The sequence below is a fragment of the Maylandia zebra genome, linkage group LG11, assembly GCF_041146795.1.
Source record: "Maylandia zebra isolate NMK-2024a linkage group LG11, Mzebra_GT3a, whole genome shotgun sequence".
Lineage (NCBI taxonomy): Eukaryota > Metazoa > Chordata > Actinopteri > Cichliformes > Cichlidae > Maylandia > Maylandia zebra.
Genome location: NC_135177.1, coordinates 18189384 through 18261094, shown reverse-complemented (window position 1 = coordinate 18261094; position 71711 = coordinate 18189384). Strand labels below are relative to the sequence as shown.

The window sequence follows — 71711 nt, the reverse complement described above, 5'->3', positions numbered from 1 at the left end:
AGTTTGAAGTTAAAGTTGAAATTTTACTGAATACTGAAGGTCTTCACCGTTCAAGCAATAAACAGCAATAAATTCAGTCTCAGCACAAATGAAGATTTAATGTTCAAAAACAGGTTTACAGTATTGATACATCGGTTTAGAAATCAGGAAGTGGTGGGATTACATTGATAAATGTGCAGTTAACATTCTGGGAAACAATAGTGCAACCTTTAAAGTATGAAAACAAAGAGAAAGCATCATATTAGCTGATTAAAAAATGCTAGAGTAAACTATGAACTTCAATGATATGGAGGAGCACAGGTCACTAGAGTTATGCTATGAAAGTATTCACAATACTTTCTGTGGAGAGCCAAACACTAACACTATAAAAAACAACTCAAACATTTCTATGGCAACTAATGAACTAGTATATACTAAGATTTAACTAGACAGCGCTAAGAGAGGCACAACAATGTAAACCGTGACCATGAACTATGAACAAGAATTGTGCTGTGAGAGAGTCCAGTGAATAAGTCTCTTGCTGTCAGGGGCACCAGCCAGGGAACCCAACACTGGGTATTTTCCAGAGCAGGAACCCTATACTGCAGGGCAGTATAGGGTGGGACTTCTGGGCCAGAACAACTGCACCTTAGAAATAACCAATGTTAAAGATCATGACAATGGCCCTTTCTGTTCAACTAGTGCAAACAGAAAACAATGACCCCACCAAGGACAAGTTCTCCTTTGTTGAAGACTGCAAATTTTCAAATCTACACAAGACTTTTTACAACATTGGTCTTCCATTCAGCACTGGACACGGAGCTACAGATGGCTGAAAGAGAATTAAGGGAATGGTACCGTAATAATGACTTCTCTGCAATTTCTTATAAAGGTATACATTATTTGTAAAGCAATTGTTAACCAAGAGGTGACTCATTATGTTACTTGTAAAAAGCATACAAGTTATCATAAACTTTGTTTTGCATTCCATGTTTCTTGAGGGTCTCGCAAAACACTGCAGGATTTTTCCATGAAAAAACATACAAATAAATAAATGCATCAAAATCACTTCAATACATGGAAATTACAACACAGTTTTAGAAGTTAGACAACTTTAAAATATATTTATAATAAACAGGCATAATTAATATTCTCATATGGACTATTATATTGCCATTTATATTTTGTCTGCACTATTTGTCTCTGAAAGCAGCAAATCTCTCACTTGTCAGGTTCCCTGTATATCTACCTTTAATGTCTTTACCATCATACTGCAAGAAAAGTATCAGGGGTTCCTAAAGTCCCCAATCAATATCTCAGGCTTCATTACAGTGACTTAAAAAAATAGAGAAAAGCTCATGCAAAAGCCAGTGAATTTCTTGGCGAATTATATAAGCTACAATACTGTGCAAAAGTGTTGGGCCACCATACATTTCATGTTACCAGGAAAAAGGGAAATAAATAGTGGCTTATTGAAATATACAAACAAAAATGGAATTACAATAAGTAAGGCAAAAACAGAGTTTTATAATTGTAATAAAGTCGATATTCTGCATGACCATCTTTATTCTCCAACACAGCCTGAACTCTCTTAGGCAAACTTTCTTAAAATCTCTTTAAGTAGTTCTCAGCAATAGTTCTTCAGCATAACTTACAATAATTTATTTTGAGTGCTCCAGTAGATTTTCATAACGTACAGGCTGTGATCAGCTGACCTGCTGCTCTTTGTGGATGTATACACCTGAATTGAACCAGATGTAAGCCAATGTTTCTTTAGTTATCCTGCGTGATTTACATTTTCCACACCGACAGTATACTTTTTATACTAGACTGGCACTGTGCACCAGTCACAGACTGTTTTTTTTTCTTTCTTTTTTTTTACTTTAAATCCATCACAGTGCAGCATACTAACCTGTTTGTCCCGCATTACCTGAAGATCATTTTCATGGAATCTTTAATTGACATAGTTAGTCTAGCTTAGTTTGTTTTGCAGCAGGTTTCACAATATGAAAAACATAATGTCACATGTATACATTTGATTTAAAAACATGAGGACTTACATGTAAGCTTGAAATTTCCAGTTTATCAAATCCCACCGAGGAGTCCTTACCTTTAAGGAAACAGTCAAAACAAAGGCATGAACGGGACCATTTAACAACCAAGACAACCTAAAATACAAACACTGATACATGATATATACAAATAAACTAAAAGCACAAGCAAGCAGAACTAGTAAACATAACACAAACAACATAATAATGAGTAAACAAGACTCAAAACTCTATTAACAACAAACACTGTGGAAACGACCCTGGGACCATAGCACACACACAGTTTGTGTGTTTGCTAATGTTTGTTGGGTTGATAGAAACGTTGCATTTTAAGTTGCCTGCATTTTTAACATCCTTTAACTTTAACGTCCCTTTATGTTCGCTACTCTTTTTTAGCTCAAATTCAAATACAAATTTTATTTGTCACATACACAATCATACACAGTATGACATGCAGTGAAATGCATATTGCTGTGCAATTTCCGAAAAGACACGAGAATGAAACTAAAATTAAATATCAAGTATAAATTTAAGTTAAAAACCACAGGTGTGCAAATCAGCAGTGTGCAAACCGAAACCGCAACGAACAAGTTTAACCCCTATTGGACACGATTGTGCCTCTTTAATCTCGTTTTATGCGACATCCCCTGGTGATTAATAAACGAACAGGACGCGTATCATGTGTTACTGTTTAGGCTTAAATCGGCTCGCAGTGACGTGAAATATTCCCAAATACGCACTAAACCTTTCTCTTCATCGTTTCGCCACTTCTTCCAAACTAAACTTTTTCCTACTTTTTTTTACGTAAGAAATTTGATTGGGCAATCCAGTGTCAGTAATGAAAATGAAGAAACGGGCTGCTGCCTTTGTTCCTGGTCGGTCCATAAGCCCGAAAGTGTGCCTGTCCACCAGGAAAATGCCCGGTTTACCAGATTACCAGTCCAGCCCTGCCTCGGGCCGAGCATGGTTAAAATGTAGACTGAGAGTGTCGCCTTTCGGCTCAACTCTCGCTCCATCACGACAGACCGCTACTGATCGAGGTGGTTACTTTCAACCTAAGCACAAAACTTAAACACAGTTCATACTGTTATCTATTGTGTTGTCATTACAGTACTGTTTTACCTGCTTCTACTCAGTTGTTTGTCTCTGCAAATCTCTGACATCATCTCCGACTCTTTCGGGAGGATTTTCAAATCTTTCCAGCTGGAACCACCCACTTCACTGGAATCCTAGAAAGAAGTACAGCAGTCTTACTAACATACAAAAACATGATCAGGATAAGATGGCGGATACAAAAAATCCTTCACTGGAAATGGGACAGGGCCGTTTCTAACTTTTTTGAGGCCCTATACAAGATTCTGTTTGGCAGACTCTATTTTATAACATTAAACAGGGGGGGGGGTTACAACTCTTAAAGACATTGCTGTGGTGGTTGCTGTGGATGTTTTGGGTGAACTTGGCGTGTACATTTCCTGTTTTAAGCTGTCTGCCAAAGGGGGGCTGCATTTCATTTCAGAGTGCCAACAGTCTGCTATAACTTGAATTCAAACCCTATTTTATACTTTCAGAAAAGGCCTGTTATTGACGTTTATAACACATACACACGCACACACATATAATTACACCCTGTTGAAACTTTATCTCACCATGACAATGTAACTTCACTAAAACCTTTAAAAGAGGTATAAAAGAGAAAAATGGTGAAACTAATATGTGATATAGACTCATTACATGCAAAGCGAGGTATTTCACGCCTTTATTTGTTACAATTTCGATGATTACAGCTTACAGCTTATAAAAACCCCAAATTCAAAATCGCAGAAAATTAGAATATTACATGAACTCAACACTTCAAAGACCAAGGAACTGGTTGTGAACTTCGGGAGGTCCAGACCATGTCCACTGCCGGTTCAGATAGAGGGAGAGGAGGTGGAGGTGGTCAGCACATACAAGTACCTCGGGCTGTCGGTGGACAACAAACTGGACTGGTCATGCAACATGCAGCACCTGTATAAAAAAGGCCAAAGCAAACTGTATTTCCTCAGGAGGCTGGCTCTGCGGTTGGCATGAAGCTGGACACTCTGGTGACAGTGACAGAGAAGAGGACATTAAAGAAGCTGTTGGACATTATGGACAATGTTAGGCATCATCTGCACACGGTCATAAACAACCAGAGGAGTCTGTTTAGTGACAGGTTGCTTCTCCCAAAGTCAAGGACCAACAGACTTAAAAACTCCTTTGTCCCACACACCACTAAACTGTTTAACTCCTCGCTGGAGGGGAGAGGGAGGAGAAACAGGGGGACAGTTGAAGGCGAGAACATCTAATCTGCAGTTCCCTTTTCACTGTGCAGTATTTTTCCATATTCAACGGTGCAATAGACTCAAAATAGTTGAAATGTGCAATTCCCTGGTTATTCCTATTATCCTATTTATCACTATTATATACTCTATATTTATATATGTCTCTGTGTTTATATATGTGTATATATGATATATTTCTATATCTGCTTACATTCTTTTGCAACTTCTGTCAGTGCTGTGCTACTGGAAACAGAGGAACCCACCCAAGGGATTAATAAAGTTTTATCTAATCTAATCTAATCTAATCTAATCTAATCTAATCTAATCTCTAAATCAATAAAACAAGGATTTTAAATAGAAAAATGTCAGACCTCTGAAAAGTATAATCATACATATGTACTCAGTACTTAGTTTGGGTCCTCTTTTTAAAAAAAAAAAAGGTAAATGGCCTGTATTTGTATAGCGCTTTACACATCCAGTCATCCACCCATTGGTGATGGCAAGCTACATTGTAGCCACAGCTGCCCTGGGGCGCACTGACAGAGGCAAGGCTGCCGGACACTGGCGCCACCAGGCCCTCTGACCACCACCAGTAGGCAATGGGTCAAGTGTCTTGCCCAAGGATACAACAACTGAGACTGTCCAAGCCGGGGCTCGAACAGGCAATCTTCCGATTACAAGGCGAACTCCCAACTCTTGAGCCACGATCGTCCACAATTATTGCCTCAGTGCGGCGTGGTATGTATGCTATCAGCCTGTGGCACGGCTGAGGTGTTATGGAAGAAAAGGATGCGTCAATAGCAGCCTTCAGCTCTTCTGCATTGTTCCGTCTCATGTCTCATCTTTCTCTTGGCAATGCCCCATAAATTCTATATGGGGTTCAGGTCAGGCAAGTTTGTTGGCCAATTGAGCACACTAATCCCTGTGTGATATCGCCGTATAACTACCTATATGATGACTTAGACTAATAATACATGTTAGATAATAAAAGTTATGCATGAATTCAGCTAACACAATTATTTATTGCATATTTTCTTTGGATTTTCTACAATAACTTTATAAATAAATGCAAATCTCATATTGTTACAGCTTTGAAATACAGAAATTTAAAACTTTCCCTCATGAAAGGTAATAAATCAGTCATCAAGACATATTTTATATGCAGTAAAAGACTGTCAAGATAATTCTGACTATAAAGTCAATGTATTAACATTAATTTCCTTTGTCAAAACATGCTGCTGACAAAAGCTGAAAACATGACAACTCAATATAGTAAAGCTATGTGAACCCCCCCCCCCAAACTTAAAGCAATGTGGTGAGTGACGAAAGGAATGTCATGTTACGCTATGCATGGAAGGCAGAGTTGTGGAGCCAATATTGCAGGACTCAGGTGAGTAACTAGAGTTAAACCACAGCTTTATTGCTGGAAATCAAAGGAAAGGAAATTCAAGGAACTAGTGATGCTACGTCTGATACTGAAACCCCAAGACCTGTGTTGAGCATAGGGGGCATGTCCAAATGAAGTCCATGTCAAGGCCCTTATCAGGTTACAGAATATGGCATGACCAAACATAAATGAGGCCCCGTTTCACTGAAATGAGGGAACTCTTTATGTGATTCGATCTGTTGAAAATACGGGAATCGATTTCTTGCTTAAACTGGATCCGAGGTGTTCCCTAACATCAGCTGTTAGGGAGCATTTTGACACAGTATCTCACAATGATAACATACATCTTTAATCAATCACAGATAGGCTTATTCAGGACATCATATGGGTATTCTGCAATTTGGTACATCTTTATGTTTATATATATCGACTGGCATGTAGCCCATATGTAATATCACAGCAGGGCTGCTGTACATTGAATAACCAGCAGATGTCAGTACTTCCAAATGAGCTGTTGAACGGGTCTTCATGTGATCTGGATTTTGGCAAAGCAAAAAGGCAGATAACACGGCAAAAAAGGCAAAACGTCATGAGAATTGGACATATTCTTGGAAATGCTAACTAAAGAAATATACAGGAAACCACCAAACAGACAGGACAGACACCTATAGGGAGGTTGCAAAAAAGCAAGAAGGAAACTAAGGACTTAAATAATCATTAGTTAATCGGGAAGATAGAACACACCAGGCAACACAGTTGAATTAGATCACAATGACAAGACTAGGGCAACAGAATTGAAACACAATGCACGCAGGACAAGAGACTACCAAAAGAAGACAGGACACAAACAGAGATAGACCCAGATTCCAGGCACATAAACTTAAACACAGAGGGAAGGAGTAAACACAGGAGACATGACCAGGGCCAATGATGAAGATAACTAAATATTGCAAACTAAGGAGAGATCAGGATATAAAAAGATTATAGTTTCATGTTTAGTTTGTAGTCTGTAAACTAGACACAAAGAAGTTTGGTTTCTTAATTGCTGTTTGAGTGTGATTTAGAGAGTGGCTAGTAAAGATAAAAAAACAAAACAAACAGAATGCAAAAAGTCATAGTTTGCTCCTAATAATCATTAATAAATAGAACGCATCAAAAAACAGGCGCAGATTTTTACAGTCTTAGTTTCTGTTCTGGCAGGGCTGTCTCTGGTGGTGCCCACATGGATGGCAAGAACAGCATCTGGCACATGTTGGTGAAACATCACAGTACACTGGTACAGCCATGTCAGCTATTTGACACACTGGATGGGAAAACCTGTTACACCACGCTGTTATGACACCCAGCCTAACGGAGGGTGGAGGCCGCTGGATATCATTGGAGCATTTTGTGGAGGGGCTTCCGGGAGGATTGGCAGACTGGGTCAGACGTCACTGGCCAGCGAATCCAAGGGCCAGATATAATTGTAATCAGCCAGTGGGCACTATGTCTGCCACCCCTGCTCTACACCTTTGACCAGTTGATAAAAAATGATGGTCAAGCGGCCTGACCTTCTGTATTTTGTAAAGATTATAAGTAGTTGTAAGTTGATACATTTTTATAAGTTAACAGTTATATTTTAACTGATTATTGTCACCGTCCCTCTGTCCTTGCTGGCTGAACCTGCCATTTCTGTTTGTTTCCTACATCCCAGAGCTCCCTGTCTCTCTCTCCCTTTTATGTGTGTTTCTGTGTTTGCCTGTGTCCTAGGTTTTGTACAGCGCTGGTCTGAGAGGTTCCCTCTCTGGAGACAGCCACACCTGCTGATGATCATACTCACTTGTTGTTGATGAACCGATCACAAGCGGTTGTTGATCAATGGTCATGACAATTTGCATATTAATGTTTGTGTTATTGAGTTATTGTGCAAACGTACTATTTATAACAGGAGTCTCAAACTGCAGTCCTCGAGGGCCGGTGTCCTGAAACCTTTCCATGTGTCCCTGTTGCAACACACCTGAATACAATTAGTAGGTCATTAGCAAGAGTATAGAACTTGACTGCATGGTGAGGTGGCAATTCAGCCATTTGATTCATGTTAAAGCAGCTCATGAATGAATGAACATGGTGCAATAAAAGTACTTTCAGAAGTACTTTTTTCTAAACACCTACATTTACTTAAATTTACTTGAGTAGGGTTAGGGGTTGCCATTTCAGCATGCAGTCAAGTTCTATACTCTTGCTAATGACCTACTAATTGTATTCAGGTCTGTTGCAACAAGGACACATGGAAAAATGTTTCAAGAGGCCCTCGAGGATTACAGTTTGAGACATCTGGTTTATAAGGTTGGGGAAACCTGCAGTCCACTGAGACTGAAGAAGTCACTTGGATGAGTGATGAAAAGTTTCTCATACGGAAAACGCTGCATTCAGATGAACAGAATCAACTTTTCATCAAAGTAAATTCAAATTTTTATAAACATTATAAGTGTTTATAAACTACCATGAGTATCAATTTTTCAGAAAAGTTTTAACAAAACTCAAGTAATGTCATCACTCAGAATATAAAGCATGAGCAGGTTTTATCATGAGCATTCTGCAGAGGGTCTGTATACAGGTAACACCGATCAACCAATAATGAAGTAACTACAGTCTAAACAGTTTAAGGTTTGAGTTTCAAGTAGTTAGTTTTCCATTACTCACGACTCTGTTAAGACTACAGATAATCTCTAAATACATAAGATTTTTATAGTAATCTCACTTCCTCTGCACAAGTTGACACACACAGACTTATAGCAAGAGAAACAATTGTCTCTGTCTTGGGCTGTAGTGGCATCACAGGGCCTGTTTTCAGTAACCCTTCCCTCTTCACAACTGAGTATCTTCTTTTTAATCTCATGTGCTGATCAAAATCTCCACATTAAAATTAGTTATTACTGTTCGTCTTAAAATATGACAGATCGCATTTTGATTCTCTTTAAAAGCTTTAAATAGCTTTACAATTAGAATTAAAATCCATCTTTAACTTTAGAGCATCTTTGTTTCCCAACATTTTCCATAATTTTTCTCCTTAATTATATTCATTAATGAAATGAAGTATGAATGTGTGTGAATGCTAGACAGAAAGCACTTAGAAGAAGGTGCTTGCGCGAATGGGTGTGAATGGGTGTGAATGGGTGTGAATGGGTGTGCAGGTCATGTTGTATAAAGTACTTTCAGTGATCCAGGAGAGTAAATTAAATTAAAATTTTACTGAATACTGAAGGTCTTCATGGTTCAAACAATGAATTCAGTCTCAAGACAAATGAATATTTATTCTTGAAAAATAGGCTTACAGTATTGATACATCTTTTTAGAAAACAGGAAGTGGTGGGCTTACATTGCTACATGCTCAGTTAACATTTCTGGCATAAATCATCTATCATATGATAGTGCATCCTTTCAAGCATGAATACAAAGAGAAAGGATCATACTAGTTAATAAAAAAGGGTAGAAGCTATCTGTTGAAGAAAAAGCTTTTTTATATTACATTTTTGTGTGTTGTTTTTTTTTTTAACATTTTTCTAACATATTTTCCTGAAGCTGATATGCAAATGGAAAGCAGAATGTAACCATTTGAATTTGGTCCCCTTCTTGATTTCATTTCATTGTCTGAAAAATAAGAAAATACAGGTTTGAAGTATATAAGTGCGATTTTAAGTTCAAGCAAAGGAACAAGATACAGACACAGAAGGGAACAGGACTATTCTGTTTCTGTCCTTTGATCCAGTAGGCTGGAAGCCTTCAAAGATGTGAGGAATAACAAAGCACGAGACACAAGGAACTTTCAAAAGTGAAAAACAACTAAGAAGAAAAACAAAATGCATAATGTGTCTCTAACTCTACCTCAACTTCTAAGACTTTGTAAAATGAAGGGGGAAGTGAAATCAACCACTGCGAAGAGGACTCCTGCAAACCTAATTCGACTCTTATGATCAGACTATTTTACTTGTATTTAATTTTTATAATTTTAAAAAAATATGATGAAATCAGGACTGTAAACAATGCTGAAAGGAGCTTTAACTTCAAGAGAAATGAAATTCAAGAGCAATAACATAAGTAATTAAGCAATAACATAATAAATCTGTCTTAAAGAAGCATTCATTTTTCATATCTCACCTTCAGCGTCTTCCCCTGATGAAACCACAGACAAACAAGAACAGAAAATGAGATATCATTTTAAATTTAGTATCAAAAACAACAAAGAAAAACAAATCTGCCCTGTTGCTTGAAATGACTGTGAGACCATTGAGGCATATGTGCACGGAAAGTTAGTGATGAAATAAGTGGAGAACCAAAAATCCCTTTGGCCTTTAATCAGAATGGCTTGAATGGTTTAATTTAATTAGAAACGTAATCTTGAAGATGTGTGTGGATGTACAATTCCAAAGATTTTGCAATTAAAAAAAACCCATACATGCGTATTTAATGCTCCAAACTGTAAAAACAAAAGAAAAGAAACATTGTTTTCTCACCTACGAGATAACCTGGAAAGCCTGTTCCACATGCTGTGATAAATAAAAACAATCATTATATTGTTATCATATATGATGACAGGCTCAGAAACCAACTGCATCTGATCCAAAATATTTTTCTACTTACGTTCCTTCTTGATTTTGAAGCTCTGCAATGCGGTTCCTTAAACAGAACAAAAAAACGTATATTAAAGAGCGAACTGTAGAACTGATGAGAGGAAAAATGTCTCCTCCTTGTTAACAGAAAGCTTGATTCTCTATAAAATGACTCACTTGTATTTTTTTGCCATGAAAATGCAGAAGATGCCAAAGAGCAGAGCTGTACCAATCCCCACTACAGCAGGAATGATGATGTGATTATAGCTCTCAATACCTGGAAATACACAGAATTTATGACATCATTAAGAATGCATACAGTCATTGAAAGATACTTTTAACAGTGATGTTAACATTTTCTTATTTATTCAAAGTTAAGGTGAACCAACATATTGGAAGTGAAGAACTGAAAGGATCTCACGTTTTACATTCAGTGTGAATTTTGAGGAGGATGTTTGCCCTCCATTAAATCCAGCTGTGCATGTCAGCTCTCTGTTGTCATCCTTCTCCTCAGGAATAAATGTCAGGATGGACTGTGTCTCCCAGTTGCCAGAATGAATTTGTCTATGGTACACAATGAGCCTTTCTGTCTTCCAGTTCCATGTAAGTGTAGGTACATGGGTTGGACAGGTGTGCATGACTGAACAGATGACAGTGTAGGGCTCTCCTTGAGTGGCTGCCATTGGCTGAGTCAATGTAGGCTCTGCAGGGTCAGCTGAAGATGAAAAAGGAAGACATAAAGTAAGAGGCAAAGTGATTTAACAGAAAACTGGTATAGATATTTGGAATTGGAAGGTGGAAAGTTGGTGACATACTGATCATGTTCAACTCGACGCAGTCTTCAACAAAGGAGAACATGTCCTTTGTGGGTTCATTACCTTCTTTTTTTACTAGTTCAACTCTGAAACAGAAAGGGCCATTGTCATGATTTCTAATTTGAGTTATTTCTAAGGTGCAGTTGTTCTGGCCCAGCTCTCCCAACATCTTTGTTCGGCCCTTAAAGTTGTCCTTAATCAGTGTAGGATCCTCATGATAGATGTTGTTTCCTTTAGTATCTGGTGTTTTGCCTTTATAGTGCCACATTGCTCTGAGTCTGGACTTGGGCAGGTTTCCTCCAGTATGGGAGAATGAACATGGTACCACAACACAGGATCCAACCAGAGCGTCAATGCTTTTTACAACCGTGGCCTTCCATTCATCACTGGACACGGAATTACAGATGACTGAAAGATAATTAAGCGAATGTCACTTATAAAGGTATAGAGCACTTATAAAACAATTGTAAATAAAAAGCTGGCTCATTACCTGCAAAAATCAGACAAGTTATCATAAACTTTGCCTCTTTGTCCATGCTTCTCCTTTGTGTAACACACTGGAAAAATAAATAAACTGAACAAATTAGCAGTCAAAAATGAAGCAACTTGAAAAATATATTCATATGAAATTCAAATAATTAAGATTTTCATATGTATTACTATATATACTCTCCGTATTTTGTCACTGCCTTGCCTCTGTCATTTATATTTTGCCTGTTTTATTTTTACTTGTATGCAGCAAATCGCTCACTACCCTCAGTAGTTCCTTATCTTTTAAAGTCTTTGCCATTTGACATCAAACTGTAAGAGGGTATCAGGGGTTCTTAGAACCTTCAGTGACTATAAAATATAAAAAAATAGACATGACCAGGTCAGAGCTTCAAATCTGGCAGTATCTCTATGCTTTGACATCATTCATTACCTTGAAATTCTTAGTAAGTTGCATAAGCTACAGTATTGCACAACAGTCTTGAGCCACTGTTCATTTCTCTATATTTTGCAAGGAAAATGAGAAATAAGTGCAGATATTTACTAAAATATTTACCAACACATGGAAATACAGCACATAAAGAAAAAACAAGTTTTTGCAATTCTAACAAACTTAAAGTTGATATTTGGTTTGAACACCTTTATTCTCCAAGACAGCCTTTACTCTTTTATGCACGCTTTCTTGTTATTTCACTAAGAAGTCTTAAGCAATAGTTCTCAAGGCTTCTTGAAGGACACTGAATGCTTTCTTTTGTTCCTTCCTCTTTCAATGCCCATTTAGCCAATGTCCAAAGAAAAACTTTGAAAGACCTTCAGAGAACTATTTTTCAAGACTTGTTATCTAATAATCATATAATCATATAAATATCTTACCTGCTGTCTGGCTGATTTATATAAGGCTGATTTATATAAGGCTACAAAACACTTTAGCAATGTGTCTGAGTCTTTCAGATCTTTACTTTCAAATCCCCCTCAAAGGGACCACCCACTTACCTCTGACTGCAGACAGAAGCACAGCCTTCTAATTGTTTTTTTTTTTAATAAAATATGCTTTTCTTTGTGACATGTTAGTTAGTTTCAGTTCTCCATGAACACTTTATCTCACTACAATAATCTGTACCCTTTTTTCTTCCCAGTTGAACTAACAACACGTAAGATAGTGATATCTTAATATGATTCCATATTTTTTTCAAAATATTGTTTATTTGTAAAACACCAAAACATCTGTGGAGAATAGATCAGTGTGCCATGGAGCAAAGGCTCATTTCTGAGAAGTATTACCGGAAATTAATAAGGATACCAACATATTGCACATTACATTTAATATGTAACACATGGATTTTATTTTATATTTACCTTATCTAGGTTTTACTAAACTCTAAATTAATAAATAATAATGGGTGGGACAGTTATTGGTATGCACTATACTACCACACTAGTTTCAAATCCAGTGGCTGGCCAGGGCCTTTGTGTGTACAGTGACATGCGCTCCGTGTTTCCTGTGTGACTTCTGCGCCTTTCTTCCACAATCTAAAGACCTGCATGTTAAGTTAATTGGTGATTTTAAAATTGACTTTAGGCGTGAATGTGAATGTGAGCTCAAATGGCTGTTTGTCTCTCTATGTTAGCCCTTTGATAGATGGGTGAACTGTGCAGTTTTCAGCCCACCTCTATCCCCCAATGGATGGAACAACAACAATAACAATAACAACAACAACAATAACAACAACAACAACAACAACAACAACAACAACAACAACAATAATAATAATAATAATAATAATAATATAGTTAAAACGTTTCCGATAATTCCAACTCTATCCATTTTGAAGAACCTAAACTTAATTGTCAGAGTGCAATTTTTGCTAATTAAATGCAATTAAGCAACTCATCATCATTTTACTTCCAGAAACAATAAACTTGTCAAACAGACACAAACACAATTTACCTTTTCACTTGTTTAGATTCAATTCAATGTCTACTTTAAAGATATATGTTGTATTTAACTTGTCTTTGTGCCATTTTGAAATGGCACATTTGAACCAGTGAGCTATTTTTGATTTTAGCAGCTCATTGTCTTTGCACAGGAAGTGACTGGTTCACTGTGCAAGATCTAATCGTGGAATAAATGCACATGTTCTGTGTGGGTAAATTTGTAAAATCTGACAAAAGCAGGGCAGCCTCTTCCTGTGTTAAAGGAACAGAGTGCATTCAGGTACGTTTGAGGGTGCAATGATATTTTGAAAATATGCATGATGAAAATAAAATAACCTGGAATTAACTCAAAGGCAAAGGAGAAACTTGCCTGTTATCAGCAGATATCCACCACTAAACATATCTAAATACAGTTTGTTGAGTTTCTTCCGCTGATACAAGGCCAACAGTAATTTTTCTACCTGATTTTAAAATAACTTTGACAACATCTGAACTAATAGTAAAACATGTATTAATAACTTACTATGCATTTTTTCTCATTTATTGTGTTAAATGCTTGCTTCTGATAAGGCCATAGAAAAAGCAGAACAGAAAATTAGAAAGCGTGTTATCACAAATAAACACTCTATTTCTGGAAGCATGTGGGGAAATTACTGTGAGCCCAGTGATGCACTGGGGTGTGAAAGCTGAAGTTTAAAGTCTATCAGTTATCAAAAACGGCTGCAGCACCCTAACCAAAAAGAGAATGACGTCAAGGTTGTTATTTTTAGTAAAGACAGATCTGTACGTCCTCACATCAACCCAAAGAAACAGTGGTATTCATCTATGAAAAAGTCCCATATGCTAAATGTAATTCAAATATTTTACTGCATAAGTCACATACTCACAACACTGAAGCAACTGAGTGCACACTCAGAGAAAGACTATAAACTGACACTAAAAAAAATATTTTGTAGCTGGGCCTCTAGAAGAAATCTTCTTTCATTCTTTTAATTTATTTCAGTATTGCCATAGAGTATTTATATTACATAAAAAGAAAAGGAACACATAGAACTAATTCGTCTTGATGCATGCTCAGTCATCCAGGTAAGTAAATCCAAAGGTTGATTCTGTTTATCTGAACGTAACGTTTTCAGTGGGAGAAACGTTTAATCACTCATCCAAGTGACTTCTTCAGTCTCAGCTGACTGCAGGTTTCCCCATTCTTATAAACAGTACATTGCATAATGACTGAAACCAGCCCACTGAAGGAACAATGGGCTGGGAGGTCAGTTCCTTAACCTTAATTATGCACATTCTTATAACCATTGATCAACAACCACTGACCAAAACCCACTGATCAAAGACCACTTATCAAAGACCACTGATCAATGGCCATGAGTACCATTCACAGAGAGTTGGGGAATGGCTGCAATCACAGCATTGTAAGATGGTGAAAGATGTACCCTTAGGCCCCTCCTCGATTCAGAGATGGTCTTTCCCTTTTCACGTAAATGGCCTCATTGACTCTGCTCTCAAACCAGCGTTCCTCCCTGTCCAGGATGTGTACATCCTCATCCTTGAAAGAGTGTCCACTGGCCTGTAGGTGTAAATAGACTGCAGAGTCCTGGCCTGACGAGGTAGCTCTTCTGTGTTGTGCAATCCGCTTCACCAGAGGTTGTTTGGTTTCCCCGATGTATAAATCCTGGCAATCCTCCTGGCACTTAACAGCGTACACTATGTTACTCTGTTTGTGTCGGGGGACCCGATCCTTGGGGTGGACCAATTTTTGGCGCAGCGTGTTTTGGGGTTTAAAAACCACAGAGACCCGGTGTTTAGAAAAAATGCGTCTCAACTGTTCTGATACTCCTGACACATTGACACATATGGGATCACTACAGGTTTTCGCTTGGGCAGCGGTTGTCCTTCTCTCCTGGATCAGCTTTCTTTAGGTGCCTTTCCAGCTTTGACAAAAGTCCAGCTGGGATAACCACATTTACTCAGGGCCTTCCTGATGTGCTGTTCTTCTGCCTCCCTGGGTGCTGTGTCAGTGGGGATGGTGTTCGCTCTGTGTTGTAGCGTCCTAATGACACCCAGTTTGTGCTCCAGTGGATGATGAGAATCAAACCTTAAATACTGATCCGTATGTGTAGGTTTACTGTACACGTCAGCTTTTAGATGTCCCCCATTACTGATGGAAATCTCAGTCTAAGAAGGCTAACCTACCACTTTCATATCCTCCCTGGTGAATTTGATGTGTCGGTCCACCGAGTTAATGTGATCCTGGTTTGAGCGCGAAGTCAAGGAGGCCATTTACGTGAAAAGGGAAAGACCATCTCTGAATCGAGGAGGGGGCCTAAGGGTACATCTTTCACCATCTTACAATGCTGTGATTGCAGCCATTCCCCAACTCTCTGTGAATGGTACTCATGGCCATTGATCAGTGGTTGTTGATCAATGGTCATGAGAATGTGCATAATTAAGATTAAGGAACTGACCTCCCAGCCCATTGTTCCTTCAGTGGGCTGGTTTCAGTCATTATGCAAATGTACTGTTTATAAGATTGGGGAACCCTGCAGTCAGCTGAGACTGAAGAAGTCACTTGGATGGATTTCTCCCACAAAACGCCACGTCCAGATGAACAGAAACAACTTTTGGAGATAGAACTAATTCATGAGATTAAAATCAATCATTGACTAACAACTTAAAACAAGTAGCTCCTTATATTTGATTTGGCATACTTTTACAGGAATGCCCTTTCTGACACAAACAGAGAGTGGTGTTTGTCCCCTTCGTGATTCCCTATTTTATTGTATGTTTGTCACACAAATATTCCAGATGAACTAATTTAAATATTAGACAAAAATACTACAAAATGCTCTTTCTAAATGACAGCGCTTGTTATTAAGTGAAAAGAAAATTCAAAGCTACATGGCCCTGTGTGAAAAGGGATTGTCAACTAAACCTGATAACTTGTTGGGCCACACATAGCAGGAAGAACTGCAATAAAGTGTTTGTGATAACTGGCATCTGAAATATAAATCTAATACAAAATGTTTCTTGCTGAATTAAAAACACAGTGTGTGTTTTTTAATATTGTAATAATAAAACTACATAATTATAATGATATGTGTATCAGGTAGCTTTTTAAAAAAAAATATATATAAGCCTTTCAGAAAGGCAGAGAAAAGCCCTGTAACTTACTTTAAAACTAAATATGTTTCCCAAAACCGTGAACAGAGCTACAGACCCATGATACCCTTAACCAGGTTGCTAAACCATTCACAAACTTACACCTATGGGCAATTTAGAGTTACCAAATTACATAACCCCTCTAACTGCATGTCTTCAGAATGTGGGAAGGTCAGAGCACCTGAAGAGAACCCATGCAAACACAAAGGGAACATGCAAACTCCACACACTCCACACCCCGTCCCCCAGGGCATGAAGCAGGTATGGAGGAGATCCAGGCCCCAGACAGAGGCCCCAGAGTACAAGGACCCAAGGAGGACCACCAAAGGGGCAACCGTGCCACCCTCCTGGGAGAGGGGGTTGCAGTGACGTGCCCGCGGGCTCTGCCGGCAGCCAGCTGTGCCAGAAAGGACCGAGCCCCAGGCCCAGAGGCCTGAGGGCGCCCCACCCCCCAGAAGGGGCCCAGCTGGGCCACAGACGCCAGGCCCCACCAAGCGGCCACCAGGAGTGAGCAGATACATACATGAGCTCCCAGCCCCAGACACCAAGAACCACCAATGCACCGACGTCTGAGGGCATCAGCCACCGGCAGGGAGTGTGGTGAGGGGAGATAGGTCTCCATACCTTGGAGAGCCGGAGATGTTCCCAGAGAGGTGGAGTCCAAGACCCAACCTGACATATAGACACAGACGAACAGGCGCACACAGACACAAACATGCATTCCCACCCCCATATACACATAAGCAAATATTCGGCACTCACCCGACGTGGAGACAGACAAATAGACATTGTACCCAACAATCACACTTCCAAAAAACTTACTCTATATCTCAGGTCCAGGTACCCCTGCCCCCAGAGGGGCAAACCGTACCTAGACCCAGGAGATGTAACTAGGGCTGGGTATCGGCACTGATTTCTAGAATCGATTGGATTCCGATTCACAAGGTCCTGAATCGATTTGATCCACGATTCAATTCGATTCAATTCTATTTGTATCTGGGAATTTTTTCCTCAGACAGTGAGAAATATTATAATTCAGATCAGTACATTTACATATTTTTGTATCTATAAAAAGGAAGCTGACACTTTCCAGACTTTATCAAAGGTGTAAGCATCACAGCAGATGCCTTTGTGCAGCTGAAGATAAAACACAGAAAAACATGAAGGTGATTTTCCTGGCCTGGGATTTTATAAAAATATTCTGCAGTACATCATAAACGAAAGAAAACCATTAATCAACTTATGAACATTACCTCTGAAGTTACAGCAGTTTTATTAGAGACACGGCTAAGCATTTTGCCTTTTGTATAATTTTAAAAAGTTTAAATTTGTTCAGAAGCCTGTTGAACGGCAGAAATTAGGTTTTCTTTTCAGAAGTAAGTAAAAGGAAAAAAAAACATCGGCCGACAGCGCTGTAAATAACTGTAGTCTTGTGCGTAACAAGCAAGCGAATAATGCAGAAAACAGATTTCGGGGATAGACGGGAAACTGTTCTTGAAGTACACTGAGAAAGAGAGAGAGAGCTGTGCATGAAGTGTGATTTTATTGTGGTGGAAGCAAAACAGCAAAAGTCAGAGGGAATTCATGACGATGTTTATGTGAAGCTTAGTTTGGATCTTCTTTTGCTGCTGGTTCAGTCTATATTGTTTGGAGAGAGATAAAACTAACAGCTTTAGAATCAGCGCAAAAAGGGCGTAAACACAAAGCGCGGACCCGCCGAAACATCAGAATCAGCGAGCTGTCGGCTTTCAGGCCTGAATTTGTCCGTGCCGTCGGGTGAGAAAGGCGACATCTCACTGATTCTGATCCGCGGGTCCGCGCTTTGTGTTTACGTCTTTGTGCAGAAGCCGTGTACCTGCTCTTATTTACTGTTTTAAATGTTTGGAGGTTGTCAAAATTTTGTGACGTTTCACCTGAGATTCTGGAATTTTGGGCAAAATACATTTATATTAAAAAATCGATCCAGGATTTTAATGAATCGATATCACGTTATCCAAGCCAGAATCGATTTTAATCAATGAATCGATTATTAAAACCCACCCCTAGATGTAACCCTTTTCCCTGGGGTGGAGGCAAGCAAACTGCCACCTTATCTTCAGTAACAGGAAGGCCCCGCATCCCAGACCCCAATCTGACCGCCAACACCTCCTCCCAGCCCCTCAGCCCCGACGGTTAACAGAGAACGGGGCTGAGAGAAGACCCCAAACTTCCCTCCGACCGCTAATATGTAGTGTTCCTGCGTGCTGTTCTAAAGTGCATTTAAAACACAGGAGGGCATGGTGCTTCCTGCCAGAGAGCAGCACGGCTCCTCCCGAAAACCCTCAGTGTCTATATGCATTTAAGATTGAGGGTTGGTCACCAGCCCCAGAGGTGGGTTTGAATACACAGACCATCCTCTGGATGCTGTATAACTTGTCCACCCCCAAGGCCCTGTATGTATGTGTTATGAGAGTATGAATATGAGTATGATAAGACGATTTTTAAAATTTCCCCTTTTGGAGAACAGTTATTAATGTCTGGCATATTTAGGTATATAGAACCAGATATTTTTTGATAAACAAGATAACAACATAGACCACAAGTTCCCAAAAAGATAGCCATCAAAGGTAATGAAAATAGAGGGTCTACATGATTTTGAGCATCCAACAGCTCTCCAAATTGAAAAAATATTAACTTCAATTTTAAAAGCCTGCTGCAAGTGCAAAAAAAGTGACATATGCTGGAGACATAAGAACTAAAGATGGCTCCAGTCCAGTTCATGCAGTTTATGTAACATCATCAGGGAAATGTCTGTTTTTAATAATTCATTTCTTAATTTAGGTTATAGCAGCTTCATCAGTTTTTAGTTCCCGATTCTGTCTTCTCAGAAATTTAGCACAATACAAGTTAAAGTTTAATTCGATGACTTTTTTTCTGCTTGCCTGTGAAGCCTCCAGAACAGAATTGGGTTGGTAGCAATCACACTTCGGAAAATTATGGGATAAGTGACAGTTGACCCTGAATCATCACGTAGTTCTGCTGAAATAAGCTTTTCACTATTTTTCTCTAATAGTGTGTCTTTCACATCCTGTTTCTCTCTGTGTTCGCTTCTATTTTCTGTCACCCCAACAATTGCAGATGACTGCCCCCTCCAAAAGCCTGGTTCTGCTGGAGGTTTCATTTGGTTAAAAGTGTTTTTTCCTTACCACTGAAACAGATCAGATTCATGATAGTCTATATAACTGTCTATTTGTTCCAGTCTATACAACACATGAGGGACAGTTTGGCTGTGTTTGTCCCATATCTACTTCACATTGCACATACTTTACTGCTATTGGATCTAGAACAGAATGTAGACCCAGGAACATGGATGAATTTCAAGATGGCTGCTGAGATGAAAAGTTCAAAATAAGATTTAAAGACCTGATTTAAAGATTTAAAGCACTGATGTGCCCATCGGTGCACAGCTGGCAGCTGTGGCTACAACTGTAGCTTGCCTCCACCAGTGTGTGAATGTGAGAGTGAATGAATATTGGAATTGTGAAGCGCTTTGGGTGCCTAGAAAAGCGCTATATAAATGCAATCATTACGTGGCATGTCTCATTCCTTGGGGAAGACCATTCAGTTTCATCACTTTTTGACATCTATATTTCTCACCTTGCAGACTTGCAGTCACTCTCATCCTTGTCTTTAAACTGACTTTGTGACTTCGGTTAAACAATACTGCTATAGCTCACCTGGTTGAGCAGGTGATCTGTTGTGAGCTACAAATTGATGACCTCTGTTCTATGTAATACAGACAAAAAGGTTTCCATGAACTCCTCCTATTTCAAATCTTTGTCTATACTAAAATCACTGAGATTATCTGAGTAGAGAATCTTTTTGCTATCTTAAAGAAAATAAGGAGCAGCACATGCAAAGCTATTTATTTGTTGGGTCTCAACCCTGATTTTCACCAAGAATAGAAGGTAGAAAGGAGGAAAATATAGAATACCTCCTGCAAAAAAGAGGGTAAACTGTGCAGGCAGGTATAGCTGCTTGTAATCTAACAGTGTAGAAACCTTTTGAGGGAAAGCAGGAGCAACAGAGAAAACACATACACATGTACAAGCAAATACCCACCTCTGTCATCCCACACACACAAACATCAGGCCACACAGGACGAGGATAGACTGAAGGGCCACAGCACTTCCCCACTTTTACAGACAGAGAGTACAGCAGACCTGAACAATGTTTGTATATTATTACTGCATCTGTTCTAAACATAAAATGAGCCAAAGGCAAGGAATTTGAGCTTGAAATAACAATAAATTGCATAATTTTCCTTTTGGTAAACACTTAAAATGAGTGACTTGTAATGATGTTGTCCTATTACAGTGCCAAGCTAAAATTCAGTGAGCTCTTTAGAACAAGCCACTCTTTCCCAAATACTTTTAAGATACCATGGCAATGTGTTTAATTTTATGCACCTGTGGCAAACGGACTGAAAACACAACACATTTTCCATATGGTATATGTTTAAAGCAGCTGCATTGCATATTTTATCAACTCTGTCACATGTGTTTTTTTAATCCTGTGTCTGTACTAATATTTGTTGGTTACCAAATCATGAACGAACTGCTTTTCTGTGTAAACTGTCTTAACTGTGTCCTATTTAGAGTCCAACATGTCACTTCCCATCAAGATGAATTCTGCAAATATAGAAACGAAAAAAGATACTGAGACAAGCTAAATGACATTGAGAAAAAAGAAGTGAAAATGTTACAAACACAACTAATGGCTAATCACCAGGGGAATGTCCGAGGTTAAATTTACTTAATTTTGTCTGTCTCTAGTAAAACCTTGTCTTGATGCATGTTCAATCATCCAGGTAAATCCGAAAAGGTTGATTCTGTTCATCTGGACTTAGCGTTTTCAGTGGGAGAAATGTTTTCGTCACTCATCAAAGTGACTTCTTCAGTCTCAGCTGACTGCAGGTTTCTCCAAATTTATAAACAGTACATTTGCACAATGACTGAAACTAGACCTGAAACAATCGCACAAGTCCTGCTGATTGGCTGAGGAAGAATAAAGTAGTCATGGCCAGTGTTGGGTAAGTTACTTTAAATTAGTAACTTAGTTACATTACTAGTTGCTCATATCAAAAGTAACTCAGTTACTTCAAGTTACTCGTTACTTTCAGAGTAACTAGTTACTAGGGAAAGTAACTTTGGTTTTACTCAGAATTCTCTTGTTAATGTGTTGCTTCCGTAACTGGATACCCAGCAAGATTGCCATTCTTCTAGCTAGCTTACTTGCCACAAGTGCACTGTCCCACCTACCAATAGAAAGGAATAAATAATGTGCCCATTTCCACGAGAGAAATCCCACGCCTGATTCTATCCTAGCCTGCTTTTTACATCCAACACAAAAACTGCAGTCGTGGTGCTTTCGATTGCACTCAGAACTTGGAAATTCTGCCTTCTGAATAGGAAGATGTAGGTAACACCAGACTGCAGATGAGCTGCATACAGGGCTAGACTGGGACAAAAAAATCGTCCCGGGCATTTTGACTAGAGACCAGCCCACCATTATAAGAAAAATCATAAAACCTTTGAATGAAAATAAACACACAGTGATGTACACTGTTCTGATGGTATATATGTATCAATCTATCCATTGTTTGTTGCAAGACTCAGATAATTATTTTTTTTAAAAGTGAGACATTTTAAATGAGAATAAGAAAGTATTTCCTTGTGCCCCGCTTTCCCTTTTAATGCCCTACATGGACCCCTGGCAACACTTTGCTAGACCCGCCCCTGCACAGTTACCAGCTGTCAGCTACTTAGAAAAGGATCCTGGTGTTATTTGTCTCTCAGAAACAGTTCATAACTTCCCTTCAACTCATTCATGTCACCTAAAAGGTAAACCTGTTTCTCCATCACAGCTCTGATGATCCAGTAAGGACATCTCCTGGTTTCATCTTCATGTTTCCCTCTCATCACATAACCAAACCATATCATGACCAGCAGGTTTACAGCTGTGGCTCCAGCAAACATCAGCTGATACTAGAAATTAATATTAAATAAATTCTAACAACAGCTGATCAAGCTTAAAAGTGCTGCTGTTGTTTACCGCGACATCCGCTGGTTTCCTCTTTCTGGCGCAAAGTGGGCGATAAATAAACAAGAGAGAAAAGCCGATCAGCTGATCATTGATCGGTTTCATGATTGAAGTAGAAACAGGAGAGGGAGGGGGAGAGGATGAGAGAAGAAGAGGCAGCTGTGCAGCGTAAACACAGAATAACTCCAGCTTTGTGTCTTTGTCATTGTAGCTGAAGTCCGGGACAAACTGTTCCTTTTCACCTCAATACGAAACGCGTAATATTTTCTCTGAATACGAGACGATTCCATTTTTTACGGGACGGTTGGCAACTCTAATAATTAACCTTATGAACAAAATAAAGTTCAACATTAGTAACATAGCACCCACCCAGCTGTATAGAAACTCCGTCATGCTAGCTAGCACGCAGTAGGAAAAAGTCAGCATAACGAAAATAAACTCCACCTAAACTTGGTTCATATCTGACCCAGATGGACTGCAGGTTATAACTTCTTACCTGAAGTTCAGTTCACCTGACACTCTCGGACCAGCGGCCGCTTCGGGTCTCTTTTCCTTCTGCCTCCCTTTTCCTTCATCCACCTGCCTGCCTCCACCACTTGCTAATGTTATTGAATCTGTGGAAGCGCCGCGATAGCCACCACACAAAGTAACGAATAACGAGCCTATCTAAATCCCAGTAACGAGTAACGCGTTCCCGGTTTTGGCATAATAACTAGTTACCGTGCTCGTTACCACAATAATAACGTAGTTACTGTAACACGTTACTTAATAACGCGTTAGTCCCAACACTGGTCATGGCAAACCAATCACATGACCAATTTACAGTTTTTCCCAATTGTTAAACTGCATTTCAAAATCCATTTCCCTTTCCTGTTCGCTCAGGGATGAACTTTTGGATTAGCTGTTGGATTAACAACTTCATTTTAAAAATCTTGCGGCTATTCAAATTAGCCACACCGTGGGATGTAAGGAGCTCTCTGATTGGTTGGACAGACGCAGACTGTCTGCCTGGATTTTTTAGCTCATAGCTTCGCCCTGCTAAGAAGCATGTGTGCTTGTACAAAGGCCGTTCAGCCTCGGGATTTACATTCGGCTCGATACATATATGTGAAGAATGAAGGGACCCTGCAGCGAAACGGAGAGCGCAACCTCTGAGTGCCTGTTTACGCAGTTTGACCACCTGTTGAAGGTAAGGTGCTAACATGGCTAACGCTAGCATCACCGCTTGTAGCCCCGTTATTTTAAGGTCATCTTAGCTTATGAAAATTTTACGTCGCAGCTGTACAAGCTAGCTACGTGTATTGTAAGCTGTTGTGCTCTTCACAATAGTGATGGGATTTCCGGCTCTTGTTGGAGAACCGGCTCTTTCGGCTTGGCTCACTAAAAAGAGCCGGCTCTTTCGGCTCCCAACCGGCTCTTCAGGTTGTTTTGTTGCTTTAATTAATTTATTGTTGATCGATTGATCGATATGATCGATTTTGTAATCGTATCACCAGACCTGCGACCATATGTTCTGGACACTCGGGTAAAGAGAGGGGCTGAGCTGTCAACTGATCACCACCTGGTGGTGAGTTGGATCAGGTGGCAGGGGAGGACGCTGGACAGACCCGGTGCGCCTAAACGTGTAGTGAGGGTGTGCTGGGAACGTCTAGCAGAGGCCCCAGTCCGCGAGATCTTCAACGCACACCTCCGGCAGAGCTTCAATAGCATTCCGAGTGAGACTGTGGACATTGAGTCCGAATGGACCATGTTCAGCGTCTCCATTGCCGAAGCTGCTGCATTGAGCTGCGGCCGCAAGGTGGTTGGTGCCTGCCGTGGTGGTAATCCCCGAACCAAATGGTGGACACCAGGTGAAGGGAGCCACCAGGCTTAAGAAGGAGTGCTATCGGGCTTGGTTAGCCTGTGGGACTCCGGAGGCAGCCGACAGGTATCGACAGGCCAAGCGGAATGCGGCTCGGGCAGTGGCTGAAGCAAAAACTCGGGTGTGGGAGGAGTTCAAAGAGGCCATGGAAAAAGACTTTCGGACTGCCTCGAAGAGATTCTGGCAAACTGTCATGCGTCTCAGGAGGGGAAAGCAGTGCTCTACCTGCACTTTGTATAGTGCTGGCAGAGTGCTGTTGACGTCGACTGAGAAAATTGTCAGGCGTTGGAAGGAATACTTCGAGGCCCTCCTTAATCGCACTGACACGTCTTTCGAGGAGGAAGCAGAGTCTGGGGATGAGGGGAATGACCCGCCAATTTCCGGGGGCGAGGTCACTGAGGCAGTTTAACAACTCCTTGGTGGCAGAGCCCCTGGTGTTGATGAGGTCCGCCCCGAGTTCCTGAAGGCTCTGGACGTTGTAGGGCTGTCCTGGTTGACACGCCTCTACAATGTTGCGTGGAGATCAGGGGCAGTACCCCTGAACTGGCAGACCGAGGTGGTGGTCCCCATCTTTAAGAAGGGAGACAGGACGGTGTGTTCCAACTACAGGGGATCACACTCCTCAGCCTCCCTGGGAAAGTCTATGCCAGGGTGCTGGAAAGGAGAGTTCATCCGCTAGTCGAACCTCGGATACAGGAGGAACAATGCGGTTTTCGTCCTGGTCGCGGAACACTGGACCAGCTCTTTATCCTCTCAAGGATACTTGAGGGTGCATGGGAGTTTGCCCAACCAGTCTACATGTATTTTGTGGACTTGGAGAAGGCATTCGACCGTGTCCCTCGGGGTGTCCTGTGGGAGGTGTTGCAGGAGTATGGGGTGTCTGGCCCATTGCTACGGGCCATTCGATCCCTATACAACCGTTGCAGGAGCTTGGTTCGCATTGCCAGCAATAAGTCGGACTCGTTCCCGGTGGGTGATGGGCTCCGCCAGGGCTGCCCTTTGTCTCCGGTTCTGTTCATAATTTTTATGGACAGGATTTATAGGCGCAGCCAAGTGGCGGAGGGCTTTCACTTTGGTGGCCTCAGAATCTCATCTCTGCTTTTTGCGGATGATGTGGTTCTGTTGGCTTCATCGGGTGAGGGCCTCCAGCTCGCACTGGAGCGGTTCGCAGCCGAGTGTGAAGCAGCGGAAATGAGGATCAGCACCTCCAAATCTGAGGCCATGGTTCTCAGCCGGAAAAGGGTGGAGTGCCCACTCCGGGTCGGGGATGAGTTCCTGCCCCAAGTGGAGGAGTTCAAGTATCTCGGGGTCTTGTTTGCGAGTGATGGGAGAAGGGAGCTGGAGATCGACAGACAGATTGGGGCTGCAGCTGCAGTAATGCGGACGCTGCACCGGTCCGTCGTGGTGAAGAGGGAGCTGAGTGTAAAAGCGAAGCTCTCAATTCACCGGTCGATCTACGTCCCTACCCTCACCTATGGCCACGAGCTGTGGGTAGTGACCGAAAGATCGAGATCGCGGATACAAGCGGCGGAAATGAGCTTCCTCCGAAGGGTGGCTGGCCTCTCCCTTAGAGATAGGGTGAGAAGTTTGGCCATCCGGGAGGGGCTCAGAGTAGAGCCGCTGCTGCTCCACATCGAAAGGAGCCAGCTGAGGTGGTTCGGGCATCTGACAAGGATGCCTCCTGGGCGCCACCTAGGTGAGGTGTTCCAGGCATGTCCCACCAGGAGGAGGCCTCAGGGCAGACCCAGGACACGCTAGAGAGATTATATCTCTCGGCTGGCCTGGGAATGCCTTGGTGTTCCCCCGGATAAGCTGGAGGAGGTGGCTGGGGAGAGCCTCGGATAAAGCGACCCGGCCTTGGATAAAGCGGATGAAGATGGATGGATGGATGGACAACACAAAACACTGCAAACCACAACACAATTAAATATAAATTAAAATATGAAAACAAAAAGAAGATGCAGATTCTCTGTTTTATGGGCCTGCTTGAATAAACTTTCTGAATTCTTTAAACTGACACATCACGACTTCACAAATAAAGCTGGAAGCAGCTCAGACTATTAGAACCAGCACTGAGGCCTGTTACATTTATACAGTGTTAGAGCAATGGCTGCAACCTACAGCCTTTAAACTAGCGATTACAATGCTGACAGCAAACTCATCAGTCCAGATGTTACCACATAACTTTGTGATACTTAGAGTTAAAACAACTGAGACAGGCTGATTAAAATAACAGCTGTCAGTTCTCTCATTCCTTATATCAAGACTGGAGATCGCACTACTGATTTCAGTTCATTTAATATGTGAGTGAACAGATTCATTCTCAATTGGACATAAATGATGATCAAAGGTTGTATATATGAATTCATCAAATCCCAGCCTCTAACACAGTGCGCTGCATCTTAGCTTTGAATGTCCAGTATATTCTAATCAGTGCGATTTAAGCATTCACTGAACCTACAGTATCTACACCTGTGTGGCAAATGTGTGGTAAAGATACAGTTAATGTAATGCAATTATTACAGTTTTTTTCAATCGCTAACAAGCGCCTACCCATACTTCAGATACTTTTTCTAAACTCTTAACACAGACTCACACCTACAAAACACAATTGGCCAAATGGATAATTTTCTTCTCAAAAATACATTTTGTTAAATATATACTAACTCTTCATTTCAAAATAGAACACATCTTTCTCTGCACACACTAACTGTACAAAAACACTATAAATCTGACTCAAAATGAAATTAGTCTGTCAAAGAATAACACTTGTTTTCACTTCACAAGGTACATGCAGTCAATCAAAGTACACCAGGTTTCAAAATACTGGCTATTATTGACATTACAAAAACTGCATAGACTTTTATGTTTCAGTTTTACAGGTATTTGCATGCGAAACATGCAATCCACCATTTTGACACCAGAAATGTCTTGGTTGGTAACTGTATGTCCACATGTACAGTAATGTTCACATTCAAAAGCATTCCAGTAAAAAGCAAACAAGTTTATGTTTCTTTACTGTTTACTACAGGAGGTACAGTAGAAACACAGTATGATAGGACAGAGAAAGTTTTACAGTATTGCTTACAGTGAACAAAATATCCATGAAACACACAAGAGCATTCTGAACAAAAAAACAACAGCAAAAAGCCAAGATAAAAAGGGGGGGAGGGGGAGGGGGGCTAAAAAAAGGCAAAAACTTTGCATCTAATCTCTGCGATCTTCAGGGTTAGGCCACATTTTTTCATCAACATCACATCTGATGTTATCCAAGTCGATGCACCTGGGATAGAACCGCCTGGTATGTCGGATCCACCCTTGGCAATCGTCAACTGTGATGTCCCTGGAGCCAGCATCCATGGCTTCGAGGAGGGACATCTGGTCATGTGGCTGATGGTCATAAACCTTCCACCTCCATGCAGAAAAGAACTCCTCTATGGGGTTGAGGAAAGGTGAATAGGGTGGAAGGAAGAGACTTACCAGTCTTGGGTGGACTTCAAACCATGTTGTTATTGCTTGCGAGTGATGGAAAGCCACATTGTCCCAGGTAATTACAGGTCCTCATGTTTTCACCCTCCTGACCTTGCTCTGGAACCAGGCGCTGGTGGAGATCATTGAGAAAGGCAAGCAAGCGCTCTGTATTATAGGGTCCAACCTGACATCTGTGAAGGAGTAATCCTGCATTTGCAATTGCTGCACACATGGTAATGTTTGCCCCTCTCTGTCCTGGCACATCAACTGTGGCCCTTTTTCCAATTACATTTCGTCCACGTTGACGCCTTTTGGCCAGATTGAATCCTGCCTCATCGATGTATATGAATTTATGAGGGGCCTGGTTGGCCTCCAATTCCATAACTCTCTGAAACAAAGTTTATGTAAGTCATGTTATTACTGTATACCATACTGTACTGTAACCTAGTATTGTGTAGGTTACCTACTTGCAAAGTGCAAAGCTTATAGAACTGGACATTGGATTGAATATACACTATACCTGGACATATTGTCGTCGTAGCTCCTTGACCCTCTCACTGTTCCTCTCAAAGGGAACAGCGTAGAGCTGCTTCATCCGCACTCTGTGTTTGGACAATGTCCGCGTAATGGTTGTGAGGCTGATTCTATCGATATTGTCAAATATCTCATGGTCCGCCACAATTCTAGTTTGAATTTCACGCAGTTTTATTGCATTATTTGCAGTAACCATTTCTACAAGGGCAAGCTCCTGATCATTACTGAGGAGCTTTCCTCTTCCCCCAGAGGGTGGAAGACATTGCATTCTTTAGAAAGACAAAAAATTCAACATATGCATTACTGTATGACCATATTGACATGTCAAGTGAGAATAGAAACAATCCATGTAAAATGCAATACTTACCTGTTGGTTTGTTGAAAGATGCGTATAATGGAGGCAACCGTTGACCGCCTCAAATTGGGCTGCACTCTTTCACCAGCCTCTCTTAGTGAAAGACCATGGTTGATTACATGGTCAATGATAGTGGCACGAATTTCATCACTGACTACTGTTCTTGCAGCCCTTGGAATGCCACCACCACGCATTCTTACACCTCTACCTTGCCCTCTCCTTGGGCCTGCTCTTCTCCCTGGGCCCCTTGCTCTTACTCTTCCTCGACCAGACATTACAGTGTTTGTCTTTTTTTTGTTTCCAAAAACATCACTCCTCAAGGTCTTGCCTTATAAACCCCACTGAGTCTAAGCCAGAATGGAAGAAGCTGTCGTTGGCCCAATTTACCCAACATAAATCAGCTGTGTGTCAATTATTCAATTGTTTGTTTATTATCAGCTGATATATATTTTTGATATTGATATTGTTTTTGTACTGATATCATTGCAGAAGCAGAGGTTTTTATACTGTATCTACGGTTTGGAATATTGTTTTTGCTATTGTGGGATGTTGTGTGTTAACATTCGTAAATACTACAAAAACAGTCCATAATTTTGTTGGGAGGTATAGCTTGTCTGTTAAGAAAATGTAAGCATTGTGGAAATGTGTTCACTGACTGCATATTGGGTGAACACGACATGAAATGTAAGAATGGTATGGCCACAACAGACCGATGCTGTGCTAATTGTGTTTAGAGTTTTGCAAATGTGACAACTGTTTGGACAAACGCTTGTTAGCGACTGGAAAAAACTGTAATACAATATACATCATGAAAAACAAAAGCTGAAATTGATTCAGTTTAGTACTTTTCTCTGTATGCTCTGTGATTTTAAAGGCCTTAAATTCTGTGATATATACTGTAAATGATATTCACAGAGGTCCTAAAGTAGTTAAATCACTGCCGATTGTCTGTTTGTTTATATTTTCACATGTTTTTGTGTCTGTAGGGCTGTTTGATGACGATTTAGACTCCTCTGGGAGATGAGGACACGTCAACATTTACATACTATGATGTCAAAAAACTACCTGTTCTCTTCTCTAAATCTTCAGATTATGGTGGACACGGTGAATCTACTGATGTTTGGTTGTACCCTTAGTCCGGCCTCCTTCATTGTCATACCATGGACAACAACACGGTCAATCCCAGTAGCTCTGATTTCATCTGACATTACTGTTCTTTGTCCTCGCTGACCACCTTGACCTGCTTGACCTCCTCTCACGCGAACTCCTCTTCTTGGATTTTTATCCATTGTAGTGCCTCACATACCAGTGCTCTGACTTATATGTACCTTCACATCATTAGCCGCAAGTGTGATAAATTTTGAGTTGTTGTGTTCAACTGGTGACACCTGAGCTTTAATTGTGTTTGACTTTTGCCACCTGTGCTCACCATTATGCAACACAGGTGCATCACAATGACAATGTGTTGACAAGATGTGTCTAAACAGGTGAAAAGTGCTTATGGTTTTTCCAAAAGAGTGACTGATTCAATAAGTGGGTTCAGGCAACTGAGACTACTGACTAAGAAATCCGAGCTTTATAAAAGGGCAACAGGTGAGTTCTTCTGTTTTTGGCGCAATGGATGCCAACATAGAAACAGAGGCAGAGCCAGAGGAGTGAGAGTAAGAGGAGGAGGACGAGGACGACGAAGACCAAGTAATGATGAGATTGCTCTGATGAGATCAAGGCCACTTTGGTTGACTGTGTGGTCAACCATAGTCTAACAATGAGGGAGGCTGGGCAAAGAGTACAGCCAAATTTGAGCAGGCACACGGTAGCATCCATCATCCGAAATGAGAATAGGTAAGAAATCTCACTGTACTCAAGAAGTACATTACTATAGCACAATATTGCCTGTGGACTGTTCTGTACACTTTGAAAATGCTGTCAAGTATGTTTCACGTATTTGGAAAATGTATTCCTACTTTGGATTCCTACATAGTAGGTCCATTCACAGTTTTTTACAGTACTATTTGTATTGCAGAGCTGAAAGCTTACCAACACAAGGTGGTCGGGAACGTCTGTCTGCTGAACAGGAGACTGAAATCATAAAAATGATTCATTATAAATGGTTCTAGAAAATAATGACAAAAACAGTACAGCAAATACAAAGAAAAATAACAGAAGACAACATATTTCAAAATATTGATAGGGTCAGTTTATCAACATTGGACCATTCCTTGAACAGAAATAATCTGAGGATGAACCAGCTCTACGGGGTGCCATTTGAATACAATTCAGAAAGAGTCAAAGAATTGCAATACAACTATGTGCAAGTAAGTCCCATACAATCCCACAATTGATGCATACTCTCAAGACTATAAATTACAGTACTGTACAGTAATCATACTCTGATTATGCTTCACAATAGTGACCACTCCAAGTCTATATTATGTATCATGTGTGTTTCAGAGTCGGTAAATGGTTCATTGTCCACCCACGCTTTTTAGTTGTTTATCTCCCTCCATATTCTACATTCTTCTGTTGTTTGTACATAGTATACCAGGGGTGTCAAACTCAAATACACAGTGGGCCAAAATTCAAAACTGGAACAAAGTCGCGGGCTAACATTAATATTTATTGAAAAAAAATCTTCCTCTAGATATAAGAATGAATCTTTTCTTATGGACTCAAACAAGTTTTGATGAAAAACTGAATATGGAACAAGCAAAGCTTAATACTAAACAATATGTATATTAGCTATATAATACCAGCAGGCCAGCTCTAATAGTAATTTGGTATGGCTTCGCGGGCCAAATTTGGCCCACGGGCCAGAGTTTGACACCTATGTAGTATGCCATAGTACACCATAGTATATGCAACTTTGTGTTGGTTGGGATGAACACTGTGTACATTGCATTTTTGGGAAAAATACAGTGTATACAGTGGGGCAAAAAAGTATTTAGTCAGCCACCGATTGTGCAAGTTCCCCCACTTAAAATGATGACAGAGGTCAGTAATTTGCACCAGAGGTACACTTCAACTGTGAGAGACAGAATGTGAAAAAAAAATCCATGAATTCATATGGTAGGATTTGTAAAGAATTTATTTGTAAATTAGGGTGGAAAATAAGTATTTGGTCACCTCAAACAAGGAAAATCTCTGGCTCTCACAGACCTGTAACGTCGTCTGTAAGAAGCTTTTCTGTCCCCCACTCGTTACCTGTATGAATGGCACCTGTTTGAACTCATCATCTGTATAAAAGACACCTGTCCACAGCCTCAAACAGTCAGACTCCAAACTCCGCCATGGCCAAGACCAAAGAGCTTTCGAAGGACACCAGGAAAAGTATTGTAGACCTGCACCAGACTGGGAAGAGTGAATCTACAATAGGCAAGCAGCTTGGTGTGAAAAAATCAACTGTGGGAGCAATCATCAGAAAATGGAAGACATACAAGACCACTGATAATCTCCCTCGATCTGGGGCTCCACGCAAGATCTCATCCCGTGGGGTCAAAATGATCATGAGAACGGTGAGCAAAGATCCCAGAACCACACGGGGACCTGGTGAATGACCTGCAGAGAGCTGGGACCAAAGTAACAAAGGTCACCATCAGTAACACACTACAACGGCAGGGAATCAAATCCCGCAGTGCCAGACGTGTTCCGCTGCTGAAGCCAGTGCATGTCCAGGCCCGTCTGAAGTTTGCCAGAGAGCACATGGATGATACAGCAGAGGATTGGGAGAATGTCATGTGGTCAGATGAAACCAAAGTAGAACTTTTTGGTATAAACTCAACTCGTCGTGTTTGGAGGAAGAAGAATACTGAGTTGCATCCCAAGAACACCATACCTACTGTGAAGCATGGGGGTGGAAACATCATGCTATGGGGCTGTTTTTCTGCCAAGGGGACAGGACGACTGATCCGTGTTAAGGACAGAATGAATGGGGCCATGTATCGTGAGATTTTGAGCCAAAACCTCCTTCCATCAGTGAGAACTTTGAAGATGAAACGAGGCTGGGTCTTGCAACATGACAATGATCCAAAACACACCGCCCGGGCAACAAAGGAGTGGCTCCGTAAGAAGCATTTGAAAGTCCTGGAGTGGCCTAGCCAGTCTCCAGACCTCAACCCCATAGAAAATCTGTGGCGGGAGTTGAAAGTCCGTGTTGCTCGGCGACAGCCCCAAAACATCACTGCTCTCGAGAAGATCTGCATGGAGGAATGGGCCAAAATACCAGCTACTGTGTGTGCAAACCTTGTAAAGACCTATAGTAAACATTTGACCTCTGTTATTGCCAACAAAGGTTATGTTACAAAGTATTGAGTTGTATTTTTGTTATTGACCAAATACTTATTTTCCACCCTGATTTATGAATAAATTCTTTACAAATCCTACCATGTGGATTCATGGATTTTTTTTTTCACATTCTGTCTCTCACAGTTGAAGTGTACCTCTGGTGCAAATTACTGACCTCTGTCATCATTTTAGGTGGGGGAACTTGCACAATCGGTGGCTGACTAAATACTTTTTTGCCCCACTGTATATATTTGGTACCATGTATGTGTGTTTTGTATACACATGCACTTATGTAGACCTATGTACTGTCTGTAATAAGTGTAACACTAAAAAAAAAAGAGGCTTACAGTAAGTTATTTTGATGACTGGAGAAGAAGTGGTCATAGTGTTTTACATTAAGCACATCAGTGTTCAACTATTTCTTATACAGTTTTTTCTGATTGCTTAAGCACATTTTTTTGTAACTTTTGGCTAATTTTGCAAAACTCTTCACACAAATAAGAAAACCTGTCACCCAATAATCAAAACATTGTAGTTCTCTTGCAAAAGCAAACACAGCTAGATTAACTCTTCACACCTTCGTAAAAATGGTGTTTCCGTATCAAACAGTACACACAAGCCATCATCTACTAAGCACACAATGCGCCAACTGCACACTGATGGTATGAATACAAAACACATCTGGCTTTTGCTTTCTCTGTGCACAAGGTAGGCTATGTCAGTTTGAGCTCATACTTCTGTCATAGATCCATAAGCATAGAGGGATCCAAACTTCAAGTACTGGTGTTTATTCAAACACATCAAAACAAACACAAGTGTTTATTTCCAAGTATAGGATTATTTGCAATCGCCATAATGACTATATGGGTTACTTGGTCTGCAGTGAACATGCTTCCTCTGCCCCCAGCATCTGGTCATCTAGCAATTCTGTAAAGTAACAATTTCAGTATTTTTACATCAATGGTATTGGTGTGTTTCTCATTGGCATATGGCAGTGCTACAAATCTTTGTGCGAAGTGACTGTACTAACTGATTCTCATTTCAAGATGTCCTTATGGTACTTGCTACAGTGTAGCGGCTCGAGTTAGGCTGGACCCGTTGGCCAGCTACCCTCAGGGTCATTCCACGGTTGATGACATGGTCCACTATTGTAGCTCTGATGTCATCAGCAATTCTATTTCTTACTCTTCCTACCATTCCTCTCCCCCCTCCTCATCTTCCTCTCCCTCCTCCTCGTCTTCCTCTTGCTCCTCCTTGTCCTTGTCGTCCTCTTCATCCTACTTCTTCACCTCCACGTCCTCTTCCTCGGCCTCCTCTACTTCTCACTCTTTCTGCTCCCTCCATTGTACTCCGCACACACAGCTTACCTGTATTATAGTGCTTAGGCTGATTGCAAAGTGAACTAATTATCTAAAAAAGTTTTCACATGTGAAAGTGTGCCAGACAGTTGGCAAATTAGTGTTAATGATAGCCATACATGTGTATACTTTTGTTAGGAGTGTGTTGGAAATTTGGTAATTGAGTGTTGTGCAGTGAATTGTGCCTACAGTTTTGCAAAGTGTGTGTTACAAAATTGCAAACTGAGTGCAAAGCAGTTTTTGTGCTTTAGTTTTGCAAACTCAGTGAGTGGTTTTGCCATATGTCTGAATAGTTTTTAGAGATTGTGCTACAGGAATCACAGTTAGGGTTTAAGCATTCAGAAAAAACTGTAAATGTCTATTCATGTGATGGTTTGTGTGTCTCATTTGAAAACAAAATGCCATTTTGACAAGAAATTACATTGTTTTGAATGTAGAGTTTCATCTTGCAGAAGAATTGAAGGGTTTTATCCATTGTGTGTGTGTGGTTTTTTTTTTATTTGTGTGTAGAGTTCTGAAATATGAGGCATGCTTTCAGAAAATGTGTGTAAACAATTGGGAAAAACTGCAAGATAAAATAGAAACAAGATGCTGTCAACCCAAGACAACCATGATTCTCCATTTTCGTGTTAAAAGTGTGGCCTTCAAATATATATATACCAGTTTTAAATTGTGGTGATAGGCCATGTAAAACCAGAGTCATGATAAAAAAAATATACTCAATGCTTTTTCCTGAATACTATCGTTCACAGTCTAACGACAGTGCTTGCAAACACTCTGCTTGTGAACAAAAGGAAAAGAGAAGAAAAGAAAAAAAAACACCCCTTTCCTATTGGTGGAAAAATGTACCATGTCGACCAATCAACAAATTATGTGGCAACATGGAATTTGGTTGTTTAGGAAGAGGGGAATTTTTAGGAGTGATGGCAGTGAGAGAATGAAAGAGACGTCCTTTGAGATGTGAGAGATTTGTGATGTTTAGTGTGTTTGCAGTGTGTATCTACTGTGTAGTGTAGTCAATAGTTTTGTTTTGTGTGTCAGAACAATGAGGTGACTGGTCAATGTCACAGTTCCTGCCAAAAAGCTACTACAGGCAGACTGTAGTGTAAACGCTGTCTCCCGGTGAAAAAAAACAGGAGGAGTGATACACCTCCTGCTGTCAGGCGTGCAGGTATCAGGCTTGTGATGTTCTCCTCTGTCTTATAGTGGACAGAAATTGTTTTTTGGAGTTGCACACATAATTTGTGTGGCTAAGTACTTTTTCAAAGTAACTTGCCCAACACTGATGGTGACAGGAAGTGTGCTTAAATAGTGGAATTTATGATTTATGAGGAGCAGGTGAGTTAACCAGCTGATCATTGAATATGTGAATGGGAATATCAGGCAAACATATGGAGACGCTGGGGAGGAGCACCTGTATGAAGAAACGTTTACCACTGACAGGGAAGAGAAAGAGAGAAAAATAAGACCCAGACTGGGCTAAAGAGTTATTAATGATCACAATCTGTTTATTTTCTCCGTTTTTTTCATTCATTCATCATGTAGTGTGCGTTTCATTCATCTTTTGAAAAAAATTTGTTTGCACAGTGGCTTTTTCTTTTCACAAGGATATTAACAGAAGTAGAGAGACAACGGCATCAATGTTTTTGTTCTTTACAACAAGAGTGAGTGTTGCTGATGTTTGACAATCAGTTGCCAAGCCCTTGGGATTTGTGATCATCGCCTTCTAAACAACATAATGCACAAATGGAGAAAAAACTGTGAGAAATTCTAAGCCTTAAGTCACCAACAGGCAGATCCATAAACTGACTTATTATGAGATTTTGATCCAGTTTTACTCTGCACATCTGTTTTTATTATTACGGTAAGGTTATTTCATTCTGCACAGCTTTGCTGTCTTTACGGTAGTCAATGCAAACACACATCCACATTAAAGCCACAGAACAGTCACGTTTTTTACTTATCACACATGACACTACCCAGCGAATCAAGTCATTCCTTCAGAGTCGAAGTGCCATCGAGGAGACGAGACAAGGAATTCTGAAGTAGTAAGTGATATAGGAGGTTAAATGTTTTTGTGAGATTGTCACATTTGAAGTTTAGTTGAGGAAAAAGAAGTAAAGAGGGAAACTGAAACTACAACTTTTCCTTATGTTTTGTTTATTAAGTGATTTATTTGAAGACAACTTTCTCAAAAGTTCTATATTTTACTTTTGAATGCAAAAGGTACATTAATATTATTATTATTATTATTTTTATTATTATTATTATCATTTTATCAAAGAACCCTCCAGTTCAAATAAATTAAATGATAAATGTTATTTAAATTGTTATTGAATTGTAGTTTCTTTCTTTGACTTGGCAGCCAGATGTTGAATAAATAAAGACATGGATTCCACGATTACTACTATTACTAACACCATTACTACCTCAAAATATATTGCATTGAATCACAATTCACGTGAAACAGTAGAATATTCTGGACCTTTTTTGGGCACATTTTCTCTGACTGGACAACTTTAAATCTTTATTGAATACACCTGTTAGGCACCCTTTCTGAACTCTGTCTGAATTGGTTATTTTCTATAGTGACTGTATGAGTGCATTTTGACCGTGTTTCAATTAGCCTGCAGTTCTTTGTGTTGCCCCCAGAGGTCAGAGTGGGTATCTAGGTCAGAGTATCTAATAGTAAAACAAAATGCACCCAAATATGGAAGACACAGAACAACAGAGACCCCTCCCAGCAATCTGCACAGACAAATCAGTTACTACTACCTCGATATCAGCTTTCATGGGTTTTTTTTTCTACATAGAGAAATAAACTGACTTTGTTTTCTATTCTGGTCGTTTGGTTTCTTCTTCTTTTCTTTTCCCCTTTTTTCCATTTGACAGGGAATCCAGTGCTAATCATCATCAGACCAGATTAGCTCACATTATTCTCAAGAAAGAGTACTGAGTGAATGTTGCGTCTCAGATCAGCCAGGCAGCAGCTTTATCAGGTAAGTGAAAAAAAAGTCATCCTTTACAATATTATACACCTGTATGTGGTGACACTAGTACATAGATCTGATAAAGATTCAGTAGATTTTTGTGTTCATTTTATAGGTTTTATCATACCTTTAAAATCAAAATAATGCACCTTAGCTGTTATGGGGTTTGTTTTTGTTTTGGGGGGTTTTCTTAAAGATTTGGGGTAATTGTAGTTATAACATATACAGTAAAGCATTGTGTATAAACATTATACAATAAATATGACTACACTACTGTGTCACAAAAATGTTAAAAATTATTTTGAAAGTTAAATATTAGTGTATATTGTGTGTAATCAAAATTGATTAACCTTAACACTATTAGGACCAAAAAAGAAAAACTAATTTAAAATGAACATAAAAAGAAGTCTAATGAACAGCAGAAAATTGCTTGGCTAGAAAGTGAAATATCCACTATGTTTGCTAACACGTTTGTCAGTCACTGCTTGGGGTTTTCAACCTCAGGTGAAAACTCGATAGGAGAGGCATTATGCGAAGACATGGCATTCATAGTTGTCAGTACTATTGAAATGTTGTATTCCCAAATGCTGAGTGGAACATTAATGTCAGTCTCAAGACGCTTCAGAAAAAAATGTCTAACATGATAGTGATCCAAAAGAAACCGCAGCCATCCTGCAAAAGTTTTTAAGAGAAAATTAAAAAGAAAACTCTGACTTGGATCAGTATGTGCACAAAATTAAAACAGCTAACTGGCACAAAGAGTGATACACAATATCTTTTATTTTTCAAATCTACACAAGACTGACATTCTATTCTTCCATTCAGAAATGTATTTAAAAAATGAAATAAAATTTTAACATTGGATTCTAAATAATGAAGGGTACGCCCTCTAGTGGTACTTGAAGGTTTTGTTCCATGGCTGTATTTTTGGTATTGTCCGTTTTACCCATTTGTTTAAATTACACACATACATATAAGCAATATATGATACTTTTACTAAAATAATGCCATTATTTATTTGTGAAATATACTTTATTTACATTACACAGAGGGGAAATCCCTTTTCTACTGTGATAGCTCGTATTTGTCAGATAAAAATTGGTATGAATAATTATAAATAAATGTCTATTTGCATTAATGCTGTTTGAACATTCACTTTGACAGCTTTGGTTTATTTTGGTTATGATGGTAAAATGTAGTGTTTTGATTTCTTTAGTGTCAATCAAACATCCCAACATCAGAGAAGAATGGCCAAGCAGAAAATTATGATGGGATTCTGTCTGCTTTTTGCAGGTAACATCACTGGTCAGCTATTTATTTCCAGTCTCTTTACGCTTAATATGTATAATTAAATAATTTCCTTGTTATTTTCAAAATTCTCTTTCAGCCATCTGTAGCTCCGTGTCCAGTGATGAATGGAAGGCCACTGTTGTAAAAAGAATTGACGCTCTGGTTGGATCCTGTGTTGTGGTACCATGTTCATTCTCCCATACTGGAGGAAACCTGCCCTCCTCCAGACTCAGAGGAATCTGGCATGAAAAAAATGACAAGAAAAGCAACATCTATCAAGAGGATAATACACTGATTAAGGACAGCTTTAAGGGCCGAACAAGGCTGGTGGGAGAGCTGGGCAAGAACAACTGCACCTTAGAAATAACTGAAGTTAAAGATCATGACAACGGCCCTTTCTGTTTCCGGGCTGAACTAGTGCTAACAGAAAACAATGACCCCACCAAGGACAAGTACTCCTTTGTTGAAGACTGCGTTGAGTTGTACATGCTCAGTATGTCACCAACTTTCCATGACTTCAAACATCTATACCAGTTTTCTGTTAAATCATTTTGCCTCTTACTTTATGTCTGACTTTTTCATTTTCAGCTGAGCCTCCAAAGCCTACAGTGATTAAACCAAAGACAGCCACTCAAGGGGAGGCCTACACTGTCACCTGTTCAGTCATCCACACCTGCCCCACTCATGTTCCTAAACTCACATGGAATCTGGATAGTACAAAGGTCATTGTGCATCATAAAGATATTAAACATGGAAACTGGGAGACACAGTCCATCCTGACATTTATTCCTGAGGAGAAGGATGACAACAGCGAGATAACCTGCACTGCTGAATTTAATGGAGTGCTGAAATCACCTGAAACTTTCACACTCCATGTAAAACGTGAGATATTTTTAATTAGTTGTTGAATTTTGTAATGTTGAATAGAAGTTATACTCTGCTTTAAAAATAAAACTAAGTTTTGTCTCATTTCTACTGTTGCAGCAAAAGAGAAGGGCACTAACACGACATCTATTTTTTTTCAGGTGTAGAGAACTATAATCACATCATCATTCCCTCTGTGGTGGGGATTGGTACCACTGTGGCCTTTGTACTCGTCTGCATTTTCATGACTAAAAAATACAAGTGAGTAATACAATGTCACCGATCTTAAGTGACAGCAAATATCTGATAGGCAAAACACCTTGAGGAAAAATAAGTATTTTATATTTATAAGGCATGTCTTCAGTTTTAATTTAAAACAATTATGGAATTTAACTTTTTGTGCACAGCATCTTAATTTGCATGCTTCTTAATAAACAACTTTTTTTGTTAAAGGAAACGCATTGAAGAGCTTCAAAGTCGAGATGGCAGGTAAAAAAACAACACAGTGATTTTAAATTATTTCAAATGTATTCTTTCATTATCATAATGTAGTTTTCCCCAATTTTTAGCATGTGGAATCGGCTGTCGAGGATGTCTCGCAGGTGAGAAAATAGTATTTGTTGGAGAGGAAATAGAGGAAAAAACCAGCTGCCCTTACCCTCCAGTGTTGTTGTTTTTTTAAAGGCTTAATGCGTCTTGCATTTTTGTCATATAAAATCACATTTGCTTAGCCCATTAGTACGTTACAAAGAGAAACAAACGCATGCCACATTCTTGAGTAAGTCATCCTCCTAAGACCCAAAGATCCACTTTTGTCATCTGTGGAGGACATGAGCCTGAGACCTCTATGTAAAGGACCATTTTTGCAGATATTATGATTCTGTTGCTAAAACAAAGTCAACAAAGTCAAAAGGATTTTACTCAAAATTGTGGAAGGGGAGTCAAACTTGGAGCTTTAATGAAATGAGGCAGAGAAAGGCCAAACATTATAGCAGGAAGGTGAAACCTCAGAGCAAGACATATTAGCTTTTGTTTAGGAACAATATAATTGCACCCAGCATCTATAGTAAAACATGGTTTAATGTAGACCTCTGAATGCAAATTCACACATTACACCCCCGCTAAGGCCACAGATGGTTGATTCCCTTCATAGAGGCAACCTCTGTGGTAGCTGAGAAACAAAATCCCACCACTTCAGAGTAATAATACTTCTTATCAATAATGGACATCAGGTGTGATCATTTTGTCCCTCCTTAGAAGCTGTATGTCGCTATCTGAGCTTTTGTCTTTTTGCTCTGTTATTTGTCCTTCCACTACTTCATCTGGATGACTAGGATGACTCTTCTTCTGCCTCACTCAGCCCTCTGTCATACCATCCATGGTCATTGTTAGTGCCATGGGTGACATGACTTAACAACCCAGGTTGAGGTGAGTGTTTGGCATGCAGAATGAACTTTAGTTCTAGTACAGGGGACAAAATAAAAATAAAAATCATAATTTTGAAGAAAGAAAATATGTAAAAATATGTAGCAATATATAACATGTTCCTTTCAACCACAATATTTAAATTATCTAAAAATAATGTAAATATCAAAGATTTTTTCTTCTGGGTGTCAACAGGATAAACACTTAACCATATTTCTTTTTCATGTGGTATTGTAACTGTTAACTGAATTAACGAATAATTTAATTCGTGGAATCTCCAGGATTCGTTCTGGAGCAGGACCATCTCGTTCGGATCAAAGGCAAGAGTAATTCTAATGAACTTTAGTTCTCTGACTGCAGTAGATATTCTTAGTGTGTAGTTCTGTACAACCCCTTCCACAGTTCTGTAAAATGCTGCAGATGTTTGGCCTCACTGCAATTTGCATTTCTGTGCAGAAGTCCGAAGCCTTTTCTCATTTTTGATCAAATCTACACTTCTATTTATGTTTCTTAAAACATATGCCTGTTTCTCTTCCTCTTTTTTGCGTACAAGGTCTATTTGGAGGAGATTTTCAAGGTAGGGTGTAAAAAAAACATTTATAGTGGCCAGCCTTGTCAGCTTCTTTTATAAGCGGTATTTATATATATATATATATATATATATATATATATATATATATATTTATATATAATTTATTTGTATTTTTCAACAGAAGGCCTAAAGGGGACATAGTAGATTTTGGTCATAGGTAAATATGCTCTAAGTTCTTAAAGAAGAATTTGTCTATTGTATTTGTTTTTCTGACTGTCTAATTGTTGTGCAGTCCAAACAATGTGAATTCGAAATCCTGTGATAACCAGAAAGTCACAAAACCTCGTTTCCCATCTCCCAAAAGGTACTCATCTTCCTCCCCCTGAATTAACCATGTGTTAAACTGCAGGCGTTCATTTGCATTGTTCTAATGTTATTTTTCCTATGTCTCCTTTGTATTGCTGCTGTTGCTAATGGCTCTTAGCCAGCCCAAATCTTACAATTACAAAGAGGTATTGTTAATTTGCCATCCATATGTTCCTTATAATTAAGTTCACTGATGCTATTACTATCTGTGACACTAACAAACTTCATCTCTCACAGGACCCTGATGAAGGTGATGACTACATTAATACCGCAGACCTCAACATCTATGGAAACATCTGAAAAACAAACAAAAAAAGAGGAAGAAAAAAAGCCAGCAATTAATGTTCTAATAAATTTAAATAAGTATAAAACAAATCTATGTGCACTCTTTATGATCACTTGTCCTTGGGATTTCTCATGCATGTTTCTTGTGATGATGTCTTCTGTCCATTAATTACTATAATCCTGTAATTTATGTTGTTTGGTGTAACAAATGCTTGTATCCATAATTCTGAAAATAATATTTGTAAAAATGCTACTCATGTTTTGGCTGAATAAATCAACATGAACCTTTTTTTAACTGACTTGAATGCTGTTTTGTTTGGCCCCAGGGTTTGGCTGAGGGAGTCCCTTTTCAAATCATCACTGCTTTTGTATATATGATGTAATTTCACCATGATTTCATATTAAATTACCTAGATTTTATAATTCTTTTAATGTGCACATAGAAGGGAGCATAGAGAAAATTAATAAACAACAGTTGGCTGAAACAAGAGACACTGAATGCCTTGGTGAAAATGTCAAAGAATGAATCAAACAGTCTAAGAGAGGAGTGAATGTTAAAATTAGAATCAAATCTTAGAGATTAAAATGCAGATTGTATCAACTATCCCCCCCCCCCCCCCCAACAATTTCCAAACTAAGTTAAGCTAAACTAAACAGCTGCTGGCTCCAGTACTATATTTGTCTAACAGTTAGGATAGTATTTAATTTTTTTTTTGTCTTACTCTGGGCAGTGTTATGACAAGATAACTAACAAATGTAAGGTTCACCCCCACCCCACCCCACCCCACCACAACCACAAACACCAGCACCACCATGCATCTGCACAAAGAAAACAAAACTGACTTCTAAAAATTTATGATCTCTCTCAGTTCCTTCAGTGCAAGCATAAAATTAGCCACTTCCTCCAACAATTATGAGAAGTTCCTCAAGTTACTCAAGAAGTTGGACTGACAAGTTTCACAAAGACAAGTCATACTTATCACCCTGAAGAGTTTAAAAGTGTAACTTATAAATTACTTATAAGTTACACTTATCGCATAAATCACACTTATCACACAAAGGGACATTTTGGGTTCTGGTCATATGTATTTATGAGCAAGAAAATTAAAAGACTTAATGTTTTTCTAACTGCACATTTGCACAATTGATTTTAAAAACCTTTTATCACAAGAAGGTCAGTGAGAAAGAGAACAAAGTGATAGTAACTGTAATTATTCAGTTATGCTTTTTTAAATTAAAATTAAACGCTTTTTAAATTATGTTGTTTTGTTAAGAAAATAACTACAACTTTAATAGTTTATTCAACCTGACACACACCATTAGGTTTTAGAGCTTTTCCCCACTTGTGGGTGGAAAATCATAACCTCCGCCCACACTGGGTGCTTAAAAAGCTGCATTTTTAGTGTTACTTGTATCTTCATGACTATTCATCTGTGTTGGTAAGTAAATCACTATTTTTTTTTCTTTTTGCTGAAGTAATATCAACAGATGTTTTTTTATTAGACAAAATTTGTTCAGAAAAAGAATTGTAGTTTTAAAATGTAGCATTCTCCACTTCTCCATTTTACAAATGGGGGGGCGGGGGGGGATTAATGTTATTTAAAGAAAAAAATTTTCCCGTAGGATTGTTTATATATATAATAATTACCTTTTTTCTGGCATGAAAACCTGTTCTGGTTTAATAGTCTTTCAGTCAGTAAGAAAGTGGGTTGGGTGCTGACTATATCCATAATGCTTTCCAAGTATTACCCTCTTAAAACCTATTAAAACTCTTTTTTGTTTAAGTGACCCTAGAAAACAATGCTGTACCTACTACAGTCTGGAAAACCTCTGTAACAGTACCGTTTATATATTACTCGAAGACACCACTGTACCCCGATGCATACAGTAGTAGGGATGGGACCATAATATAATAGAGATCAATCCCTTAATATTATATTATACTTAATTTTGGTGAAAATCAAGTGATGGTCAAGATCAAGGTAACACCAAACGTAAAAACTAGTAAAGACTTTATAATACATGTAATATCTTATGGATTGTCTTCAAATATAACAAGAAATACTAAGCCTAAGGGGTCATGAGTACGTGTATTGGCTAAGCATTTGATCTTGATCTTCATTGTTAGTGCCCAAGGTCAAAGTTGACCTTGAAAGTTTTTTTTTTTCAAGAAACCACATTAAGTAATATATCACATGACAGAACGTGGAGAGAGTAGCACAACACACATTTTATTTTTTCAATATGATACCCTATGACTTCACAAAGACAACGTAACTGACTGATGTCATCATATTGTAATAAAAACATCATAAAATGTCAAGGTTTTAGTAAGTTTTAATTTCATATATTTGTTTCAGGAATGCTATACCATTAATAAGATGTCTGGGTCTGGACCATTTTTCCTGTGCATCTATAGCCTAGGTATGGTCATTTCAATATATATATATATATATATATATACTCGTGTGTTTTTGTGTGTTTTATATTTCAGTTTCTCTCATTGCGTCATGATTCTCTTGCAGGATATACTTTGTGCAGCTCCAGTGCTTGGCAGGTGAAAATGCCAAGAAATATCAAAGGATTGTTGGGTTCCTGTCTTGTTATCCCTTGCAGTTATGATTACTATCAGTATCCACCGAAAAGACCAGATCGTGTAGTGTGGTATCAGTATGTGAGCAGAGGATATCCAATAGTATATGACAACTGGAACTGGAATGATGTGTTGGACATATTTAAAGGAAGAACACGTGTATATACTTCTTCACACCATCGGACATGTAGTCTGTTGATTGACCCAGTGACCTTGGCTGATCACAGTCAGAAGCTTTATCCCTGGGTGGATCCTGAAAATGTTGGATGGAGAACCTACCCTTTCTATGACACAACTGTAACTGTTGAAGTAGTGGGTAGGTAAATAATTTAAGATTTCACTATAAATTGATCACTATGTTGTTATATGATTATGTAAATCTTCACATTTTATGATTTAAGGCACAGCAGATCCACCGGTTATCGAGATCTTTGGAAACACGGTGGTTGGGCAGTCTGTAACAGTGCAATGCAGTGTTTACCACACTTGTCCCACTTATCCCCCAAGTCTGAGGCTCAACATCCCCCTGCGAAACGAACGTCTAACTCATAGCCGTCTATCTAATGGAAGATCCAAAACTATGGTGACAACCACTCTGTTCATAGAGAAAGAATATCAAATTGTGGAGTGCTATGTGGAACACCGTGGTGGTCGCTCTGCATCAGCATCTAAAACCTTAACCTCATATTGTAAGTGGTGAAAGTAAATTGCATTTTATCCTACACCATCTTTGATATTTAACCATTTTTAATTGTATCCCAGGCTCCATTTCAGGGCTGACTGTCAGCTCTGCATCATATGAATTTCTGGAGAGAGATCAAAGTACAGTAACTTGCACTGTTTCATACACATGCTATCGAAATATTCCAACTGTGACATGGAATTATGGTAATATGCCAGCCTCCTCTGATACTAGCAAGTTATCAGGGGGGGCTCAGTGGAGGACTGTCTCCACACTGACATTTACTGCATCAGCTAATGACAATGGAAGATCGCTGATATGTTATGCACGTTTTGCTGGAGGTCAGACACGACGAGCAACCATCATTCTGCGGGTAAAGAGTAAGTACAAATATTTATTAAATTAAATTTATTAAATGTAACAGCTAACCATACACCCAAAACTCTTACAGCATTTATAGGATTGTCCTGCATTTGTTTTCTCTCACAAACTACATCTGCAATAAAAGTGATATTACCTAATCATAGTTTACATATGCTTTTGAAATGTATTTCATAATAATGACAATAATAATAGGCAGATGACCAAGTTTTCCAGTGGTGCGTGCAGTCATTATCAGCAATTAAGCATTTTTTAACCATTCATGAATACTCGAATGCATATCTCAGAAACCCCCAAAAGTTGATTCTGTTCATCTGGACGTAGCCTCTTCAGTGGGAGGAAGGCTTTGTGACTTCTTCAGTGGCTCATCACACAGAAGAGCTACCTCAAGGACTCCACGGTCTGTCATTTTGTAACGTATTCTTTTACGTTACTCAATGAGAGTAGAATATTCTGAATAGTCTAAGGAGCTTGGAAAGAAAAGCATCTGGACTTCTTTGAGTTGCTTGAAGATGTTTCACCTCTCATCCGAGATGCTTCTTCAGTTCTAAGGTCAAATGGTGGAGAGTCCCAGATTTAAACCCAGTGGGAGTTTCCCCCCAAAGAGGGACAAAGGATTAATTAATTAATTGATTAATTAATTGATTATAAAAATCAGTTGGAAACCCGTCTGGACCAGGGGCTTTTCCACTCTGAAGGGACGTTATTGCATTTTTAATTTCTTCCAGCGTCAGACTTTGTTCCAATTGTTCTTTCCAGTCAGAGTCAATTATAGGAATATTGAGATTGGAAAAAAAAGCGATGAACTTATTTTGAGCTGGTGCTGAATCTCAGGAATATAATTTAGCATAAAACTCTCTAAAATAGTTGTTAATAGCTTGATGATCCTCAGTTGATGAGCCATCTGATAAGATGAGTTGTGAAATAACACGAGATTTCAAAATGAGCTTCTCTGCTTGGGTAGTAGTTAATAGATCAATTTCAGTTTGTAAGGCCACTCTCCTCTTAATCAAATCAGGGGTCGGAGAGCCATATATGAGTCCGTCCAGGGTCTTGTTTTCTAAGGATAACTCCTCAATATGCAGAATGAGAGATAAATTGTCCCCGGAGATACGCTTTAAGCGTCTCCCAGAGGGTCGAAGCTGAGATGCCATCCGTCCTATTTACCTGTAGAAAAAAATCTATTTGTTCTGTAATGAACTTCACAAAGTCTGAATCAGCCAGTAAGAGTGGATCCAGCTGCCATCAACAGGGATATTATTATTAATGTAGGCCAGCGCCACTGCAGGTTTCGGGAAACCTCAGGCGTTTCCGGTTGTGTGTGAACTGCAGAGTGGCTGGGTAGAAGAGACCTAACTTGACCTTTGCAGTGTGGACCTTCCTTTTGGACTCTGAGAAGGCTGCACGTCGTTTGTTGAGCTGTTCTGAGCTGTAGTCAGGAAATATGTGGAATCTCGATCCGTTGAATAGGAGCGGGCCCTTCTGTCTGGCGAGGCGTAGGATCAGCTCTCTGGTTTGGAAATGGTGGAGTCTGACAATGAACGGACGTGATCTGTTGTCACCATCTGCTGGTTTAGGAGCCAAACTTCTGTGGGCTCTATCCACCGATGGCGGCCTCTCGAAGTTGTTCTCCCCAAGCACATCAAAGAGTAGTTTGGCGATGAATTCCGTTGGTAGTGGACCCTCCGTATTCTCTGGTATCCCCACAATGCATATATACTGCCGTCTGGTTTAGTTTTCCAAGTACGCCACCTTCTCTCTTAAAGCCTCTTTCTCTTTAACTAGCGAGGATTGGCAGGTCTCCATGCTGCTCAGTCTCTTGTCAACCTCATTCGTTCCTTCTTCCATGTCGGTAATTCGTTGGCCGTACCCACTCAGGATTGAATGCAGAGAAGCAATAGATGCCCGGTTCTCCTCCCGAAATGAGTCGATAGAAGGGACTGCTCTCACAGCTAGAGATTGACGAGGTACAACACAAATGCTACGGCAAGGAGGAGTCAGGACGCCAGGTCAGGGGGGAGATATCATCACCCCCACCCGAGATTGGGTACATAGCCCCAAGTGCGATAGGAGAAGGATCGTTGAGTGCGAGAGGAACTGACCTGAAAGATAGGATCATGGCCAAGCTTGAAACCTGGATCCCCCGTAGCCGGTTACCAAGATTACGTGAAGTACCCTCAGAAGGTCTGCTAGATTATGTTAATGCAGCACTGCGGACAATACCTACAACCACGATTACCGACACTAACAAGCTGATCTACAATACGGCAGCAGTGATCAGTGAGATGCTTGGCTACAAGTTGAACAGCCACAAGGGGCAGTACCCTCCATGGAGAAGGAGGCTAGAGGGCAAGATCAAAGTAGCGACAAAGAAGGTGCATAAGAAATACAGCAAGCGGTCCATACCTGAGGCCTTGGAAACTGCCACCAGAGAGATAGAAGGCAGGAGAATAAACCAGCTGTTCTCCACAGAACCAGCAAAGGTGTACTCTCAGTGGCAAGGGAACAATAATAATAATAAGAGAACAGCACCACCCAGGCTGGAGACCGAGCAACACTGGAAGAGCATATGGGAGAAGGACACAACCCATAACGGCAATGCTCAGTGGCTAGTGGATCTGAGGGCAGACCACAGCGACCTCCCCGAACAGTAACCATCACAGTGGCAGATATCCAAGAAAGGGTCTCCAGTATGAAGAATTGGACAGCACCAGGGCCCGACATGGTTCACGCCTACTGGCTAAAGAAGCTGACTGCACTCCACGAGCGTCTGGCAGCACAAATGAACCAGCTGCTAGTTAACGAGAGACACCCGGAATGGCTAACCGAAGGTCGGACGGTCCTGATCCCCAAGGACCCCAAGAAGGGACCGGTCCCCTCCAACTACCGACCAATAACCTGCCTCAGTACTACATGGAAGCTCCTGTCAGGCATCATATCGGCTAAGATGAACAGGCACATGGGTCAATACATGAGCGGGACACAGAAAGGAATTGGCAAGAATACCAGAGGCGCAAAACACCAGCTACTGGTAGACAGAACAGTCAGCCGAGACTGCAAGACCAGACTGACCAACCTGTGCACTGCCTGGATTGATTACAAGAAGGCCTATGACTCAATGCCCCACAGCTGGATACTGGAATGCCTAGAATTGTACAAGATCAATGGGACCCTAAGAGCCTTCATCAGGAACTCAATGGGGATGTGGCGCACAACACTTGAGGCCAACTCCAAGCCCATAGCACAAGTCACCATCAAGTGCGGGATCTACCAAGGAGATGCTCTGTCCCCACTGCTGTTCTGCATAGGCCTGAACACCCTCAGTGAGATCATTAACAAGGCTGGCTACGGATACCGACTACGGAACGGAGTAGTTGTCAGCCACCTCCTGTACATGGATGACATCAAGCTGTATGCCAAGAGTGAACGAGACATCGATTCACTGATCCACACTACCAGGCTATACAGCAATGACATTGGAATGTCGTTCGGACTGGAGAAGTGTAGTCGGATGGTAACAAAGAGAGGGAAGGTAGTCAGAACTGAGGGGATTGAACTACCAGAAGGCAACATTGCAGACATAGAGGACAGTTACAAGTACCTGGGGATCCCACAGGCGAATGGGAACCATGAAGAGGCCGCTAGAAAAGCTGCAACCACCAAGTACCTGCAGAGGGTCAGGCAAGTCCTGAGGAGTCAGCTGAATGGTAAGAACAAGATCCGGGCCATCAACACGTACGCCCTGCCCGTGATCAGGTACCCTGCTGGGGTAATAGGCTGGCCAAAGGAGGAGATAGAAGCCACTGACATGAAGACAAGAAAGCTCCTTACCATGCATGGAGGGTTTCATCCCAAGTCCAGCACCCTGAGGCTGTACGCTAAGCGGAAGGAAGGGGGCCGGGGACTGGTGAGTGTCAGCACCACAGTCCAGGATGAGACAACGAACATCCAAGAATACATTGGGAAGATGGCCCCAACTGACCGAGTGCTCAGTGAATACCTCAGGCAGCAGAAACCCAAGAAAGAGGAGGGAGACGAGGAACCATCATGGAAGGACAGGCCCCTGCACGGTATGTACCACCGGCAGATAGAGGAGGTGGCTGATATCCAGAAATCCTACCAGTGGTTGGACAAAGCTGGACTGAAAGACAGCACAGAGGCACTAATCATGGCAGCACAAGAACAAGCTCTGAGCACAAGATCCATAGAGGCTGGGGTCTATCACACCAGGCAAGACCCCAGGTGCAGGCTGTGTAAAGATGCCCCAGAGACAATCCCGCACATAACAGCAGGGTGCAAGATGCTAGCAGGCAAGGCATACATGGAACGCCATAACCAAGTGGCCGGCATAGTGTACAGGAACATCTGTGCCGAGTATAACCTGGAAGTCCCGAGGTCAAAATGGGAGATGCCCCCAAGGGTGGTGGAGAATGACCGAGCTAAGATCCTGTGGGACTTCCAGATACAGACGGACAAAATGGTGGTGGCTAACCAACCGGACATAGTGGTGGTAGACAAACAGAAGAAGACGGCCGTAGTGATCGATGTAGCGGTTCCGAATGACAGCAATATCAGGAAGAAGGAACACGAGAAGCTGGAGAAATACCAAGGGCTCAGAGAAGAGCTCGAGAGGATGTGGAGGGTGAAGGTAACGGTGGTCCGCGTGGTAATCGGAGCACTAGGTGCGGTGACTCCCAAGCTAGGCGAGTGGCTCCAGCAGATCCCGGGAACAACATCGGAAATCTCTGTCCAGAAGAGCGCAGTCCTGGGAACAGCTAAGATACTGCGCAGGACCCTCAAGCTCCCAGGCCTCTGGTAGAGGACCCGAGCTTGAAGGATAAACCGCCCGCAGGGGCGTGCTGGGTGTTATATGTATATTACTTCACGTCATTATGCGGGCCGCAAGTAGAGATGACATGGGCCACGAGATTGAGACACAGGCATTAGAGCCTCTAAATGCTTGCTTTGTTTTGGTTTCCTCTGGTGTTGAATTACCAAAAATAGAGAGGGTGCAGGCTAATATATGAAACAGGAAAAGACCTCCGTGTAATCCATTTATTTCAACAAAGTAACTGTATTCTGATTACCACCTTTGTAAACGGTAACTGTAACGGAATACAGTTACTCATATTTTGTATTTTAACCCTTTAAAGTGGAGCGGGCACGCTCTGTTTTGCGTAACTATTTTTAAATCCCTGTAGAACCGGAACCACGTAAGCTAGCGCAATAAGTTTTTTTTGCATAGGAAACCGGAGGAGTTGTACTTACATCTTATGCCCTCAGCTTGTCCTAGGTCACAGTTTCTTTCCACATAGCTTTGCAAAAATTGCATAAAAAGCACTTGCTGGAACAAAAACATGATATTCCAGAAACACGCTTTGCCGATCCGATCAGCTGTTCGTAACACTTCCTACATTGAAATAGACGTCAACGCGAACTATCGCATGTCCGCCATTACCTGCCCGAAACCGGAAGTGATGATTTTTGCGGGAAATGTAGTTTTTTACTTGCAGGCCTTTTAAAAGTCATGTTTGACTTTATGCTTTTCTGGTCTTAAAGGGTTAAATATATAACGCCGGTACATGTATTCCGTTACTCCCCAACACTGCTCATGGTCATTGATTAATGGTCTTTGACCAATGAGCTTTGATCAGTGGTTGTGGATCAATGGTCAGGGGAATTTACATATTAATGATCAAGGAACTGACCTCCCAGCAGATTGTTCATGCAGTGGTGCTAGTTTCAGTCATTATGCAAATGTTATGTTTATAAGATTGGGGAAACCTGCAGTCATCTGAGACTGAAGAAGTCACTTGGATGAGTGACAAAACGTTTCTCCCACTAAAGATGCTATGTCCAGGTAAACAGAATCAACTTTAGGGGATTTACTTACCTGGATGATTGAGCATGCATCAAGACATATTACAGAAATACAATGACTGACAGAGGACTTGGATCTATTATGATACTAGACCTGATGCAGAGACTGAATTGTAAGATTTTCAGGGTTAGAGGGAGTAATGTGCAAGTCCTGGCAATGTCAGCAGAAGTCCACTGTCATCTCTACAGTCTTAAGAGTGTTCAGCTCCAGATTGAGCTGACTGCACCAGAGTACCAGCCGCTCAACTTCTTGCCGGTATGCAGACTCATCACCATCTTGAATGAGGCCAATGACAGTGGTGTCATCTGCAAACTTTAGGAGTTTGACAGCCGAGTTCTTGGAGGTGCAGTCGTTAGTGTTGAGGGAGAACAGTAGTGGTGAGAGGACACATCCTTGAGTGGCACCAATACTGAGGGACCGGGTTTCAGAGGTGATCTCCCCCAGCCTCACTTGTTGCTTTCTGTCTGTCAGGAAGCTGGTGATCCACTGACAGGTAGCTGGTGACACGCTGAGCTGGGAGAGTTTGGAGGAAAGAAGTTCAGGCACAATGGTGTTAAAAGCCGAACTAAAGTCCACAAACAGGACCCTGGCATAAGTTCCCGGGTGGTCAAGGTGTTGCAGGATGTAATGCAGCCCCATGTTCACTGCATCATCCACCGACCTGTTTGCCCGGTAGGCAAACTGCAGAGGGTCCAGCTGGTGGCCTGTAATGTCTTTCAGATGGGCTAACACCAGTCGTTCGAAGGATTTCATGACCACAGACGTCAAGGCGACAGGTCTGTAGTCATTCAGTCCTGTGATGGTGGGTTTCTTGGGAACAGGGATGATGGTGGAGCGTTTGAAGCAGGAGGGAACTTCACACAGCTCCAGAGATCTGTTGAAGATGCGAGTAAAGATGGGAGCCAGCTGTTCAGCACAGGTTTTGAGGCAGGAGGGTGAGACGCCGTCTGGTCCGGGGGCTTTCCTGGGCTTCTGTTTCTGGAATAGTCGGCTCACATCCTGAGTGTGTATTCTGAGTTTCAGGGAGGAGGAAAGGGGGGTGAGAGGTGTGGTGGAGGTCGTTGAGTCTGGATTGGGGAGGGTGGGGGTGGTCGTTGAGTCTTGATTGGGGAGGGGCAGGGTGAAGGGGGGAGAGGTGGAAGGTGTGTTGGGGGTCAATGTCTGAAGCAATGTCCCTGGGGAGGGGAGGGTGGGGCGTGGGAGTCTGTCCGTCACAAACCTGCAATAGAAAGTGTTTAACTCGTTGGCCAGGTCTTTGTTTGCTTCAATAGTGGGTGGGGGGCGTCTGTAGCTGGTGATTTCCTGCAGGCCCCTCCACACTGACGCAGGGTCGTTGGCTGAGAGCCGTTCTTCCAGCTTCTGGGAGTAGATGCTTTTAGCTGCTTTGATCTCCTTGGTCAGTGTGTTCCTGGCTTGCTTGTACAGGACCCTGTCACCACTTCTGTAGGCGTCCTCCTTGGCCTTACGAAGATGTTGGAGTTTAGGAGTGAACCATGCTTTATTGTTGTTGTATGTGCAAAAGGTCTTTGTTGGCACACACACGTCTTCACAGAAACTGATGTATGATGTCACAGTGTCCGTGAGCTCATCTAGGTTCTCAGATGCAGCTTCAAAAACAGTCCAATCAGTGGAGTCAAAACAGTCCTGCAGTTCCTGCTTTGCTGCGTTAGTCCACTTCTTCACAGTTTTGACTACAGGCTTGGCACGTTTGAGTTTTTGCCTATAAACTGGAATAAGATGGACCATGCAGTGATCAGAATGTCCCAAAGCTGCCCGGGGCACAGAGCGATAGGCATCTTTTAGAGTGGTGTAGCAGTGATCCAGTATGATGTTGTCCCTGGTGGGGCAGTCTATATGCTGTCTGTTATTATTCCTCAAAGTTGCAAAGAGATGTTTTGGCTCAAGTTCATTTCATTTCAAACAGAGTGTGAGCCCTTTTTAAGTGTTAGGCAGAAAAGGCTGAGGGTATTGTTGTTGCTCCACCATTGAGGGCACTTGAGTTTGAGAATGCAATAACTCAAGAATTAAGTCATCTGGTTTAAGTTCACAGGACAACTTTTGGAAAATCATCTGGGGTTTTCAAATTTATACCATACCTGCAACATCTAGGAGGCAGGGGGTAGCACTGGTGGCTGCCAATATTTATTTATTTTTTGTTAAGATCAAAAGTGCTTCAAAAGCTTCTTCTCTTTTGCAGGAAACATACTGAATCTGGGTTGGTCCTTCACTGCTCCAGCCACCATAACTGGGTTAAAAGGGTCATGTCTCACCATTCCATGCAAATTCTCCTACAAAAACTCTCAGCCTAAAGACCTTCAAGTTATATGGTACTTGTATCAGCGGAACGAATACCCAGCTGTATACAACCAAGAAGGGACAGTTATTAGAAAGTTTAATGGTCGAACAAGCTTGACTGGATCAGTAACTGAGAAGAACTGCAGTCTTAAGATTGAAAGGTTGGAGATGTCACACAACCGTGACCGACTTTATCCATGGATAGATAAGAACGCAATTACTTCCTACCACACCAAAGGTCACTCATTTTATGATGGATCTACTGAACTTATTGTTTCAGGTAAGCATTCATTAATTTCTTCAATTCAACTTTAATTCCATTGCTATACATCCAAGTTACTACAGAAAGAAACCCTTACCACGACAAACTGAGTCCTCTCTGATTTATTTTTTATTTATTATTTATCTGTATTTTAGTTTTGTGCATGTATAATTTGCAATGATTTGCCTCAGCATATAAATTGTAGTTAGAATCTTTAGCTTTTTCCTGGCACAGTGTTGTCTAAACCCAATAAATGTATTTCAATAACACTTAAAACTACAATACTTATATCAAACCATTAAGAGAGACACATAAACTAATGTGAAGAAATATTTATTTTCAGCTATCTGTATTTTTTTCTTCCCTATCACTTTTAACTAAGTTTGTTTAATTGCAGTTATTACTTCCTGCAAATGACTCAAAAGTTGCTGTGTTGCTGTAGCTCTCAATTTTTGCTTTGAATTAACAGAACATGCACCAGAACCACAGTTGAGCATTATTGGTATCCTCAGAGTGGGAGAGCAGGGCACTGTGTCCTGCAGTGTGCAGCATACATGTTTCTCTGCTCCCCCAACCTTAACCCTAAAGGGTTTACCTGGAATTGATCAGAACATGGACAGTCTGGTATCTGAAGGGATTTGGGAAAGTAAAATAGTTCAAACTTGGACAGTAGAAGAAGAGCACCAGAGTGTAAGTTGTGCTGTTAACTACCCTGCGGGTCAGAGTGCCGAAAGGTCGATTCCACTGAATGCTGAATGTGAGTACCATGTAATATATTCAATGTGCAATATATTTCATGTACTGAATTTAATGTGACATGAAAATGTAACATTTTCCATTTATATCTCAGGCTCCATTTCGCCATTGAATATAAGCTCTACATCAGATGAATTTCTTGAAGGGTATGATAGCAAAGTAACATGCACTGCCTTATACACATGTCACAAGAATACACCAACTCTCACATGGAACTATGGCAGTGTGGCAGCATCCACTAATACAGAAAAGGTACCGGGGGAGACTCAGTGGAAGACCATCTCCATACTGTCATTTAAATCTTCACCCAGCGACAACGGGAGATCTGTTACCTGCTTTGCAAAATTCAAGGGGGGGCAAACACAAGAAGTGAGCATCAGGCTGCGGGTAAAGAGTAAGTGCAAATAGTAATTATCTTCATTTAAAAGCTCAGACAGACAGACAAAAAGTTATTAGAGTAGATATATACCAGAAAAAAATGAATGTTGTTAGTGTGGTAGGAATGACCGTCATTCGGCAATGTGATTGCAAAGTCTTTATTTACAATGTGCTTTTAAGCAGCTTTTCAGTTCCCCATAACTTTACAGCTTATTCATCTTGCTGCTTCTGCTACCTCTTCTCTTTCTTCTCTGGCCATGGCAGCTACGTCCATGTCTGTTTTGTCTGTTAAGATTTATTTTTAAGATTAAATAGTTCTTCAAAAGTTTTTTTTTTCTAATTTTTTTGCAGGAAACATACTCAATCGGGGTTGGTCCTTCACTGCTCCAAGCACCATAACTGGGTTGAAGGGATCGTGTCTCATCATTCCATGTAAATTCTCCTACAAAAACTCACAGCCTAATGACCTTCAAGTGATGTGGTACTTGTACCAAATCAATGGATTTCCAGCTGTATTCAACCAAGGAGGGAATGTTATTAGTAAGTTTGATGGTCGAACTAGTTTAATTGGATCAGTGGTGGAGCAGAACTGTAGTCTTAAGATTGAAAGGCTGGAGATGTCCCACAACCATGACCGACTTTATCCATGGATAGATAAGAACGCAATTACTTCCTACCACACCGTAGGTCACTCATTTTATGATGGATCTACTGAACTTATTGTTTCAGGTAAGTGTCATTGAACTCCCATTTACAGTCACTTCAACTTAAATCCAAAAAATGATTACAGAAAGCTTGAGTCAGGACTTCACTTGTCACTACATTCAGTCATTTAAAATTTACTTTGTTGGTTTGTTGCTTTTCTATAAAAAACAAACAAACAAACAAACTAACAAATGCGCAGTAAAATATTCAGTATAACAGAGTAACCAATGCATTTAATTCCCACAAACTGGCTGTTAAACAAATACTACAATTATGTAAACATTCATATTTCTGGAACATAGAACTCAGAAGTTACTGTATCACTATAGCTCTTGAATATTTCTTATTCACAGAACATGCACCAGAACCAGAGCTAAATATTATTGGTACTCCCAGAGTGGGAGAGCAGGGCACTGTGTCCTGCAGTGTGCGCCACGCATGTATTTTTGCTCCCCCAACCGTAACCCTAAATGGTATACCTGGAAAAGACCGGATCACGGACACACTGGTATCTGATGGGATTTGGGAAAGGAGAGTAGAACAAGTTTGGGAAGTAAAGGAAGAGCACCAGAGTGTGGCTTGTACTGTTAGCTACTCTGGGGGTCAGAAAGCCACCAAGGAAATTCCACTCAATGTTGAATGTAAGTTTAATGGGAGGGTTTACTTGAATTAAACAACAATTGCTATCATTAAGCTTCACTCTAACTTTCTTGCTCAGGTCCATTTCAGGAAATCACTATGAATGAACCACCAGGGGAGTTAACAGAGGGCATGGCGAAGAATGTCACTTGTTCTGTGATCTTTAAGTGCAGGAAAAACACACCAAGTGTCATCTGGAACTACAACAACATGCAAAGTTCATTAAACACCAAACAGACTCCCAACAATACATACACTATAGTGTCAAATCTAACTTTTATTCCCTCCCTAAGTGATGATGGTAAACTTTTGACTTGCACTGCTCAGTTTATTAGTGGGGAGTTCTCAACATCTGCAACTCTTACTGTAAAACGTGAGTTCCTACATGTCGCCCTCCTGATTGTTTGATACTTTACAAAATATACCTATTAGCTTTCTGTTGGAAAACTGATTTTGTTAGATTGGTAAAAAAATAAATAAATAAATAAAGCCAGCCGCCAATTAGCTCAGGTTAGCACATACACAAGCAGAAGAGGAAGCCATTAGCTTGACTAGAATTAAAGCTAGCGTGTTTGATTTGGGCATTATATATGAACATATAGCTGAGTCATAAGCTGGAAGTCACTGAGAAGGGAAAAGAGGGAGAAATACAAAACTTTTAGATAATGTATCCAGAAAGACATTTTACATGTGCATTAAAGTGCCAGACCTGTAATAGATGGGCAACTTGTCCAGGGTGTACCCCACTTTTCACCCTATGAGCGTAAATTGGATCAGCAGAAGAAAATTGAAGGATTGCTAGATGGATGAAAAGTGCCACAAAACATTTGTAAAGAGAAAACTAGAAAGAAAAGTATAAAACCTGCCTCCATCTAGATTTAAAAGATTGTCTCCATTATTGCCCAGGGACCAACAATTTTTATAACACTTTATAAGTCTTATAACTGTTTCTATAAATCTGAACCAATAGGCTTATGGCTTACACCTTACATATGAGACCTACTTTCATCTAACTTTCCAAAAACACAAAAATACTCCTCTAGATGTTGAATTGTTATTAATTGGTTGTTATCATTTTCCCAGAATATGAGAGAGATCCATTTGAAAATTACAGTAAGTGCACTTGTCAGCACTCTCAAACTCTTTTTGTTTTCATCATGTCACATCTCAAGAGGATTAATTTAAACCAGCATCTAACATTTTTCCCATTACAGCAACCTCTGCTTTGCCTGCCGACGTCCCTTTAAGATTTAGTGCCTTGACGCGCTCCTGTGTGGTGATTCCCTGCAGTTTCCAGTACAAAGAGGATGAACCGATGACCCGTGGCATCTGGTCCAAAAAAAGCGGAGACATTGTATTCCATAATGGCCAAAGCTATGTAATTGACCATTTTAAGGGCCGAACCAAAATGTTAGGAAATCTAAATGAGGGAAACTGCTCACTGGAGATTGATGACATCAAGCCCTTTGACAACGGACCCTTCTGTTTCTATGCAGAGAAAGGACATGAGACACATACATTCAACAACAGCTGTGTATTTATTATCATGAAAGGTTTGGAGTCCCACTGTAGATCACTGAAATGTGACAAACACATTGCTTTCTAAGTATCAAGTATAATCTTCTTTGTGTTTGTCATGCTCAGCTTCTCCAGAAAAACCAGTGATGACCCCCGTTCCAAAAGAAGTTGATGCTGGTTCAACTATAACTGTTTCGTGTTCTGTTACACACACATGTTCATCACATCCTCCGGTGTTCTCATGGAGTGTCTCTCACCTCACCATTGAGGTCTCAGAGATCATGATGTCACGAGGCACCTGGCAGACAACTTCCACAATCACTTTTATTGTTACTGAAGGAGATGGAGTCAGAAACCTCACCTGTAACGCTATCTTTTGGCGTAACAGGGAACAAGCCCACACAGTCAGCTTAAATGTGAAGGGTTAGCAGAGACACTTTATCTCTACTCTATATGTTATCAAAGTATTTCATCTGTTGAATTGTGTTTATTAACCTCAAATGTATCTACATCACCAGGATCACTGATGTACCAGTTTACAAGTGCTGCTCCAGTGGCCTTTCCAGTCTCATTTGTGGCTCTCATCATAATCACCTTAGCTGCAGTGTTTGCAGTATTCATTTGGAGGAAAAGGTTGAGGAAATATAACATTAATTTATATCATATCATATTTCTGATATTGATAGCAGCTGTCTGTGTAACGATGTTACAATGTGTTGACTCTGAAGTTGAAAAGTTTTTTTTCTCCTCCAACCAAATATAGGAAACACACAGATGAATCACTGAAACCACCACCTCGACCAGAAAAAAGGCAAGTTATTTTAACATAAAAAGTGAATAATAATGACATAATTCAGTCATGAGTCAAGACCTCTCATCACAACTGAATACAGGAGTTCGTACTTTAAAGATGTTCTAAAATGATTCAAAAGAATCTAAAAGCATCCAGAGCCTGCTTCAACAACATATCCATATTAATTAAATATAAATAAGTTTTATCAGTCATATCATATCTGACACAGAAAAATGAAGTTGAGATGGTCAAATGAGCTTTATGAGCAACATGATAAAAAAAAAAGTTGATGGTTGCAATGGTTGTTTTATACACCTGATGTCTATAAATGTGATGTTTGAGCTAATATTTGTAGAAGCATGTGTGAAAAATGTTGCTAATTTGTTAATAACTGTTATTTTTTTCTTTTTTAACGTCTCCACCAAAACAACCCTGTAAATATTTCTCCCTGTAATTTCACAGAAGATCACTTTGGGATAGATTATCCAGGTAACCATTTTGAAGGATTCCTTTGTGACTGTTCTCTTCATTGTATCATGTAATGAAATAAAGTGACTCATGTGATTTATTGTGTATAGACTGTGCCTTGCATTTTAAAAAAACTGACTCCTAATTGTCTCACAAAATATTTAGGAGATACACAGATGACAGAGACAGACCACCAAGGCCAGAAAAAAGGTATATCATCAGTGTTCTGCAAACTGAAGAAATACAGTAAAACAAACCAACTAACAATGCTTTGCTTTCAAAATAGGAGGTCCATTTGGAGTCGATTTTCCCGGTAAGGAAAACAAAAAAAGAAAGCCACCATTTGTAACCCTGATATGAATGCTTAACTGGAAATATCCTGTTGATTGTACTCTTAATAGAAAAGAAGAGGATCGCATGGCATGGCAACATGAGAGGAAGCCCAGGTGCTGTTGGATTTTGATTGTACAATTTTTTACTGTTAAAGTTGTTTCTCCTTCTTTTTCTTAAGTAAAACTGCAGAAATGTCTTAAAGACCTATATGGCCTCTAACCACCTGCATTGAAATTCATATAAAACTGAGGTTATTGAACACGGCCCTAAACTATTTAGAAATATTGTATCTAATCAGATGCTTAATCTGGATGGCACTACGTTGACATTCAGTAACACTGTGAGGAATCTTGGAGTTGTTTTGACCAGGTTTGACCTTTGACCTTTCAATGTGCATATTAAAAAATTTGTAGGATTGCTTTATTGTATTTACCTAATATCTCTTAAATTAGAAACATTCTGTCTCAGATGCTGAAAAACTAGTTCATACATATTTTACTTTTAGGATGGACTACTGTAATTCATTGCAATTGGGCTCCCTGAAAAGCCTTCACTTGATCCAAAATGTTGCAGCAAGAGTACTGACAGAGACTAGAAAGAGAGGGCATATTTCTCCCCTTTTGGCCTCTCTTCATCACCTCCCTGTTAATTCCAGAATTAAACTTAAACTCCTTCTCATGACGTACACGGTCTTGAAGAATTAGGCCCCATCTTATCTGAAAAACTCATAGTACCGTATAAGCTCTCAGACTGTGGGCTTACTTGTGGTACCTAGTATATTTTAAAGTAAAATGAGAGGCAGAGTCTTCAGCTTTCAGGCTCCTCTTATGTGGAATCAGCTCCCAGTTTGGATTAAGAAGACACTCTTCCTACTTTTAAGATTAGTCTTAAAAGTTTCCATTTTAATAAAGCATATTGTTAGAGTGGGATTAGATGACCCTGAATCCTTCCCTAATTAAGCTGCAATAGACCAATGGGACTTCTTTTTCGTTGACCTTTTTTCATTCACTTTATGTTTATATGCCACACTATATTTAATTATTAGCTATTATTAATATCTGGCTCTCTTCCACAATGTGTCTTTTATCCTGTTTTCCTCCCCGCACCCCCAACCTGTTGCAGCAGATGGCTTCCCCTCCCTGAGCCTAGTTCGGCCAGCTGTTTCTTCCTGTTAAAAGAGAGTTTTTCTTTTTCCTGTTGCCAAGTGCTTGCTCTATTTTAGGTCTCTACTGTGCAATGTAAAGTGCCTAGAAGCAACTGTTCCTGTGATTTTGCACTGTTTAAATAATAACTGAATTGAAGTGACTTGAACTGAATTGAAATCTTTCCTTTGTCTTGTCTTCTTCTTCTTATTATTATTATTATTATTGTTTTCATTCTATAGGCAGTCATTTTGGAGCCGATTTTCAAGGTAGTATTTGTAGTCTTCTTGTTTGTTTTTATATAATTTTTAAATTTCCCTATATAAAAGAAATATACATACACACATTAAGTAATATTTAAAAAAATGTTTATACATTCTGCAGACGCCAAGACTGCACTGCGAACATCAGTGTTGCCTATACGTAAGTATTCATAGCAGTACGACAACCGCCATAATGTCATAGTAAAAACAGTCATAAACTAACATGTTATTTTCTTTAACCCCCATAGTAAGCACAGCAGCAATGTAACCTGTGGAGCTGTGTCCAAACCACGCTGTCCATCCCCAAAGGAGTGAGTTTTATTCATGCAATTTTTTCTTTAAATGACATACCAATGTGTTTTATTTCTTTATGTTTGAACAACCTGCTTCCATTTCTATGTTGTTTGATACAGTAACAGGAGACGACCATCCCCTTTCAACCCTGAGGTTAGTGGTGTCGCAGTGAATGACAAAATCCAAATCAACCAAATTTAAGACTTTTTTCATTAAATAACATTACAACATCCAAACTGATCGCAGATTATTACTTAATCTATTAAAAATGTTATACTTTCTCTAAAGTAATTTATTTTGTTATGCTTGATAACAATGCCAAGGTTAGTGTAAGGAACTTGAATTATTTATATGGATGAACTTTTTTTGAAACAAATCCCTGCTACGTAGACTTTGATTTATTTAAAGTTAATTTAGTTTGTTTTGTTGTGTTTGGAAAAAAACAAAAAAGCTAATTATTTAAGAATCATTTTAGATTAAAACTGAATAAATTTTTACTCAAAATTCTTGCAGAATCAACTGTACGGCAACCTTTGACTTCTTCAAAGACATCCCACAGACATCTTAATCTTTCAGGCTCATGTCTCCCAAGTCTCCTGTTTCAAAGGTTATCATCTAGCTGAACAGCCATTATCAACTGCAAAGACGCCTGTGGTGGCTTCTGTTATGAATGCATGCTAATGCAAACTGTACTGTTGATGTCGATGCATGATATGTGGGGGAAAGTTCTTAATGATACTGCAAGATCTAATGTTTTTATAGTTTAACTTTCACTTGGCTTTCTTTAAATTTCATTTAACTCGGTCAATTACAAAATGATCTAGTAACTTGCTTTGCTTAATCTTCTCACATGATAAACAGCAATAAACATGTTTTTTCTGACGTTGCCTCAGTTATTTGTACTGTTTAGTATTTTATTTTCAAAATTGCTCAGTTTCCAACTACTGTCTCACAGTCGCTGTGAAAAAGAAAAACCGAGAGTTCACATTTTAAGGCAGGCAAGAATAACAAACGCATTTTCATTCATTGTACGTCGCTCTGTTTGATCCCAAATAGTCTAGGCTACTAAAAGTATTGCATAGTAATCTATCTTTGGGTAAAAATACATTCTGAAAAAAATACATTTAATAAAACATATATTTACAAAGCATGATTCACAATTAGACATAAATGTTTTATGAGAGGTGTGTTATAATTCAAAGATGCTCTACAAAAGCACAAATACATGTGTATTTGTTGGAGGGAAACTTTCCTTTTTATGATATACTGTATGATCTTTGGTACTTTAAAAACTTATGACAACTACTACTAGACCTGGGTATTTTGAAATAAGCTTTGACGTGAAAGAATTCTGAATAGAAGTACCAGTACCAAATCATTTTTAGCAACAAACTAAATCAGTCTGACAAAAAGCTCATCTGTCAGCGTTTCACTAAAGAAACTGACAAGTAACTATTCATACAGTTATATTTAACATTCTTGAAGCAAATGATTTATCAGTACTAAGTTATTCTGTGCAGGGTTGTGACAAAAAACAGACTCGTCTTCTGGGATCAGATTTCATCATTCGTGAAAGTGCCTACAAAATTAGAACATATCAAATCTTCAGAAAATTGTACATCACGGAAAGTGGCCCATTTTTTTTATATAAAATCCATCTGGATGAAGATTGGTGACATCCATCTGGATGTAAATCCATTTGTTAGAACAGCCTTATAATTTTGTTCATGGGTGAATCAAGATGGCGCCGGTGTGTGTGGCTGCTCGTCTGTCACTGCCAAGTTTGTTCCTGTTTATATTATTTCTAACTTTTGTCATCCACGAAACAAAGTCTCTGCTAAAGTATGATCGCCAGACACTACTGGACCTCCAACCTGTGGTCCAAAATATTGTGTCGTTTAGAGCTGGTGGCAGCAACCCCTGCCCCCAGTTGTATCGGCAATCCCGGGTTACCTGTACCGGGTTCCTAGGCTACCTTCTCGGCGAAGGCGTTATCGTTGCCGGGGTAAATGAAGCGGTCGGCTGGTGAAGCTAAAGGTTTAACTAAGGAATTGTTCTGCTGTTTTCCGACCAGCACATGGATTATTTCCAAGATTGTTTGTATCTCGGCATTTCCTAGATCCTGTTGATGCCTGTTTGGTGCCTGTGGTCGGCTTTGATGATGCTCCTTGGCCTCGCTGCCCATGCCCTCCCAGGCTAAACCTCCGCCGTTAACATCATCGAAACCTGAGATTGCTGCGTCGGGTTTCTCGAGTTACTGAAACCGGTGCTCCAGCTCCAGCTCCTGCCAGGATTGCCCTGGTGAACGCCAGATCACTTTTAAACAAAACTTTTATTCTTTGGGACTTCGTCAGTTCCCGTGATCTGATTTTCTGTGACGTGGCTGAGTTTGGTGAGTCCAGTGCTCTATCTGAACTTTTACCAATGGATTGTGCTATTTTAATTCGCCACGGACGTCAGGCAGAGGTGCAGGCACAGCGACTGTTTACAAAAAGGATCACAAATGTAAGCAGTGTTTTCTACAGCCTTCGTTCTCCAGCTTCGAACTTACCTTGTTTTAGGTGAGTCGCTCAAACACGGTTTTCTGCACTGTCATCTATCGTCCCCCGAAATACAATAACAACTTCATAAATGAGATTATGCCCAACTTTAATAGTGTTCTTATTGTTGGAGATTTTAATATGCATGTATGTTGTCCTGATAAGCCACTGGTAAATGACTTTTTTAAGCCTTATTGACTCTTTTAGCCTGGTACAGTCCGTGCCTGGCCCTACACATGAGCATGGACACACACTGGATCTTGTTCTGTCATATGGTCTGCCTGTCACTAACTAGATTTGTGACTGTGCACTCTCAGATCATATGCCTGTGTTATTCAACGTTGGTTTTACACATACTGCAGTTAAATCTCGCGCTGCTGCTCGGCGCTGTCGGGTTATTAACCCCTCCACTGCCGCGCCTTTTTCTGCTGCTTTTAATCAGCTCTGTGGCCCTTCTGACTTTGTTTCCTCTGACACAGAAGAGCTTAATTCCTGGATTTATCTCTCTGCACTGGCTGCCTGTGTCTTTTAAAGATAATTCTCATGTTTGTTTTTAAATGCTTTCACAATCTTGCCCGCCTTACCTCTCTGAACTTCTTCATCTCCGCACACCCTGTCGGTCTCTAAGGTCAGCTGACCAGCTGCTCCTGGAGGTACCGAGATCCAGGAGGAAGCTCAGAGGGGACAGGGCCTTTTCTATCGTGTGTCCTAAATTATGGAATAATTTGCCCTTGCACATTAGAGAGGCCCCTTCACTGTCCACCTTTAAATCGCTTCTTAAAACCCACTTTTATTTTTTGGCTTTCAACCTCAGTGAAACTTAGTTTCTCTTGTAATGAAATTATTAATTTAATTAATTATTTTACTTTTTCTTTTATTTATATCTTATGTACTTTTATTATATAGTTCCTATGTACAGCACTTTGTGTCAGCTGTGGTTGTTTTTAAGGGCTTTATAAATAAAGGATGATGATGATGATGACTACTTTTCTAACAATAAAAAGGCCACTACACTAGCCATTAAAATTGTACTTTGTATACAATATCTACACGCATTTGAATACAATATTTTATGTCATCTATTTTAGACACTAAGAATCTTTAAATCTGAACCTTTGTTTTAAAAGCTTTTGTTTTTTATGAATTCTAATCAGTTGTGAATTAAACAAATATCGATTGTCGATTTTCTTAGTTTCTTATCCGCATGATGCATTTATGCTGCCCCCGCTCAAACACTAACTGTTGTACAACTGGGTACAAATGTATTTGCATCAAAAGCAGGGCTGAACTGGTAATTTGACATTATGGTCATTTTCCCTGTGGGCTGGTGCAATTTTGGGCTGATGGGCCAGCTTGAAGGGATGCTGTGCAACAGACAGACCAGCATTGACAGCACCCCATTTGTTCAATCAAATCTCTTAATGTGATATATATATATATACACATATATATATATACACACACACACACACACACACACACACATATATATATATATGTGTGTGTGTGTGTGTGTATATATATATATATGTGTATATATATATATATGTGTGTGTGTGTATGTGTATAACTCTCTTCACATTAACTCTGTAATTGCCTTCACATTTGCTCATGGCTTATTCCTACTATTTGTTGCCATTTTCAGGTTGTAACTCTGTAAATAAAAGAAAACAAAAAAATACATATTTTAGCGTTTCATCTGAAAGAGAGCTTGTTACAAGCATTATGCTATAATGAGTTTATCAAACATTATTCAGGCCAAATGTATTTCTGTTACATATTTTGAATGTACAATTACTTTCATATGTACATTTTCTAGTCTGCAGCTCTGTATTTTGTATGTTCCATCTTATTTTGTTGTTTCCCTCGTCTCGTCTCGTCTCGTCTTTTATTTAGTTTCTGTCGCCCCGTATTCCCATCCTATTGTCTTAGTTCCCTAATAACCTCCTGAGAACAGAGAGAACGTTTTATGATTTCCTACCTCTTTGAAGCTAAAAGAGCCCATACAAAAACATAAGATATCAATTGAAAGCCCAGAACGTCCTTTATTTGCCACATTAGGACTTAGTAAGGTACCTCAAATAAGTCCAAATATTATAGACAAAAAAACAAATGTCCATTACAGAGAACAAACGTACAGGGTGGTTCTCAGGAGGATACATCATCTTTTCATTTGTATGCTGTCTTTTTACTTAATTGTTTCCTGTCTTATTTCCACTGTCTCTTTCTCATGTTTCACTTTTTGTGTCTCCTTGTGAAGTCAGTCTCGTCTGTTTACTCAGTTGTCTGTCTTAAGTTAGCGTGTTTGGTCTTTGTGTCCTGCTACTTCCTGTTTTTTTGGGGGTTTTTTTTGTTTTTTTTCTTGGTGAGCTCATGCCCCTTGTGTGTTGTCAAACTTTCCAGTGTTTTCTTCAACGTAGGTTTCAGTTCCCATTTTGTGTTTTTTTCCCCCCTTTATTATACTATCTTTGCAATCAGTCTCAATAAAAAGGCCTGTTTGCCGTTAAGCTCAATTCTTGTTTGTCGTGTTTTCCTGGATCTTCACTCACTGAATCTGCACATCTTGCAGACTTTTGACAGAAGTGGATAATTAAATTTTCATATTTCACACATTCTGCAACTTGTGGGGACCAAATGAAAGTCCAGAGTTTGTGGATGTTGCAGATTCACCACCACATTTGAACCTGTGCAACTAACCAAAGGAAAGGAAGATTGCCACAGGTCACCTGATAGGATGCAGGCTTTCTGCAAACAGTCACAGTCTGACTTGAACAGCAGTTGCTTTTAGAGAGATTGTCAAACATTTGTAAAGTAATTGCTGTCAACTGATAAAGAAAGACAGATTGCTAATATCTTGCCATCAGTCTGAATGAGTGTTTGAGCACCACTCAACCCAAGTTGCTGCCATTTGGTTGTATTGTGGTTTTATTCCTATAGTAGTGATCACCTAATGAAGCTTTCTGAAGCACTTAAGGGTTTGTTACTCAAAGATTTTCAATACAGTGATCTTTGGTGCCATCTGCTTGCCAAAAGTATGAAGATCAGATTGAGCCTACAAGTTGAAATGAACTACTTCATTATGATTAACCACTCTACAGAGCTGAGTTGAGTGACTTCTTTACACTTGTAAACATAGATTTAAAAAAAAACACCATATGAAATAATGTAAAAAACACAATCTTATATTAGGTTGGGCATATGCTTGTACTGTGAGCTCCTGCCTCTACAAGCTTTTGTAATTAACCAATGGACAGATACATTCATATATAATATACTATAGCTTATATGTATACTGGATTTCTTACGGTGGCAGCACGGTGGCACGGTGGTTAGCACTGTTGCCGCACAGCAAAAAGGTCCTGAGTTCAATTCCACCATCAGGCCGGGGTCTTTCTGTGTGGAGTTTGCATGTTTTCCCCGTGTTTGCGTGGGTTCCTTCCAGGTACTCCGGCTTCCTCCCACCGTCCAAAGACATGCAGCTTGTGGGGATAGGTTAATTGGCTAATCCAAATTGCCACTAGGTGTGAATGTGAGTGTGAATGGTTGTCTGTCCCTGTCTGTTAGCCCTGTGACAGACTGGCGACCTGTCCAGGGTGTACCCCGCCTCTCGCCCTATGACAGCTGGGATAGGCTCCAGCGCCCCCCGCAAAAAGGATAAGCGGATGGATGGATTTCTTATGTATGTTGTTCACCTGGGAGAATAATTGCTTGTGAACGAGTAAAAGAAAAATACAACACATATAAAATTCAAAATTTTATTTGTCAGCTACACAATCATACACGGAACAACTTGCAGTTAAATGCTTATTGCTGTGCAATTCCCGGCCACTGAAAGTAAAAGAATAAATCAAGTATAAATGCTCTGGATGGTGCATGAATAGAGGTTCTTAAGCACCTTCAGAAGTAAATGGAAGTCTCTAAGTCTTTTGAGGAAGAAGAGACACCAGAGTGTTTATGTCACGGGACCATGACAGATCCTGTGTGATATGAAGACCCAGGTATCTGAAATTGTCTACTCACTCCATTAGCACACCACTGACGATGCGCTATTTTATTTTATTAAATGCATTTCATTAAAATGCATATTACACACTGTTATGTGGGCCACATTGGTGCACTATTGCTCGTAATTTCGCACCTGCTGTGTGATAAAGTCCACAATCAGCTCCTTGGTTTAGGAGGAGGTTATTCTCCTGGCACCAGTTCTGCAGGTTCCTGATCTCCTCCAGGTAGGCCTTTTCAATGTTATCAGAGATCAGGCCCACCCTCACAGTGTCATCAGCAAACTTGAAATGGAGGCATGACATGGCTAACCAGTCGTAGGTGTACAATGAGTACAGCAAGGGCCTTAAAACACAGTACCGTGCCACTTGTTGAAAACACGCAGTTCTTTGAATCTTTGGGCTGAAGGAGGGACAATACTCGGTGTATCAATGCTCAATCAACAATCATTTATTTCCATACAATTCAACAGTCAGAGCATTACAACGTCCGGACGGGAGAGATGCTACCAGAGGGTCAGGCACATGTCTCAAAATGGTGACGGGTTGCTCAGCTTTTTATAGTCTCTAGTGGCCCCCAGCTAGTCGTAAAAGCCAAAACATCACATTTTTTCTCTGTTACAGCGCCTAAGTTATGACCTCGGCAGTTGTTTCTCTGCTTTCTGTAAGGTGGGGGTGTGGAATGTGGTCTGTCTATCTCCCCTGTCTTTAGACACAGAGTCTCCTGCTTACAACCTTCTCTTCATGATTCAACAATTAAGCATGTCAAGAAAACAGTGTAACACATTCCCAGCAGATCAAGGATACAGAGTGATGCACATTTATCTGATGAACTAATATGTGAATATGTTCTGTTAACTCAAAAGTATAATGAGAACTACACTACATACAGCTCACACACTCTATATTAAAGGGTATAATGTGATCTACAGCAGTATTCTAATTCAACTACTTTGATTACATATATAAGGTAACATATAATAACAGAATAATATCACAATACCCTCTTTTGATCTCTCATTAAAGAGATCACTAATAACATGCACTTCAGCGTTGCAAGGTCCAGGTTTTCTTGATCCTGAGGCCCTCTGTCCCCCTTTAACGGGTGGACCATATGGGGGATGACCTCTGTGTTCACGCAGTTCAGATGCAAGCAAAGTTAGAGCAAGCAAAGTTAGATTTACAACCATAACAGCAGTTACAGATGACTCTCCCATCACTCCCCAATTCTCCCACAGCTTTATTTTGGTGCTCCAGTTTTCCACTCCCATTTTAATGCCCCCTTATACCTTTCAAATGTACTTAGACTAGAACCTCTGTCTAAGGAGCTTTTAACCTTTATTTTTATTGCTGCAGCTACCAGTGTCTTCCAGTTGGGTGATTCTCAGCTTCTTTCTTCGACCTCCGGGGTTAGACCACCCTTTAGTCATTGCACAGTTCTGGGGATTATTCCGCCCCGATTTCAAACAAGGATCTGTGTGTTTTGGGTTCACCGGCGTGTCCCCCTTTTTGCCAAGAGCCTCTCGAACCTCGTTGGTCTGGTGTTCCTGGTTTTCGCCAACCCCTTCATGGTTATTGCTGTGTCTGTGGGATCCATCTTCTCCAGGAGCCCAAACGTCATGACACTTGACCCCAGTTGCTGTCTCGGCAGTCCCTACATCTGTCCCTGCTGTGAAGGGTCCTCACATCTCCGGGTCCCCGTCTGGTGTCTGTTCGTTTCTCTGCAAGAGACAGAAAACCAAAACACCTCTCTCCCTAGCCTTGATAATCTAATATTGTTATCCATTGTTGTTCTAATGATTCAAATTTGGTTTACAATATTATGTTCAGGACTTATTCTAATCATAATCTATGTGTGTGCAAAAGAAATAAAAAATTAGTGAACCCTTTCTAAGTCTAACACATTATAAGCTTAAGTTTTACCATAGCTAATTTATTAAACACAGAAATAACGTCATAAGATGTTCATAAAACCATTGTTTGATGTTCGGACTCAACTTCCCCTTTTTTGACACACTCCCATGTGTCAATTCATTGGAGCTAGACAATTAAAAGAGAAGGTTAGTGACATCATATCTCAGAAAGTATCAGAAATTCTTCTCTCGAGTACCGTTGCTCCAGCCTTGTCATCCCTGAGGATCTTCGATCCCGAAAATGTCCCTTCTCCTCATGTAATAAAGTCTGTCATCCTTCCATGCCCTGGTAACTGGTCCATCCAGAGCTGTAACATTTTGAAATGTACATACAACAAGCCAAACCACACCTTGGTCACACCAACCCTTTTCTGCCCCGAAGACGTCCAATGCCATCCTAGTATGAACTGTCAAAAGTGGCTTTAACGCTGACTATCCTAACAATCCATTTTATAATGTTTCCTGGTCAGATTTGCCAATCTCTGCACCAGGGTTGTAATAGTTTTGCAATTTTCATCAGTTTATATTAGTTTTTACCAATTCTTTGCTAGTTTAGTGTAGTTTTTATTTTCTGAAAATCCTTAGTTTCAATTTAGTTTTATTTGTGTTTTGCAAAAATTAAGTGTAACAAAATCCCAGTCCCACCATATCAGTCATGCTCTTCTGGTTATCCTTGGGTGTTGAGACTAATAACTATTAACTCTTGCCGCACCGTGTGGTCCTAATTTTGGTTGGAGTGAATTGATAACCTTTTGAAGGCGATTGTTTCACACCTTTATTTAGATGCCCCAGTCCTGTTGTCTCGGGATCCATCACGCTGCCTCATCTGGGGTTAGCTGTTTTCTGGGGATGCGGGTTGAGTGGGTGAGCTCTTCAAGGAGGGGGAGTGTGCTCCCCCTGATGAGGTCTTCTAGGTAAGCTAGGTTAACCTTCTTGTGTGAGCTTTTCAAGTGCACTTTAAGGTTAGTGGGACTTTTAGTTTTATAAATGTCCCTCATGACCCCCTGCTGACCCAGTATTTCATTTTTGCACACTGTAGTACCCATTTTAGTTTTTGCTTGTAGCTCGCATACTCTACTTGCCACTCCTCTAAGTCCTGATGTTTCTTAGAGAGGGCAACAGTACCTTTAAAATTATATCACACGTGTGGGGGTGTGGCCTTGCCAATTGTTTTGCCCACCTTTTCAAAATGGCTGGCGTGCCCACAAGCACATTTCATGGAAAAAGAAAGGTAAGCTTGATATTTACATTTAAAATGTTTTGTTAAACTCAGATTTTTATTTTATTCTTTTTGCAAGTACCCCTCCTCGGTGGCGAGAAACTGTTGGTGTGGTCAAGTGGGTGCTCTAGAAACAAACACTCAGGACAGAACAGTTATCAGTCATGTACTTCATACAAATTTTGCATATGTTTTATTCCATATTGATCCTCTGAGTGTAATGGTACATTTTAATTTGAATTT

General features: G+C 40.2%; 4 protein-coding genes across 6 annotated transcripts in view; 2 read left to right on the top strand and 2 right to left on the bottom strand.

The window, feature by feature from the left end:
• The window catches only part of LOC101476900 (myelin-associated glycoprotein), a 6580-nt gene extending 3250 nt beyond the window's left edge, over nucleotides 1–3330 (bottom strand). Inside the window, exons 1-2 of one of the 2 annotated variants that reach the window (XM_076889904.1) lie at nucleotides 3153–3330; nucleotides 2040–2089 (exon numbers count right to left, since the gene is read on the bottom strand). The gene's annotated coding sequence lies outside the window, so the exon portion shown is untranslated. The remainder of the gene's footprint in view (nucleotides 1–2039; nucleotides 2090–3152) is intronic. The other variant, XM_076889903.1, reaches the window with a different exon arrangement.
• A 5703-nt stretch (nucleotides 3331–9033) lies between these two features.
• LOC101477378 (myelin-associated glycoprotein) lies at nucleotides 9034–12556 on the bottom strand. Its single transcript, XM_004576323.4, has 9 exons — nucleotides 12487–12556; nucleotides 11615–11681; nucleotides 11125–11532; nucleotides 10731–11024; nucleotides 10487–10586; nucleotides 10341–10376; nucleotides 10214–10246; nucleotides 9858–9872; nucleotides 9034–9350 (listed from the first exon to the last, which is right to left on the bottom strand). Exons 2-8 carry the CDS (start codon nucleotides 11658–11660, stop codon nucleotides 9860–9862), a joined length of 930 nt encoding a protein of 309 aa, XP_004576380.3. The 5' UTR covers nucleotides 11661–11681; nucleotides 12487–12556; the 3' UTR covers nucleotides 9034–9350; nucleotides 9858–9859.
• A 24077-nt stretch (nucleotides 12557–36633) lies between these two features.
• Nucleotides 36634–42707, top strand: LOC101485954 (myelin-associated glycoprotein). Of its 2 annotated transcripts, XM_024804215.2 has the most exons (14): nucleotides 36634–36708; nucleotides 37553–37659; nucleotides 38867–38943; nucleotides 39038–39433; nucleotides 39529–39822; nucleotides 39966–40065; nucleotides 40258–40293; nucleotides 40374–40406; nucleotides 41511–41549; nucleotides 41783–41806; nucleotides 41943–41978; nucleotides 42054–42125; nucleotides 42246–42273; nucleotides 42365–42707. In XM_024804215.2, the coding sequence occupies exons 3-14, from the start codon at nucleotides 38898–38900 to the stop codon at nucleotides 42425–42427; spliced, it is 1167 nt and encodes a 388-aa protein (XP_024659983.2). In that variant the 5' UTR covers nucleotides 36634–36708; nucleotides 37553–37659; nucleotides 38867–38897; the 3' UTR covers nucleotides 42428–42707. The 2 variants fall into 2 exon arrangements, with proteins under 2 accessions (XP_024659983.2, XP_076746017.1); XM_076889902.1 differs by lacking the exon at nucleotides 41511–41549.
• A 1078-nt stretch (nucleotides 42708–43785) lies between these two features.
• LOC101486455 (uncharacterized) lies at nucleotides 43786–62687 on the top strand. The gene is made up of 25 exons (XM_014412033.3): nucleotides 43786–43851; nucleotides 44773–44836; nucleotides 44938–45321; nucleotides 45407–45694; nucleotides 45768–46067; nucleotides 54147–54524; nucleotides 54976–55263; nucleotides 55357–55656; nucleotides 55992–56369; nucleotides 56699–56986; nucleotides 57064–57357; nucleotides 58068–58097; nucleotides 58199–58537; nucleotides 58629–58925; nucleotides 59021–59135; nucleotides 59266–59313; nucleotides 59758–59784; nucleotides 59929–59973; nucleotides 60050–60076; nucleotides 60165–60209; nucleotides 61481–61507; nucleotides 61623–61661; nucleotides 61750–61812; nucleotides 61915–61948; nucleotides 62309–62687. The coding sequence occupies exons 2-25, from the start codon at nucleotides 44794–44796 to the stop codon at nucleotides 62330–62332; spliced, it is 4101 nt and encodes a 1366-aa protein (XP_014267519.3). The 5' UTR covers nucleotides 43786–43851; nucleotides 44773–44793; the 3' UTR covers nucleotides 62333–62687.
• Nucleotides 62688–71711: the final 9024 nt, after the last annotated feature.

Excerpts from the sequence above, each read along its gene's own strand:
- LOC101485954 (XM_024804215.2), top strand. The coding sequence starts at position 38,898 with ATGGCCAAGCAGAAAATTATGATGGGATTCTGTCTGCTTTTTGCAG. Across the intron at positions 39,823-39,965 it reads TTTCACACTCCATGTAAAAC|GTGTAGAGAACTATAATCAC; the intron begins GTGAGATATTTT and ends ATTTTTTTTCAG. Across the intron at positions 41,807-41,942 it reads ATTTGGAGGAGATTTTCAAG|AAGGCCTAAAGGGGACATAG; the intron begins GTAGGGTGTAAA and ends ATTTTTCAACAG.
- LOC101477378 (XM_004576323.4), bottom strand. The coding sequence starts at position 11,660 with ATGGACAAAGAGGCAAAGTTTATGATAACTTGTCTGATTTTTGCAG. Across the intron at positions 11,025-11,124 it reads CGTCGAGTTGAACATGATCA|CTGACCCTGCAGAGCCTACA; the intron begins GTATGTCACCAA and ends TTTCATCTTCAG. Across the intron at positions 10,377-10,486 it reads TTCATGGCAAAAAAATACAA|GAACCGCATTGCAGAGCTTC; the intron begins GTGAGTCATTTT and ends GTTCTGTTTAAG.
- LOC101486455 (XM_014412033.3), top strand. The coding sequence starts at position 44,794 with ATGTCTGGGTCTGGACCATTTTTCCTGTGCATCTATAGCCTAG. Across the intron at positions 58,538-58,628 it reads TGTATTTATTATCATGAAAG|CTTCTCCAGAAAAACCAGTG; the intron begins GTTTGGAGTCCC and ends TGTCATGCTCAG. Across the intron at positions 61,949-62,308 it reads CATCCCCTTTCAACCCTGAG|AATCAACTGTACGGCAACCT; the intron begins GTTAGTGGTGTC and ends AAATTCTTGCAG.